Source organism: Eurosta solidaginis, chromosome 3 (assembly GCF_040869045.1).
Source record: "Eurosta solidaginis isolate ZX-2024a chromosome 3, ASM4086904v1, whole genome shotgun sequence".
Taxonomy (NCBI): Eukaryota; Metazoa; Arthropoda; class Insecta; order Diptera; family Tephritidae; genus Eurosta; species Eurosta solidaginis.
The window spans coordinates 275,658,956-275,731,044 of NC_090321.1; the positions used below are offsets into that span (position 1 = coordinate 275,658,956).

Here is a 72,089-nt window from a genome sequence, read left to right on the forward strand (position 1 = left end):
CCAGTCCCAGTCCCAGTCCCAGTCCCAGTCCCAGTCCCAGTCCCAGTCCCAGTCCCAGTCCCAGTCCCAGTCCGAGTCCCGGTCCCAGTCCCAGTCCCAACCCCAGTCCCAGTCCCAGTCCCAGTCCCAGTCCCAGTCCAGGCCCATTCCCAGTCCCAGTCCCAGTCGCAGTCCCTGTCCCAGTCTCAGTCCCATCCTAATACCCAGTTCCAGTCACAGTCTCATCCCCAGCTTCAGACCCAGTCCTTGTCCCTCCTGTCCGTGGCCCTGTCTCAGATCCAGTCCCAGCTTCAGACCCACTCCCATTCCCAGTCCCTGACCCAGTCTCAGATCCATACGTGCCTCCTGTAATTCCAGTTGCGATGTTATTTGCGACGACATTTCTGAAATGCGTGCCTCCTGCGTTTCCATTTTCGATGTTAGGCGAGTCTCCTGTGATTCTAGTTAAGATGCCATACTTTCTGTTATACGTGTTTCCTGGGTTTCCATTTTTTGTCGATATCTGTGATAAGAAAACCAATATCGCATTATTCTCGCGGCATGCGACTGGACTCGGACTTCCGTTCCAAGAGTATTTCACATTAAAAGCTATACTTCACAACCAAAGCGTGCTTATATCAAAACTGATTACTGATTCCTCAGCTTGCGCTGCTTTTATACTCTCAGTTTTCTCGTTCATCCATTTCTCCTGAGGACTAGTCATTTCGCGAAACTGTATTCCAGAACAATTGTATCCCTTGCTTGGTTATTACCTATATACATGTATATCTATTTGTCGTTTATGTTTCTCTTGTAGCCGTATGCGTGTGTATGGGTGAGTAACTACTTCTGCTGATGACTACATGCGTGTGCGTGAGTAATCTCTTCGTCGGCTTCTATATATGTGTGTAAATGATGATTAATGTGTTTATGTAGCTTGCATGTTTTTGTTGTTGTGTATTTATTTAATAACAGCTTAGTGATGTTAAAATTCGCCACAATATGTATATCTGGATGGAAATCATTTATCAGATAGTAATTTGCTGACATGTGTGGCAAATTACAGGGATGTTTACGTTTTCGAGTTTGTAAAACCAAGACACAATAGTTTCAAAGGTATGACCAGTAAGAATTCAAAAATTTGCTGTTTCAAATTTAGATAACAATTAAGTCTCTTTAAAAAATTTTATTAAAAAAAATCCCTGATACCAGAATACTGAAAGGGATACCGAAAATATCAGATTGCCCCTTACGGGGTTAAATACTTTAGTACTAATATATCACATACTTTTTGTATTGATATTATTTGATTACAGACGTTCAATGTTCAATTCATCATGCTAATTAATTGTTGTAACGGCGTCATAGACTTACAGTTGAACATCGTTTTGATCAATTAATTGAATTATCAATTTCACGAAATACATATGTATATGTACATATGTTTGTCCATACGCGTATAGAATCATATACCTATGTATATACATGCGCGGTTCCAGGGGGGCTGTATTTTGTATTGACTGTAATGAAATATATAATACTAATCTACAAAACGGCTTTTTAATAATTTTTAATTTTTCTTGCTTTTTTACGTTCTAGGGTGGGGGAAAATTTTTTTAAATATATATAGTGATAAAGTAGAAATAATAATTTAACGAGATTTACCTCCAAGGAGATTCGGCCCGAGCTTATTTATGTATAGGTATATATATTTTAGTGTCATACTTTTCAGTATTTTGTAAAAATTGTTATTGTTTGATGTCAGCTCCAAACGGAATCTACTAAGGTTGGCGCTTAACCGTCTAATGGGTTATAGCCGTCCAACAAGGCGCGCCAGTCGCTCCTTTGCTCCGCCAACCGGCGCCAATTGGTCACACCAAGGGAGTTTAAATCGTTTTCCACCTGGTCCTTCCAACGGAGTGAGGCCGCCCTCTACCTCTACTTTCTTGGCCGGAGCATCATCTTTCATTCACATAATATGGCCTAGCCAGCGCAGCCGCTGCGTTTTAATTCGCTAGACTATGTGGATATCTGCGCATAGCTCGCACAGCTCATCGTTTAATCTTCTTCGGTTTCGCGATCGCCAACGCGTAGGGGTCCATAAATTTTTCGAAGAACTTTTCTCTCCAACACTTCCAAAGCCGCTTCATCTGCTGTTGCCATGGCCCGTGCTTCTGTCCCATATAACAGGACGGGTACGATAAGTGACTTGTAGAGTATGATTTTCGTAGAGGTCCATAAATCTTTCGAAGAACTTTTCTCTCCAACACTCCCAAAGCCGCTTCATCTGCTGTTGTCATGGTCCATGCTTCTGTCCCATATAGCAGGACGGTTACGATAAGTGACTTGTAGAGTATGATTTTCGTTCGCCGAGAGAGGACTTTACTTTTCAATTGCCTACCTAGTCCAAAGTAGCATTTATTGGCAAGATTGATTCTTCGCTAGATTTCAGTGCTGATGTTGTTGCTAGTGTTGATGCTGGTTCCCAAATAAACGAAGTCTTTTACTATTTCGAAATTATGGCTGCCAACAGTAGCGTGCTTGCCAAGGCGCTTATGCGCTGACTCTTTGCTCGATGACAGCATGTACTTCGTTTTGTCCTCATTCACCATCAAACCCATCTTTACCGCTTCTTTTTCCAGTTTGGAGTAAGCAGAGCTATCAGCGCGGGTGTTTAGGTCGATGATATCAATGTCATCAGCAATATGCCAGTAATTGCACGCTTTTATAGAATATTGTTCCAGTGCGGTTAAGTTATGCAGCTGGTATAATTTTATACAGCATCAAATTAAAGAAATCGCACGATAGGGGGTCACCCTGTCTGAAACCTCGTTTAGTTTCGAACGGCTCGGAGAGGTCCTTCCCAATTATGACTTAGCTGATGGAGTTGCTCAACGTCATTTTGCACAGCCGTATAAGTTTTGCGGGGAAACTAAATTCAGAAATAGCGGCATATAGGCAGTTCCTTTTCCTGCTGTCGAAGGCGGCTTTGAAATCGACGAAGAGGTGATGTGTGTTGATTCTCTTTTCACGGGTTTTTTCCAAGATTTGGCGCATTGTGAAAATCTGGTCGATGGTAGACTAACCAGGTCTGAAGCCAAACTGATAAGGCCCAATCAGCAGGTTCACGGTGGGCTTCAATCTTTCGCACAATACACTTGAAAGGACCTTATATGCGATATTAAGAAGGCTGATTCCACCATAGTTGCTGCATTTTGCAGTATCCCCCTTCTTGTGGACTGGGCAAAGAACACTTAGATTCCAATCGTCGGATATGCACTCGTCCGCCCTTATTTTGCGAAGAAGCTGCTACATGCGCCTTACCAACTCCTCGCCGCCGTACTTGAATAGCTCCGCAAGGCAATCCATCAGCGCCCACGGCCTTGTTGTTTTTCAGTCTGGTTATTGCTATTCTAACTTCGTCATAATCGGGCGGGGGGGACATATATTCTCTCATCATCGATTGCGAGATCGGGTTCTGCATCTCTTCGTGGTGAATTGCTGCCTCAATTTAGGAGAGCAGAGAAGTATTCCCTCCATAATCTAAGCACTCTCTGGACATCAGCTACAAGGTCGCCGTTTTCATTCTTACAGGAGTTTACCCCGGTCTTAAAACCTTCCGTCTGTCGCCGTATTTTTTGGTAGAATTTTCGGCCGTTATTCCTGGTGGCTAGCAGCTCAAGCTCCTCGCACTCACGCCTTTCTGCTTCTGCTTTTTTCTTTCTGAAAAGGCGTCTCGCTTCCCTTTTAAACTCACGATAGCGTTCACACACTCCTCTTGTCGCGCTCGCTTTTAACTGTAGGCAGCGTCTTTTCTTTCGGTTGCAACGCGGAATTCTTCATCGTACCAGTTGTTTTTTCGTGGCCGCCGGTAACCAATTTTTTCCTCGGCGGCAGCACGAAGTTCTTTGGAGATATGCTCCCACTGCTCCTGTATTTCTTCAGGATGAGTTGTGCTCTCAGAGAGCAGGTGTGAGAGTCGAGTTGCGAAATCATTAGCAGTCTATTGTGATTGAAGCTTTTCGACGTCTAGCTTTCCTTGTGTTTTTTGTTCCTTGGTTTTAGCCGCGTTGAGGCGGGTGCATATTTTGGCTGCAACGAGATAATGGTCCGAGTCGATGTTAGGTCCTCGGATCGTGCGCACATCTAAAACACTGGAGGCATGCCGTCCGTCTATCACAACGTGAGCGATCTGATTGCGAGTATTTCGATCAGGAGACAGCCATGTAGCTTGATGTATCTTTTTATGCATGAACCTCGTGCTGGATATGACCAGGTTTCGAGCACCGGCAAAGTCAATCAGCCTCAGTCCGTTAGGAGAAGTTTCATTGTGTAGGCTGAATTTTCCGACTGTAGGGCCAAAAACACTTTATTTGCCCACCCTGGCGTTAAAGCCGCCAAGCACGACTTTTATATCATGACGGGGGCAGCGCTCGTATGTGCGTTCTAATTGCTCATAAAAAGTGTCTTTCACCTCATCGTCTTTCTCCTCTGTCGGCGCATTGGCGCAGATGAATGATATATTAAAAAATTTTGCTTTTATTCGGATACCGGCGAGACGCTCGTCCACAGGCGTGAAGGCCAGTACTTGGCGACAAAGTCTCTCTCCCACCACGAATCCGACGCCGAAACTGCGGTTATTCGTATGACCACTCCAATAGATGTCACAATTTTTGATCTTCTTTCTTCCTTGCTTCGTCCAACGCATTTCTTGGTTGGCGGTGATGTCAGATTTTGCTTTGACGAGGACATCAACCAGCCGGGCATCTGCACCAATCCCATTCAGGGAGCGGACGTTCCAGGTGCACGCCCTCAATTCATTGTCCTTCAAACGTTTGCCATGGTCGTCATCAATAGAGAGTGTATTTATCCAAGGCTTGTTGTTATATTTCATTGGAGTATGGTTTTACGTGGCGGGTCCCAAGCCCAGCGCACAACCCGCTCAGCGGGGGTGTAAATATTACATGCACGTTTATATAGCGAGCCGCTTGCTCCAAGACAGACGCCCGCTTGCAGCCGCACCTAGAGGTGTACAGACGCTGCCGATGAGATCTCCCACGGCTAGCCCTTAAACCGATTATGTCAGAGTGACCTAGCCAGGTTGTCGCCTTCTCACATTAGCTCACCGCTAAACGGATGTTTAGCGGCTACCCAGAGGATACTTGGCCGCAAGCGACCGGCAGTAGTGAGCTGCTTGAACTGCATGCAAAAGAATCGCTCTGGCCATTCCCAGGTGAACGGCGGTCAGAAGCTTTCCCCACATCCGTGGACTTCTACACACGTCTCCACCCTCCCCTTACCTTCTTTTAAAAGTGGGCGGTGGTGCCAACCCTATTGTCAAAATATTTACTAATTTTCTATTTTGCGTCCTAAGGTCAACGCACCTACCAAGTTTCATCGCTTTATCCGTCTTTGGTAATGAATTATCGCACTTTTTCGGTTTTTCGAAATTTCCGATATCGAAAAAGTGAGCGTGATTGTAGTCCGATTTCGTTCATTTTAAATAGCGATCTGAGATGAGCGCCCAGGAACCTACATACCAAATTTCATCAAGGTACCTCAAAATTTACTCAAGTTATCGTGTTTACAGACGGACGGACGGACGGACATGGCTAAATGAATTTCTTTTTTCACCCAGATCATTTTGATATATAGAAGTCTATATCTATCCTGATTAGTTTATGCCGTCACGGATTACCGTTATGGGAACAAAGTTAATATACTCTGTGAGCTCTGATCTGCTGAGTATAAAAATGTATATTTATCCTAGCATGGAGCTGTGCAAAAATAAAGTAACCAATATTTTGGAGACGAATCTATCTTTCTTAGTAGGTTAGTAAAGATCCAACTTCGAGTAGTGATCTCTGATATCACTCCTCATTGATGTTTTATAGCGAGGAGTAACGGTTTCGTGTCAAAATAAGCTATAACTGGGAATATTCCGTTTAAATAGCACAGATAGGGTGCCAAAGGGATTCAAGGATTTTTTTCTGGGTCAAGTAGTAAGAGACTATAAGCTCGTTGATTTCTATATGGTAATTGATTAGTCTTGAGTAATATTACGAGTCATTGTTGTACTAAACAATTCTTGTAAGGCGCATATTCCAATTCTCCTGCAAGTTTATTTTCTTTTAAAATTTATTCTTATAATAAAATTGGGGAGTGGTATAATCTTTTTCTTATAGAAGGGTCTCTTAGAGGCAGAAGAACTAGATTTGGTTACGTCTGGAGGAAATATTTATGTCCTCTTACAATAAAACTTGATAAGTGAAATATCATTGATACAAAACTATTTTTCGCTAATATATAGCTTATTACTCTAGTCTACGACCCTTTTAAAGAGCTTTTATATAAAAGGGGCGTGGTCTTTAACCAATCTCGTCCATTTTTACTAGAAATATTTCCTGCTATAAGGACAATATGTGTACTTAATCTCATTATGAACCGTTAATTGTTCTTCGCGCTACGGCTCCCGAAACATTGAAAACTGCTTGGTCATAAAAGAGTCGGTGACACGCCCGTTTTCACAAATTAGACTTTTTTCCTATATCTTGGTACAATTCCTATTGATATAAAGCTCTTGTTTGGAAAGATTATTTTATTCGTCCACGATACTTTTGAAAACCTTTATATAAAAGTGGGCGCGGTCCTTAACCGATTTCGTTAATTTTTCTTCGAACCATTCCTTATTATAAAGGCAAGCTCTCTGCTGAATTTTGTTATGATAGGTTTAACGGGTTTTGATTTATGATTAATAATATTTGAAAAATTGATTTTATGACAAGTAGGCGGTGCCACGCCTATTTTCAATTTTTTTTTTAAAGTTTTTCAAAGAGTGCCATCAAATTTCAACATTCTAGGTGCATTGTTTAGTAAATAATCAGATTTTTTGCGTTTTCCAAAATGCTATATGTATAAAAATGGGAATCCGATTTCGCTCATTTTAAAGCGATGTGAGATGAGTGTCACGGAACTCATATAAGATATCTCTATATTTCCTCAAGTTATCGTATGCATAGACAGACGGACGGATCTCGATTCTTTTATGCCGTTACGATCAAACGTTATGTTGCCAGAGTTAATATACTCTGTGTGCAAAGCACTCTGGGTATAAAAATATGTACGTTGCCACATTTTATGATGTCGCCCTATTCAAATACGGCATATTTTATTAAGGTCCTGGCAAAGTTACCATAGTCAAAACGGCTTGGCCATAACCAAGTTTTTACTAAACCACTGCACAAATAAGAAGGCACATAGTCAAAACACTTATAGGTTATGGATTGAACATATTGAACCAATTATTAGGCTTTGGTAATGGTTATAGCTAAAACGTTATGGTATGGCGCCATTGACCACACTGATTTCCACAAGGTTGGTCAGCTGTTTTATACGGATATGAATATGGCAAGTTTGCCAGGACGTTAAGCAGAAAATAAGTTAGTCGGTGACGACGCGTTAAAGGCGGTCAACTCTAGCCAAAAAATGTTTACAGTAGAACGAAGAAACTCAATTTCAAAATATATTGAAAATACCAAAATGCTCCAATATGGAAAACTTGAAAGTAACGGGGAAAAGTGTATTTTACGAACGGCTTAATGTATGAGCATTGTGCCTGTTTACATCTGTATTTGCCATTTTTTTATTTTGATCTTCCGTCTTGCGGTCTAATAATGAAATATTAGATGCGCGCTTGTGACCAATCAGTTAAATATTAACTTGTTTTTATACTCAGTTGAGCAGAGCTTTTTTAAAGTAAAAATTTAACAAAAAATTTAATATCTTTACAGTATATAAGTAAATTATGTCAACATTCAACTCCAGTAATGATATGGTGCAACAAAATACAAAAATAAAAGAAAATTTCAAAATGGGCGTCTAGGATACTTTTAATGCCATAAGTCGAACAAAAATTTACCAATCCTTTTGAAATTTGGTAGGGGCGTTTATTTTATGACGTTAACTGTTTTCTGTTTGGCGGCCACCGTGGTGTGATGGTAGCGTGCTCCGCCTATCACACCAGATGCCATGGGTTCAAACCCCGGGCAAAGCAACATCAAAAATTTTAGAAATAAGGTTTTTCAATTAGAAGAAAATTTTTCTAAGCGGAGTCGCTCCTCGGCAGTGTTTGGCAAGCGCTCCGGGTGTATTTCTGCCATGAAAAGCTCTCAGTGAAAACTCATCTGCCTAGCAGATGCCGTTCGGAGTCGGCATAAAATCATGTAGGTCCCGTCCGGCTAATTTGTAGGGAAAATCAAGAGGAGCAAGACGCAAATTGGAAGAGAAGCTTGGCCTTGGATCTCTTCGGAGGTTATCGCGCCTTACATTTGTTTTTTTTTTAACTGTTTTCTGTGAAAATGGGCGAAATCGGTTGATGCCACGCCCAGTTTTTATACACAGTCGTCCGTCTGTCCTTCCGCATGGCTGTTAACACGATAACTTGAGCAAAAATCGACATATCTTTACTGAACTTAGTTCACGTACTTATCTTGGTATAAAAAATGAACGAAATCCGACTATGACCACGCACACTTTTTCGATATCGAAAATTACGAAAAATGAAAAAAATTCCATAATTCTATAACAAATACGAAAAAAGGGATGAAACATGGTAAGGTAATTGGACTGGTTTATTGACGCGAAATATAACTTTAGAAAAAACTTTGTAAAATGGTTGTGACACATACCATATTAAGTAGAAGAAAATGAAAAAGTTCTGCAGGGCGAAATAAAAAACCCTTGAAATCTTGGCAGGTATTACATATATAAATAAATTAGCGGTATCCAACAGATGATGTTCTGGGTCACCCTGGCCCACATTTTGTTCGATATCTGGAAAACGCCTTCACATATACAACTACCACCACTCCCTTTTAAAACTCTCATTAATACCTTTAATTTGATACAAATATCGTAGAAACGCATTCTAGAGTCACCCCTGGTACACCTTTATGCCGATATCTCGAAAAGACGACCACCTACACAACAACCACCACTCCCTTTTAAAACTCTCATTAACACCTTTCATTTGATACCCATATCGTACAAACATATTCTAGAGTCACCCCTGGTCCACATTTATGCCGATATCTCGAAAAGGCGACCCCTATACAACAACCACCACTCCCTTTTAAAACCCTCATTAATACCTTTAATTTGATACCCATATCGTACAAACAAATTCTAGGGTCACCCCTGGTCCACCTTTATGGCGATATCTCGAAACGGCGTCCACCTATGGAACTAAGGATCACTCCCTTTTAAAATTTTCATTAACGCCTTTCTTTTGATACCCATATTGTGCAAACAAGTTCTAGGGACACCCCTGGTCCACCTTTATGGCGATATATCGAAACGGCGTCCACGTATGGAACTAAGGCTTACTCCCTTTTAAAATACTTATTAACATCTTTCATTTGATACCCATATCGTACAAACAATTTCTAGAGTCAACCCTGATTCACCTTTATGGCGATATCCCTAAATGGCGTCCAGCTATAGAACTATGGCCCACTCCCTCATAAAATACTCTTTAATGATTTTCATTTGATACACATGTCATACAAACACATTCCAGGGTTTCCCTCGGTTCATTTTCCTACATGGTTATTTTCCCTTATGTTGTCACCGTAGCTCTCAACTGAGTATGTAATGTTCGGTTACACCCGAACTTATCCGTCCTTACTTGTTACATATTTAGTTGTGCATATATACACGTGTTGATATACATATTTACGTATGTACATGTGTATACTCGGGAAAAAGTAATTGATACAATACCGCAACTGATAGCAACAATGAACATGCTTAATTTAAAATAAATGCATAATGAAATGTGTATAACATTTATACTCAGTTGTGCGTCGGTGTAGATTATATGGATGTACGAGGCGGAGGTTCGACCTGTGTTGATCTTTCAATCTTTATGCTTGGTTTTTCAGTGCGAGTTTAAACTCCAGTTAAAGTTGACTAGAGTTTAACCTTGACACTTTTTTCGATAAAACAAAATTTGCTGCTCATCTCCGCTTAAGCGGCCGAAGTGGCAGGGTCAAACTCTAGTCAACTTTAACTGGAGTTTAAACTCGCGCTCATAAAATACTCTCCGGAGGAAGAGTGCTTAAAGAAAAAAAAAATATATCCGTTTTCGATCGAATTATTTGGCTGATTGGAACGATATCGGTTGATAAGTGCTACAGGAGTGAGTAAGTGGGTGTTTCAATTTAAATGAAGACATTTCAACTCCAGTAGTAACGCAGTTTATTTTGGACCCTTTTTTGAAAATCAAATAACATAGTTACAGTTATGTATGTATCTGCAATAAAGCTTCCTAATACTTTCCATTTTTTGGCATATTTCGGCTAAGTCCGATCTTTTTGGCTTATGAAACTCACTATTTTTTAAAAATGGCATTTGACGTTACGGTAATTACTGAATTGAGCGGAAATTGCAACATTTGAATCGACGGAACTGATAAGCGGGCTCTTCAGAGTATCCCATCTGCTACAATTCTGGAGTATGAAATCAGACAGTTCACGTCAATGCAATGACGGACAATTAGAAAAATTATCATGATGATGAGTATCTAAGAGGCTTTTAATACGAAAACTCGGCATTTAAGATGTACAGCCATAAGTCCCGTAATTTATGAATCATCAGGAGGTACATAGCTGCCTTAGTCTCACTCTCATTACAACTATTTATCATATCTCAACGCTATCCTTTCTCTTCTTGTTATCCCCTTTTCTCATTTTTCCCATTACTTTTTCGTCTTCCTCCAACTTCATATTATTTTCAAGGAATCCAGAATGTAAGACGTCAGCGTAAGCGTAAGCGTTAGCATAATATTTGTTAGAGGTATGCTAAATGGGGGATACATGTAGGATGTACATTAGACTGGGTCGATTTATTAACCGATATCGCGCCATCGATTTTTCGATGGGATTTGTGCTCAGGAAAAAGAGTTCCACTACGCATAGCGAAAAAAATAATTTTCGAGCCTGCGAAAAAAAATGGCGAAAGGATAAATTTTTCGACCAAAACACTCCCCAAACCCAAAAAATATTTTTTTTTTCCAAAAAACTGTTGTAAAAACGTTGGTGATAACAGTTGTTTGAAAATAAAATATGGGGGTTTTGGATAGTGTTTTAGTCGAAAAATTTACCCTTTCGTCATTTTTTTCGCAGGCTCAAACATTTTTTTTATGGGTATTGAACTTTTTTTTTCCTGAGCCCAAATCCTATCGAAAACCCGATGGCGCGATATCGGTTAATAAATCGACCCAGTCTAATGTACATACAGGCGTAATATTTGCTGTATAGGTTTCTAAGCATATACACAAACATGAGCAAATGCACATTTGCAAATATAATAAAATAAAAATAACACAAAATTGAATTAAACTAAATTATAGGAATTGAAATGAAATAAAAAATGCATTAAATTAAATTAAATTAAGATAAATCAAATAAAACTAATTTAAATTTAATTATATCGGTTTTTAATCGACGAGTTATCCGTTTCTTATCGAAAGGATATCAATATATTTTCTGAAGGTTTTTAGTTTTAGCGATTTGTTATCGGCACGTTTTCAGATAGTTATCGATTATGTTATCAAAAATTTATCAATTTATACATTATTTGGTTAAATTTATATGAAATAATAATTGCAGAAAGAACGAAAGGAAAACGAAAATAATTCAAAAAAACTTCATTAAATAAAACAAGGTAAAAAAGTCAAAATAAAATTTAAAAAATTTAAATAGATTAAAATTACATTAAATTAAATAAAAGGAAATAAATGGAAATAAAAAAAAAATTATTTAACTAATTTGAATCAAATAAAGCTTAACTGAATTAAATCAAATTTAATTAAACGATAAATTAAATTAAATTGGACTAAATTAAATTAAGTTAAACTAAATAAAATTAAGCGTATGGATTTGTTATCGGAGGGTTGCCGATTTTTTATCGGCATGTTATCGTCACGCATCGATTTGCTATGAAATATAAACCTTCGAAACCTCAACATAAAATCAATGACACACATATATGTAGATTGTCCTTCGATAGCAAGCCATTAAGAAACCAATAAGAAGACATTGTAATAATAAAATGTCAATTTAAACAAAATTGCATAATAAATGGTTTTAAACTGCAAATGCAACCTTGTAAAGTGTATCTATTGAGTAGATTTAAACATCAGTTTTACGAAAAATCCCATATGTGAAAGTAACAAACTTCAAATAAAAATAAAATAAATCAATATTTTGTTAAAAATGGCAGCGAACAACGTAAATTGTGAGTAAATTTAAAATTTTAAAAGCCAACAGTGAATCCAAACTTGATTCTATGGCTTTAAATAACAACACACGTTTAGAATTTTCCATATTTTTAAAATTATAATTTTTTTTTGCACAAATAAATTTTAAATTCAAAATAACACCTGCTGTCAAGTTACTATTGTGTAAGCTAAATTGAGTTGTGTGAACACCACTCAATTTAAATCGAAATTGCCTCCATTTATTTTTCTGTTTGAAGATAGTACTTAACTATAATAATTAAAAAGACGATTAAATCAAAAACCATTTAATTTTTTTTTTAAAATTTTTTATTTTGAAAAGTTTTACATAAAAAATCGGTGTCTGTTGTAATTATTCTAAGGTGTTTAATGATCAACATTAATACATCGTCGACTATACGATAAAAGCTGCTGGAATGGAAGACATCTTCTGCACATGATGTTAACGAAAAGTGTAAGTTTAATGTCCAATTACTAAAAATACAAGTTATTAAAACCTACCCTGTGTCATTGGAGGTGGCGTACTGTCTACGTAGCAAACTAAAGGCCTTGAGAAAAATTACACCCTTGCCAAACACTACAGGGCGTCCTACCAAACAATACAGACTTTAGGGTACACTTTTTCTCAACATGTCACACACTACAAACTTTAAGATACACTTTTTCGCAATCTCCCCCACGTTATAAACTAAATGTTATGAGAACATGCTTGATAATCGGCATGGGGATAGGGCCATGAGAAAGTACTTGTCCATTTGGGTTTCTTGTCACTGTTAGAAGAAAGGGTACTTATTCCAGCCCACAAAACTTTACAGTAGAAAGAGAAAACTTAGTTGAACAAAAACGTCACTCAATATTCTGAATCTCAATGAAAATGTATAGAGCTAGCAGTGCTCAGAAGTCTTTTTGTAGCAAAATTGGAGCTAGCAACTTTTACCGCGTCTTCGACAATATCTATTCTGTGCGAGCAGCACAAGTGTGTATGAACTAGTATAAAACAATAGCACAAGAAACAAGAAAAAGTAATTGATAGCACACATAACGTGTTTATGTATTGAGCGAGGCTTGGCTGCTGAGCGTCAATCCAGAGACAAACTTAGCGGGCTCGTCTATGATGCCCAGCATTCAGTTAGCGTACAGGTCTTGTGCGGTTATGTTCTAGTAATTTAAACGGATTAAATCACGTATTAATATTTTATTGCAATTGAAAACATCCGCCAAGACAGTGTCTCAAATTTATTAAACTGGAAAAAATAATTAAAACCATAACTTGACAAGATGCCGAAAAATCGCCGTTTCGATAATGAAGGTATGACTTGAAAGGAAATGGAGCAATAATGTAAAGAAGATTAATGCAATACAAATCATTAACAAATAACTGCATAATAAGACGCATACCAATGTTTACTGCGAACTTTTGTCAACTTGTTCGGAATGCAGTTAATAGCTTCATTATAACTTGTGTGTAAGATATGATGGGTTGATAACGCCTAAAAATTTGTGCCTAAATCTGAAAATTTGTTTGTACGAAATATCCTCGGTAAGTGGATGACATACGCTTTAAATTTTTCTTGTGAAAGACCAACAAGTTTTTGTATTCACGGCGAAGACTAGGACAGCTCGTGATTCGCGTGGAAGACAAACACATTACGCTTCTCCGCAAGAGGACCTAGCACTTTCCGTTTATTTGGGTCAAAAACTAGGCGATTGGTGTTCCATACGAAAATTAAAAGTGTCAGTCTTCCACCGGGACCGAAGAAATACAACAGAAAAGATGTAATAGAAAAAATCGGATGTTATTTTACTGAACTTTCCGGACGAATAACATAGTGTTAGAACTATGTTTCAGTTTTGAATAATAGAAATCTAAACATGCATTTAAGAAACAAAATGTTGGCAGTCTACTGGTCTTAAACGACATGCTCCGTAGTAGAGCATTAGGCTCCCACGTACAGTCAGTGTCGAAAGAAAGTACACACACGTCTAATGTAACAATGGCCGTATTTTTTTTTTTCTTTTACCTGCATATACATCTGCGTTTGCAGACACGCACTTTATCAGTCATAGTGTAAAACGCATACCAAGTGGAGAATAGAACTAATTTTACGCGCAACAATTTCATGAGTGCAGATAAAGCTATGCGCTTGCAAGCCCATATAAAGTAGAGCTTACGATTTCTCGAACTTGTTCGAGAAGAGAATTCTCGCAAAATTCTCGAATTTCGAATTACTCGTATGGCTCGCGAGCTTCTCGATACTGAATTTAATAAATTTGGCTGTTGTATATAGAGCTTACGATTTCTTTTGGAGCACAAGCGACAATTTCCACAAAACCACAACTAAAAAACACCGAAATGTTTAGAATACTGCCAATGCAGCGACTGAATTGAAAGTCAAGAAGCTCGCGAGTATTACGAGTATTTCGAAGATCTCGAGAGAAGCCGTATTCTCGATGTCTCGTTAAAAAAATAAAATATTGTGAACAAAATTATATGTATAATAAATATGTTTTGAGTTAAATGTCATTTAAAAGCAATATAATCAAAAAAAATTTACAAGTAAAAAAAACCATACAGCAATTAAATTTGTCGAGAAGCTCGCGAGATTTACGAGTACTTCGAGACACGAGAATCTCGCGAGAATTCGAGTTCTCGATTTCTCGGGTCTCGAAAATCTCGCTTATGTTCGAGAAGAAATCGTAAGCTCTAACATAAAGTTTAAGTGCATATGTATTTCCTTATAAAAAGCAGAGCTTATATTAGCTTTTCCGGGTAACTCAATGCAACACTTTTAAATTTTTTGAAAATGATATGTAAATCTGTTCAATTTAACGGAAATACAAAAACAAAACTCTTACAGCAAAAAAGCTTAAGACGAAAAATCAGAAATACTTCTTATGTTAAGTGTCAAAAGAAAGTGTACAAATTGGGGTCCAGGCATGGTTAAAAGTTTGAGCCTAAATCTGAAACTTTTTGTACTACATATATGACTAAGGTTAATTTGGTTTCAAATATAGATTATTCCGGTCTTCCCGAAAATGACTGCATTGGTCTGCGTTTCAATTTGAAATTAGAGAAGTCTATATAAGACACTTTTCAAAAGGCAATGTTATATTTACAGTGAAACATGAAGCGGTTAGGTGATGGTTTCGGGGTGTTTAGGTCATGTTAGAAATGGAACTATTAGTAGTAAGATATCATCAAAGCCACTATTTTGGGGTAATGGCAGAAAATTGTACCGGAGGTGACAGCAATGCCCGTTAGTTCCGTGCCACGTCTGGAAATTGACAACCTGTTGTTATGTATATTTTCTTTTAACACCAAAAATGTATTTCCAATATTTCGTCCTTATTCTTTTGTGTTGTACGAGTTTTGTTTTTGCTTTTTTCATTAAATAAGACAGTATTACAAATCTTTGTTAAGGAAAAAAATTTTCCATTGTTTAACCCAGAAACCGGCATTAATATTGTTACTTTTCACGTGTGCACACTTTCTTTTGGCACTGACTGTTTATATAATAAAACTTATCATAACATAGCATGTGTACACGGCGGAACATACAATGGCGGGGACATACAATACAAACATGAGTAAAAACTCCATGTACCTACTTTATTTTTATAAATTGATGGGCTAATGTCAAAGTCGTACTGAGCCGGTAAGTTGAAGTGTCAAATCATATTTAAAAAAGTTCACATCAGCTGATTTGTGGCTGTTACCTTTTTCTGGTTCCGCAATGGCATATATTCTATGATTTATTGTATTTCTTAACAAATGAGATTCAAGAATTTCAGACAGAGGCTTGATGAAATAATGAATCAGGATTTCTACATTATACCAATTTCATTCAGAAACTTAATCGAATCACAATTTAGTTTAATAAAAATATTAAGTTTTCTTTCTCACACAGGGCCATTTGCTTCATTTAGTGAATATCTGTCAGCACCCCCACAAAAATATTAGCAGTCGTTTCATCCTTAACTATAAAGGCAATCAAAGCCAAATACATGAGCAACTACACATAGATGTTGCACCTAACCAAATATGTGCCTATTTTTGAAAAAACTATATTATCTTTTGCTTCAAATGCAGCGGAAATATTGAATATATATATTCATTCGGTACATTGACAATAAAATCGGATCCATCAAGCAAAAAGTCAAGATTTATGACTCCATTAGGCATTCAATAAAGCAATAATGAGATGATTAGGAGCTTGTATTTGGTATGGAAGATTGAGTTTAATAATTGGTGAGAGTTGTTATTCAGTTCAGTTTGAAATCTGATTCGAATAACATCAAAAAACGTAGTAAGTAGTTAAGTGAAAGGTTTTCAATGTAGTAGAAAAAAGTTAGCTTAAACGGATGAATGGTTTGAAATTTCGGGTTTGTTTTTTATCGTGAACTTTAGTTAACTTTAACTCGCACTGAAAAACCGGAGCTTAAAAACAAGAGTAACAAAATGTTAAACTGAATTCGAAAACATGGAAAGCCCAGTACATACATACATATTTCCATGCACAACAATTTATAGAAGTAATTGTCTGGTTGCGATATTCAAAAAAAAAATAAAATAAAAATAAATGTAAGGCGCGATAACCTCCGAAGAGATCTAAGGCCGACATTCTCTTCCAATTTTCGTCGTGCTCCTCTTGATTTTCCCAACAAATTGGCCGGACGGGACCTACATGTTTTATGCCGACTCCGAACGGCATCTGCAAGGCAGATGAGTTTTCACTGAGAGCTTTTCATGGCAGAAATACACCCGGAGCGCTTGCCAAACACAGGCGAGGGGCGACCCCGCTTAGAAAAATTTTCTTCTAATTTAAAAACCTTATTTTTAAAATGTTGATGTTGCTTTGCCCGGGGTGTGAACCCAGGTCATACGGTGCGGTAGGCGGAGCACGCTACCATCACACTACGGAGGCCGCCGTGGGGGGTTTAATAATGTCCACCTCTCAATGGTGATTGGGGCGTTGATGGGGCATGTATACGAATTCCAGGAGAAAATTTCGGGGATTGATGTTTGCCTTACCGGGAAGATATTGGTGCTATTCAGCGATTCACTTAGTGATAAGAAGTCAGTGTCGCCCTTAGTTAATGTTGTATCACAAAAGACCATATAAGTGTTCAAGTGAGCTACTTCCACTAGCCTATTTGTATTATAACAATTAGTAATGCAGTAAATTAAAAATGTTTTCGTAATATCGGCAGAACTGAACGAACAGTTTTTTTATGAGTGCCCAAACATAAACATACGCAGCTGACACAAATCAAAAAATCAGTTGATTCAAAACTTGACTACCTACTAACTTTGTTGCATGCAACTATCGCACTAAGCTGTAAATTTTCAGAAATTGCTCCGACTAATTTAAACAAATTTTTATGGTTGAGTGTGATTGTAGGTAGTGATTAAATTATTTTCTAATCAATCTGGGTTATGTGAAACTTTACTTGAAATAAATAATGTTAATAACAAATCATTTACATACTTGCATAAAAACTACCTCTGTATTTATGCCCCAAGCATTATGCTATCTGATATTGTCAGTAAACATTCAAATGTACATTTTAAGTACTACCTATGTACACGTAATAAGTTGCTATTTCACATGATAGTTTTCAATTAAGTTCTTGCCTCAGTTATTTTATTACTCTCCTGATGCAAACCAGTTTTAACTTAGAAGTAAAATAATGCTTTCTGATACGACGCTGTTAGTTGGAATACATGTGGGAATACCAGTGCATTGTGCAACAGCGCATAAGATTTTCACCGAAACTCCTTCGTTTTCATAACCGAAGAAATATTTTTTTCGATTAAACACAACAGGAATCAGATAACGTGTTCATTGAACTTAAACCCGGAGCATTTAGAGCGCTGAGGCATTTCAAAGTCCACTTGGTAATCTACAGATTTGTTTTGTTTGTTTGTTTGGACTACTGTACCCAATCAAGTAGCCAGTGAGGGTGCCATTTGGAAATTGTTTTTTTTTTTTTTGTGGGTTAATAAAAATGCATGAATACCCAGCTGTATCCTCAAAAAGGTTTTTAAGTTTATAAAAAAAAACAAATATGAAAATTCTTTAAAAGACCTTCTATTTACCATTGACATGATATAAATGGAGTATCCCACCCAGAATTTTTTTAAATTATTAATCATATTAGAGTCTTTTTCGAGTCTCCAGCATGATCAAAATAATCATATATGCGCTCATTTTCTGATCAGAAAAGACTCCCTCGTCGGGAGAAAATGGTACACTACGCGCGACTACACTTGGTGAGACTCTTTTAACCCATATTTCTAATCAGTATTTAGTCTTTTTCGAGTCATATTTACCATCATTTATGAGTCTTGTGTGAATAATTTTTAAGTGTGTTTTAAAGCTTTTGCGATCAAAAGAAGACTCGAAATCGACTCCCTCTTATGAGTGAAATATGATTTATTGAAAAAGCAACAACAAAATGTAAAGCAGACAAAAATTGTTTACTCAATCATATTTCGATCCCCATTGTGATCAATTTGTGATATTTTGTTGTTGCTTTTTCAATAAATCTTATTTCACTCATAAGAGGGAGTCGATTTCGAGTCTTCTTTTGATCGCAAAATTGATTAAACAGTTTTTAGTCGTCAAAAGGAGTCGAAAATGTCTCATTGTGGTGATTTATATTTTAATCAATTTTCCATATACTATGTGGGATATGGAAAGAGATTAAATTATAAACAGTTTGAAGATATGAACGGCTTATCCAATAAATGCAAAAACGCGTCGCTGACTAGGTCATGTTAGGCTAATTGTTAAATAAACTTCAGCTCACAATTACTTCTATAGACATTCGTATTTGGCAGCAGATAAAGATACCATTTCCACCCAATCATGGGAAACAGGTGAAAGAAGACTTAATTTGTTTAGTTGCTCCAATCGGATTAAGCTTCGACTAAGAACTAATGACTAAAACGTATTTTTCTACGAGGCACCCAACCCTCCTAGGCATTTAAGTGCCAATTAAAAATGAACGATAATGCTAGCAGATCCGGCAGCCGATATCCTAACTTTGGTCTATCTGCATGACTTTTAAAAAGTGTTTTAATCCTCCACCCTCTCCATTTCTATTCTCCTTTTATCTTCTCTTCCCGCCACCTTTCTTTCTACATGCGCATCCTTCTCCGTCTAATTCTCTGGGAGAGTAAGAAATCCCTAGTTTCCTCTCCTTCGTCTGTCTATCTCATTTCTAAGAATTTTGCTTGCCAAGTGACGTCATACAGTCTTAGCACCAACTTGATCGGCTTGATACCTCATTTTTTATCACACGCACTCCTTGATGCGCTGTAGTGGAAACTCCCATTCATTCTTGGCACAGCTCTAAATCATTGATGGGCGCGCAATTCTTATACCAAATAAGTAGCAACTGACAGAAATAACATAGTTTCTCAATCCACCATAACAATTACATATTGTGACGAATATTAGAAACACTAAGGCGTACTATCATCTCTAAGCCGATACTAAGCAGTCAGTTGTATCTACATAAACAAATCAATCATTATGCCTACACATATGTACATACAAGAAGTGGAGAGATATGCACAAACACACGCATATATCTAAGATACTCACAAAAGTATGCAATTATCGGTGGAAGTATCACTGACATATACACGCGCAAATGGCTATGCGAGAAGCTATAAACGTACATCTGTAGTTTATAGCTTGTGAGTTTATACCTGATAAACAAGTAGTAAATTCTTGAAGAGGAAACGCCTGGAAGTATGCGAACGACACAGCAGAGAATATAAAAGGAGCAAAAGCTGAGTAAACAGAGTCAGTTTGATTTAAGGACGCTATCAGTTGCGAAGTATAAATGTTATTGTGAAGTATTTCCAAAGTAGTCTAATAAAGACCATTTTGCACTACTGAATATTGGAGTTATTTATTCAACAAATTAGCGATACGAACGTTAATAGAAGGTGTAAAATAAGCGGAGATTCCATGAATTCGTTACAATATATTATAATACATAAAAAACATTGGTGCCCCAATGGCACCCTTTTAATGGTAAAAATGTCCGATATCTGTTCCGTATTACTCCCCTTTTTGAAACTCAACACGTAAAGACGATTTCTTGATTGCTGTTATGGTTTTATCAAGTGAAAGCATAAGTATACGTACGTTAGGGTGGGTAACTTTTTTCAAGTGTCTATACAATTCTATGAAACAAAGCTCTCTGGATCGTTGATCTTGATTTAATTTAGCATCTTCTCTATTTCAAACGAAGCTTGAGAGAACTATTGCAAGGTTTTTAAACTTTTTAGCTTGTTTATTAATACTCATACGATTTTGGGTTTCTAGATATCGATCAACATGAGGACTCCAATAGCAAAGCAGAACACAGTTCCAACGTTTTCTTGCAAAAGAGCAATCTTTTTTTGCTTTTTAATAAAGCTGGTTTTTTACATAATAACTCAGTGGTGGATCCACGGAGGGACTGGTGGAGAGTTTTCCTCAAAACCATCGAAGCTCTGAATCAATCAGTTCTACACTCAAATACATTTTTTATACTCAGCGTGTTTTGCACACAGAGTAAATTAACTTTGATTGGATAACGGTTGGTTGTACAGGTATAAAGGAATCGAGATAGATATAGACTTCCATATATCAAAATCATCAGTGTCGAAAAAAATTTTTATTGTGCCATGTCCGTCCATCCGTCCGTCTGTCCGTTAACATGATAACTTGATTAAATATTGAGATATCTTCACCAAATTTCGTACACGAGCTTATCTGGACCCATAATAGATTGGTATTAAAAATGAGCGAAATCGGATGATAACCACGCCCACTATTTATATATTGTAACGAATATATAGGGTATTTCTGCTTATTTGCAACCTGCTACTAACGTTCGTATCGCTAAATTATCGAATAAATAACTGCAATATTCAATAATGCAAAATTGTCTTTATTAGACTACTTTGAAAGTCCTTCACAATAACACTTATATTTCGCAACCAATAGCGTACTTAAATCAAACTGATTACTGATTACTCAGCTTTTGCTGCTTTTATACTCTCTGCCCAAATGTCTAGACGCTTTTTCTTCTAGAATCCTCTACCTGGTCACCAGCCATTTAGTTGCAACTAAATCGCCCAGCAGTTCCAGCGAGCAATACAAAGGGAAAAACACCATCCTTTGACGGTTCGGTTCCTTTCCAGGTCTTTAAGCTACATATTCTTAGGCGCCAAAACCCAAACTTTTCAGCATTCTGTACACTTGAACGAAGGGCACATGGTGACCAATTTATCCTTTAAAGCAAATTTAAAGTAAATTAGGCGTACTGGACTAAAAGCTAAGAAAAATTATCTTTGCGATTCCACCTTTCAGAAAATTACCATGGTTATGTTATGTTCAAATTTACACTGACTGGAAATTTTATTTAAAACCTTGATCACGATTTGTCACGTATCAACCTTGAAATGCTCCACTTCTCAAATCTCAAGCTTTGTTTGGAATCGCTCCATTTTAAACAGACCCACACTAACGTATTTTTATTTTATTTTTTTTTCATTTCTTTAATTCAAGTGACAAAGTAATGATACAGTTACATTTGGAGATATAAACAGCTTTTATAGTTTAAATTCTATTCATTGTTGCATCTTACGCAAAGGTGTCACACTGGCTATGTGTAAACAGCTGGTAGAGGCAATTGTATATATTTGTATAGTAAATTCATTTTACTGCTCTGCTACTGTGCTGATGTTTGATATATAGGTACGTTCTAGCAGTGTCTATAATATTCGCAAATATGATTTGTACGCTCATACTTTGTACATATTTAACATTCTAACTGTATGCCTAGTGTTAAGAATGACGTCACTCCTTATAAAGGCCAAGTTTATTATCCGGCTAACCGATCACATGAATAAATAATAGTCTGCTTGGATCTTCCACTATTTGATGAAAATTTGTGCTTCTTCTAAATTCAATAAAGTACTCCGTCTTTTTGAAACAACTTTACTAATAATTTTGAGGAATCATTAAAATATTTGTTAATACCTACCCCAGTTCGAAACTGTATTTGCACATAACTTTCTCTAACGATTATCTCACTGTTTTCGAAAGTCATTGAAATGGGCTTATCAGTGATTGAAACTGTTATATTAGGTTCAAACACACACCAAATTGGCAATTTATACTATTTGGGCAATTTATTACGCAATTTGTCATATAATAAATTGTAATAATAAATTGCCAATTTAAAAAAAATTGCGTAATAAATTGTTTCAAACTACAAATGCAACATTGTAAAGTGTGTTTATTGAGTATATTTAAACGTCTGCTACGCACGGCTGAACTATATGGTTGGCTCATCTCATCAGCTGATTTTATGTCTTTCATTTCACTAGAGTAGGGATTGTCAAAAGAAGATGGCAAACTCAAAATGAAACCAAAACATTGAACACATTTGCTTACAACACACAAAAATTTCAAAGTTTTATGTTTTCATTCCATTTCATTCGCCTAATACCAACATGCACTGTTTAAGCCGCCTCCAATAAGATCCAGACGGCGGCGAAATTCTTATGCGCAGCCGTGCGCGGCGAGTGGAAAGGCGCCAACACGCATTCACTACCATCGTCATCAACAATAATTGCAACGAGTTAGTCAAGCATCATCACTCGGCAACCGCGGACGCGCTCTTGTATCTATTTTATTTTTTCTATTCTTTAATAGTTAAAGTCAAAAGCTAAAGTTTTAAGCAAATTATCTTCTTTCCATATCGTGGACAATTTAAAAGATACTTTGTGAAGTTGAAGTTTTCAAACAGTTGAAGCCAGTTTTGCGAGTAGGACCGCACCACATAGCTCTAAGCGGGGTAAGCTTACAGTTTTTATGGGGGCAACTTTGCCTTTCGCAACCAAAAGAGAAGATTTTATTTGGTTGCCCACATGTGTGCGGATGTAAATCGCTGCGCAATATGCTTTTTCCGAGGCATCACAGAACCCGTGGATTTGGGTGTCTTGCCCTGGAACGACATTAACCCATCGAGGGATTTCGATGTGGCAAATATCTGGCAGATTTTCTGCGAAATGTTGCCATTTTGATAATGTCGCGGGTTTGGCGCTTTCATCCCAATCGCTTCCATCCAGCCAGATTTCTTGGAGAAGCATCTTGGCCTGGATCATAACTGGCGACAGCAATCCTGCCGGGTCAAAAAGTTTTGCAACAGAAGATAGAATTTGTCGCTTTGTGACCGCATTTTGGGTGTGTTCCGGCAGCATGGTGTATGAAAATTTATCCGTGAGCGCGTTCCATTGAATGCCAAGAGTTTTGATATTGGAAGTGCTCTCAAATTTTAAGAAGTTGGAGTCTAGAAGATCCTCCTTCGGAAACTGTTCTAATATGGCCGGGTGATTAGCCGTTAGTTTCTTTAGTATGAAACCAGCTGATTTTAGGGCCTTTATCACTTGAACGAGTGATTCAGTGGCGTTATCGATGGTATGACTTCCGGATAGGATGTCGTCGACATACGTTTGCGTCTTGAGAATTGTTGCAGCCAACGGGAATGTCGCTTTCGTGTCATCGGATAGTTGATGCAACGTACGAATAGCGAGATATGGTGCACAATTGTCGCCGAATGTAACCGTTTTTAGATTGAAATCGCTAACATTGGAGTTGGCCGATTTGCGAAATAGGATTCGCTGAAAATCTTTGTCGTCCTCGTGTATAAGGATCTGACGGTACATTTTTTCAATGTCTCCATTGAACACATACTTATGCATGCGCCACTGTAGAATTAGTAGCATGAGATCTGGTTGGAGAGTTGGACCAGTGTATAGCACGTCATTCAGGGATTTTCCTGACCCAGATTTTTTAGAGGCGATGAAAACCACACGAACTTTGGTGGTGACCTTATCTGGTTTGACTACCGCATGATGTGGCAAGTAAAATGAGAAGACCTTGCCATTCGAAGTTTTTTCGCATAGGTCGGTAGGTTCCATGTGATCAAGGTCGAGATATTCTTGCAACACATTGTTGTACATTGTACCTAACTCCCCCTTTTTCTGAAGCGATCGCTCCATGCTGAAAAACTGCTGCAGAGCAGCCGGGCGGGATTTGCCGAGGGAGAGTTTTTCAGGAAACTCTTCCTTGAATGGAAGTCGCACAATGTATCGACCGTTTGGTGCACGTGTCGTGGTTGTTGCCTATATCTGCTCACACGCTTGATCCTCGGGGGATACCTGTGGAGGTTGTGGAATTTCCTCCTCTTCCCAAAATTTCCTCAGTTGAGAACTGAGTGTCTCGTTTGACGCTTGGACTTGCGTCGAGAATGACACAACATTTTCAGTTATTGGACCACTGAGAATCCAACCAAAAATGGTTTGTTGCGCAAGTATGCTACCGCACACCTTTTATATACCTTCCAGCAGAATTTGTGGAAGTATGTCGCTGCCAATGACCATGTCAGTCTGACACGGTATGTGGCAACTGGGATCAGCGAGCTCAAGGAGTTTGAACTGATGCCAGATTTTGCGACTAATGGTGGATGTTGGCAGATTTTTTGTCAATTGCGGCAACACAATGGCATGAGCCTTTATCCTTTTCATGGCCTTGGATGCAACCAGTGTCAAAGGACAAAGCTTGGAGGACTTTTGCGCGACTTGTCCACCCATGCCAGAGATTTCGAACTTTGAATGTTCGAATGGAAGTTTCAACCGTTTTTGAACTTTCGAGGAAATGAAAGTTCTTTGCGAGCCCTGATCAATAAGGGCTCTCAGTTGAAATAATTCCCCTTCGTGTTCGACTGCGACCATAGCAGTAGGAAGGAGAATTTGGTTATCATTGGATGCATGCAATGATTGAACTGTTCGTTATAGCACGGCTGCCCATAAGAATTTCGCCGCCGTCTGGATCTTATTGGAGGCGGCTTAAAGACGCACATTTTGACAGTCTGAACAAAGGTATGTTCTTGCTGTAGAGATGAGCCAACCAGCTATCAAATTACTATTGTGTAAGCTAAATCGAGTTGTATGAACAGCACTCAATTCAAATCGAAATTTCCTCAATTTATTTTTCTGTTTGGACATAGTATTATATTACTCTGAAGTTTTATTTTCTATTGCTCCGACTCTGAACATGAACAGAGCAAAGAGCAGAGCCGTTGCATGAAAAAGTGATTGCATATCTTATGCTCTTCCACACGCTACGTCGTCCCACTTTCTATATACAACACCTTTTGCATACACATCTAATGTGATATAGCTTCCATATTAAAATTTTGGAGAAACTATCCTATCACAAAAATAAACCGATCTACGCCCACTTACTGTATGGAAACAAATCGCATAAGGGTTCGTATATATGTTTGTATGTGTAAGTACGGATAATTTTTTTAAGAACCGACTACTTTTTAGATTTGGGTACATTCAAAAGACCGGCTCTTCTTTCATAAATAATGATGCGTATCAAGTTTCATGGCTTTAGCTTTAAGCATACTCCTGATATAGCCACTAAAATTCCACTCAAAGCTTTTCTAAAAGGTTTGAGCTGCATTAGTAGGCGATATTAATGAGATAGTTTTTCTAAAATTTTAGCATTGTAGCTTCATAGTTTACTGAAATATCTATCAAAAAAACAGTTTTTCAATTTCTATAAAGAAATTGGGCGTGGTAATTTACCGATTTCGTGCCTTTTTGTGGATGGTGCTATTTTTAAGATGAAAGATGCATTCCAAATTTCATCACTATAGCCTTAACAATACTCGAGATATCGCTATTTTTTTTTTTTTTAATTTTTCGATAATTGAAGAATTTCTTTTATTTTTGGAATACAAGATAGAAAATTTCTTTTATAGAAAAAAAAAAAAAAAACAATAATTATCATAAATATTACTGTTCTGGCCTTGAGCTCGAATCGAAATTGTAAAACTCTAACTTCATGTTTTTATTTCGGTCATCGCCTAAGAGCTTAACTTCAAACATTTGCTGTACGCATTGCTGTACAAAGCCACACTTTCGCTTATGCATAGAAAAAATCAACACGCTCTCTAATCTCCGAGTTTTTTATTTATTTTGGGATCGGTTAAGATATGAGTTTTTCATGACTTCGTAATGGTTTCGAAAACATGGAATTTTGGACGAATTAGGGTATTGTTTTCTGGATCCTTGTGAAATCGTAGTGAAAGAGAGATGGAAACAGAGAGAAGAGAAAAGGGTGAAAAAGCGGAGAGGAAGAAAAAAGACGCAGAGAAAATAAGGGAGAGGGTGGATGCAAGAAAAGAAAAAGGATAAGGCGGATGAAGGAGATTGAAAAAGGAAAAAGAGCGAGGGGATGAAGAGATAAAAATGCCTTTGCAGTCATGGAAGTATACCAAAGTTAGGTCAGAAAAACGTCTGCCGGATCTGAAAGCAATATTAATATAATAAATTCGTGCGATAACCTTTCTTTAAAGTATTTTGATGATGCTTTTCCTTTGACTTCAACTCAGGACTTACGGTGTCGTAAGCGAGCACGCTACCTCCACACCACGGTGGTCGCCAGTATATTTAAATACTTCGGTATGTGAGTCCGGCCGCCGTTATGTGGTGGTAGCGTGCTTCGCCTATTACACCGAAGATCCCGCATTCACGTCCCAGACAAAGCAACATCAAAAATTTAGAAACAAATTTTTTCAATTAGAAAAAAGTTTTGCTAAGCGGGGTCACCCCTCGGTAACGATTTGGAAAACACTCTGAGTGTGAGTGTTTCTGTCATGAAAAGCTTCTCAGTGAGAACTCATCGGCCTCGCAGACGCCGTTCGGAGTCAACATAAAAGGGTCCCGTCCCGCCAATTTGAAGGAAAAATTAATAGCAGCACAATGCAAATTGGAAGGAAGCTTGGCCTCAAATCTCTTCGGAGGTTACCGCGCCTTACATGTTTGTTTTTTTTTTTTTTTGTATGTTGAGTGCGGTCGAATGCACTTACTTCATTTTTGTAGTGTATCGTTAATTTGTTCAAACCCAGTTTTAAAGCGCTCTTTGTGCAAGCCAATTACAGGGCGGTAGAAAATATTCCGAAAATCGACGTTAGTTACATGGCATTTTTTAATGGAAACACAAAAGTGCCAATTGTAGTAAATCTTAAAATAATTTGCCGGGAATTGTCACCCACGATGGTATCTGTGTACGATGTAATCGACAACGAACGGAACTTGGGCAAAGTCCTCGATTATGCACTCTTAATTACTTGTATTGGAGCAACAATTGTCGTAGCAAAGTCGAGTATTTTTTCGGCTTTAATCGTATTTAGACTTCCTTACCTACTTGTTTCATTTAATTGTTTTTGTTGTCGTTGGAAGATTTCCACAACCTCAGACAAGCATGTCTAATTTTATAAATAGCAAGATTGCCTTTAAGATTACTAATTGTAGAAATAATCTTATATGTACATATTTATATATACTTTAACAAAGATTATACATATATATAAAATATGAATACTTCAACTGTATACAATTATCGCTTAAGGGTAACGTCGATGACTTTCCAAAACATTTTATGGCGCCTTTAATATTGTTTCTTTGCAAAAATCATAACTTTTGAACCTGAACCTGAAAGCGCTAATGTTTAGGACATTCAATATTTGAAAACACAGGGTGCCACAGTAACATAGTACTTTTTAATAAGTTTTAAAAAGTAAAAAAAAAAATATAAAGCTGCAAAAAAAACATTTTTTAGTAAAAACTGAAGGAAGTAAATTAAATTGGGCCTATAAAGATGTATTTTGGCATAAGTCCGGATGAACCAATGATATTTATGTAGGCGCGTGGCGCTGCCCATTTTAATCTCAGTAGCTACGTTATCAACCTACGCCAAACTCGATAGACGCATCGCTTCTTTTAAATATAACACTCTTATAAAACTCAAATGTATATGTTTTAGAATGAATATATACATATGTATATAGGGCGGAACATTAGCAGGGTGTTTAAAAATTTATCGTAAAATTTAAATTTTTATCAACAATTCAAAAGTCAAATATTTAATTATTGAAAGTTGTTCAATAAAGTAGAGCTTACGATTTCTCGAACATGTTCGAGAAGAGATTTCTCGCGAGTCTCGCCTTCTCGCGAGAATCTCGAATAACTCGCAAGGCTCGCGAGATTCTCGAATTACTCGTAAGGCTACCGAGATTCTCAAATCTCGAATTACTCGTAAGGCGAGCTTCTTGACATTCAAGTTAATTGATTCGTTGGCTGTTTTATATAGAGCTTACGATTTCTTCTGGAGCACAAGCCAAAATGTCCGCAAACCACAAGTAAAAAACCCCGAAATGAATAGAATATTGCTAATGCAGCGACTGAATTGAATGTCGAGAAGATCGCGAGTATTACGAGTAATTCAAGATTCGAGAATCTCGCGAGCTTTACGAGTAATTAGAGATTCGAGAATCTCGCGAGCCTTACGAGTAATTCGAGATTCGATAATCTCGCGAGAAGCCGTGTTCTTGATGACTCGTTGAAAAATAAAATATTGCGAACAAAATATATGTATAATAAATATGTTTTGAGTCAAATGTCATTGAAGCAATATGATCAACAAAAAAGTCACTAGTAAAAAAACCAAGTGTATAAATACTGTGCATACAGCGATTAAGTAAGAATGTCGACAAGCTCGCGAGATTTACGAGAACTTCGAGACACGAGAATCTCGCGAGAAGGCGAGGTCTCTATTTCTCGGGTCTCGAAAATCTTGCTTGTGGTCGAGAAGAAATCGTAAGCTCTACAATAAAGTAGTAGAGCAAAAACGAAAACTATATTATTATATATTACGAAATTAAACTTGTATTTATTTTATTTTTCAATAAAACCATTTTGTGATAAAGAAATGCGTATAATTTATATGACATTGACATATTTATGACAAGATAGTGTTGCCAAACTAAAGAAAAGAAAGCAACAAATTATCTGGATTTATCTGGCTCAAATCGTTGTAGTTGCATTCTTTATCTGGCTCCGGATCAATAGGACGGCGTGATTGCTGTAGTCATCGTCACTGGAAAATATATCTAACATAGAAAGCCTTTCAGAGCTATTCGCAAATGACTGGATCAGAAGAGATGGCTAATTGAAGAAGTCTTTATGTTGTCTAATTAGTGATATTTTGCAAGTATTCATACTTCTATCCCCATATATGTATGTATATATTTCGGCATTTAGTGATGTGGGAATGCCGTTTTAGAACCCAATCATCCCCAGTGGACTTGGTAACGCAACTTCAAGTTTTCTACGTCTTTTTTAATTCAATAGCCAATTCTTCAGTAAGGTGAGCCTTGATGATAGTTCTTGTGGTATATTACAGCTTCCATTTTCTTTAGTAGGCCGAACATTCGCCAATAGCGTTTGTTGATCTCCCTTTAGTTCGATTGGTTCACGTTCAAGACATTTCTACGTCCAAAAAACTTATACCAGCTATCCATCTTTTATACTTACTTATAAACGTTGAAATACGATTGGCTGTTGCCATTTCCTTGTACTTATACCATAGTAAATTTTAATCTGGATTGGAAACGGCTAAGGTGTGTCTTTCCGGTTTCTTAGTTCAGATTACCTACGAAGATTTAAAATACATATGGATGCATTAAAATCAAAATTTTAAGCACGTGTGACACCCTTTAACGAATTCCAATCTAAGTCGAAATTTTTAGTTGATATCGTTCACTAGTGTATTATCCATTTTGTGTATTAAGTATGCTGACCTTAACAACTGCCGGTTGGTCATTTGGTGTCAAAGGAGTTTCCATTAACATAACTGAGACCATATTATGTTTGACTGAAAACCATTTTCACTCAAACGATAGCAATGCAACTGTCAAACAATTTCTTTAAATTATAATAAGTTACAGATATTACGGGTCCTATACATATATCACTAGTTCACATATTTCATTAATCATATCCACCATTTCAGAGCTATATTGATTTAGAAAATGAGTTGCGGCACGGATTGTAAAACGTAATACGTTCCGTATGTGCCACTCACATATCTATTATCGAATTTCTCATTTTCTCCATGCCAACTGAATAATATACTCTCAGTTGAGTGCTATTGATATCATCGGCCTAAACACCCGCGCTGTTAGTTCTGCTTACTCCAAGCTGGAAAAAGAAGCGGTAAAGATGGGTTTGATGGTGAATGAGGACAAAACGAAGTACCTGCTGTCATCGAGCAAAGAGTCAGCGCATATGCGCCTTGGCAACCACGCTACTGTTGGCAGCCATAATTTCGAAATAGTAAAAGACTTCGTTTATTTGGGAACCAGCATCAACATTAGCAACAACATCAGCACTGAAATCCAGCGAAGAATCAATCTTGCCAATAAATGCTACTTTGGACTAGGTAGGCAATTGAAAAGTAAAGTCCTCTCTCGGCGAACGAAAATCATACTCTACAAGTCACTTATCGTACCCGTCCTGCTATATGGGGCATAAGCATGGACCATGACAACAGCAGATGAAGCGGCTTTGGGAGTGTTCGAGAGAAAAGTTCTTCGAAAGATTTATGGACCTCTACGCGTTGGCGATGGCGAGTACCGAAGAAGATTTAATGATGAGCTGTACGAGCTATACGCAGACATCAACATAGTCCAGCGAATTAAAACGCAGCGGCTGCGCTGGCTAGGCCATGTTATGCGAATGAAAGATGATGCTCCGGCCAAGAAAGTGTTTCTATCGGAACCCGCCTATGGAAGCAGAGGTAGAGGGCGGCCCCCACTCCGTTGGAAGGAACAGGTGGAAAACGATTTAAACTCCCTTGGTGTGACCAATTGGCGTCGGTTGGCGGAGCGAAGGAGCGACTGGCACGCCTTGTTGGACGGCCATAACCGTTTAGACGGTTAAGCGCCAATTAAGTAAGTAAGTAAGGTGAGTGCTAGGAAGAAGTGTATCCATTATCCTACAGATAAACTCTTAATTGCCTAGAAATGGCGAAAACTACCCTCTGTCGTTTAGTTGTCACATTATAGTAAAAATGCGCAGCAAACGCAATTGACGTCCAATTACCATCCTCATTCTGTTTGGCGAACGAGACGATTAACGAACAATACCTGCGTTGTCGTCATCGCTAGCTAATGGTACTCCGAAGCTTTTCATTTAGGGCAAGAATTTTAGTTTAGATGGCGAAGGCTTATTTTTTTTAGCGATTTGGTTGATATTTTGGTACAAAGCTTAGGTTAATATTTGCAGAATTTTTTGCGGGAAGTGGACCCGGGCAGACCTATTCCAAAAAAAGATTTTATTGAGCGATTTGCTTGAATTTTGGTACATAAGTAGCTTATGGCTTGAGTTAATAATAATGAAACTTTTTTCCGGGAAGTAGACCAGGGACCGACGTATCCCAAAAAATGTTACTTTTTGAGCGATTTGCTTGATATTTGGTACATAAGTAGCTTATGGCTTGAATTAATAATAAGGAAACTTTTTTCCGGGAAGTAGACCATGGACCGACATATCCCAAAAAATGTTACTTTTTGGGCGATTTGCTTGATATTTGGTACATAAGTAGCTTATGGCTTGGGCTAATAATAAGGAAACATTTTTCCAAGAAGTGGACTAGGACCAACCTATCCCCAAAAAATTTATTATTGAGCGATTTCCTTAAAATTTGGTACATAAGTAGCTTATGGCTTGGGATAATAAAAGGGGAAATTCTTTTCCGAGAAGTGGCCAGGTATCGACCTTTCCCAAAGAAATTTATTAATTAAGCGGTTTGCTTAAAATTTGATACATAGGTAGCTTTTCGCCTATTTTGATATTTTTATACTCGGGCGGTTAACATGATAACTTGAGCAAATATTGAGATATCTTAACCACTTCGGTATACGGGCTAATCTGCACCCAGAATAGATTGGTATTGAAAATAAGTAAAATCGGCTGATATCCTCGCCCACGTTTTATATACATACATACATATATAGCATTTTGGAAAACACAAAAACCTGATATTTAGTACATAATACATATTTTTGCAAAAAAAGAACTTTATATCTATTATAATTCTTTTCCCAAGTGAAATTATAAGAGAAAACTGGAAAAATTCAAATTTTTGAAAATGGTCGTAGCAACGCCCCATTTATGACTAAGCACTTTTCTATGTTTCGGGAGCTATTACTCGATGAAAAATAACCGGATAGTGATAAAATTAGGTACACATATTTTCCTTACAGCAGAAAGTTTTTCTAGTAAAAATGGATGGGATCGGTTGAAGACCACGTCCAATTTTATATAAAAGTTGTTTAAAATTTTCGTGAACTAGAATAATAACCTATAGCCAGAGCTGGGTAAATTCAATTCCATTACATTACCCATTACATTACTCAGTAATTGGAAAAAGTAATCAGTTCCTTTCCTCCACAGCAAAGGAATTGATTACATTTCAATTCCTCAAAAAAAAATACCAAAAGTAATTTCGTTTTTTTGAGGCTCGAGTACAAACAATTTTTTGTTTGTAATTGAAAAACACAAAATACTTTGCGCAATTATAATTTCTTTCCCAGTACTTTCGAAAGGAATTGCAAATGTAATTTAAAATTTTCCAATTACATTACAAGGAATGGAAAAGTTACTTTCGAATTTCCCATTTCATTCCTCAAAGGAATGGCGAAAGTAATTGAAAAACTACAAGTTAGTTTGTCTATAGGAAGTTACTCCGGTTGATTATGGGTGACTTTTCTGGTCACACTTTTCATTATTTCATCACATTTCTCTTGTGAGTGGTAACTGAAAGCATTTGGAAATACCAGTGAATATAAAATCATTATCCTTTTAAAGTTCCCAGCTAAGTAAGGGCATCTCCTTTCCTTCCTCCGCTATCAAAGGGTGGTGGCTATAGGAAAGCAGCATACTTTTTAATTTTCTTTGATACATTCAGCTGGCATAACGTAAACACCATCCTTGTTCCGGAAAACTTTTTTCTCGTATTCTTGATCTTTTGATCCCTCTATAGTTGCCTGCTCTGAACCATATTGCAATAAATAATATTAGAGCAGACAATGACAAGTCGTCCGTATAAAACCTCAGAAGCTCATTCAGCTGGCATAACGTAAACATCATCAATGTTCCGAAAAACTTTTCTCGTATTCTTGATCTTTTGATCCATCCATAGTTGCCTGCTCTGAACCATATTGTAATAAATAATATTAGAGCAGACAATGACAAGTCGTCCGTATAAAACCTCAGAAGCGTTTGAAGTGAAGTGTAACTAAGGTATAGCGGCACCAGGTGCTACTACATTTGTCAATGCCAAATACTTTTTTATATTTAAAAGTTTGCGTAAAAAATATGCATCGTTTCGCTTCCTTGTTTAAAAAATTTAGTGGTCGGATGTACTTCTGTGCCTCATTGATTTTAAGTCGAGATATTTGCATTTCCACCTCCTCACAGTACGATGTTTGTCCTTGTACCAGGTCCAAGTACTATTTTATACAGTTTATCATCGCTCTCGCTTTAGCAATGAGGCGTTACGCAAAATCTGTGAGTTTTTAGGTAATGGTTGGTTGGTTGGGTAATGGTATCCCCATTATTCCTATCATACCTACGTTAAAATATATATGTACATCTAATGCACGTGCGTTTATGATTAAACTCCTCCTAAAAAACTGGACCCATTTTAATGAATATTTTTTTATATGTTCAAGGAGAATTGCGGATGCTTTAGATTCGCAGCTTGGTCCGTTTTCTTTCTTTTTTTCCGGGGAAATTAGCCAGGGGCCGACATATTTTAAACAAAATTAATTTATGGAGAGATTTCCTTGTAATTTCTTTCCGGCGTTTTTGACGATTTTTCCAGACAACAATGCTTGCCACATTTTTTAAACAAGTAACAATTGGCGAAAATCCTTTTTATGAAAAATCGGTTGTATGGGGAACCAAAATATCTCTCTCTTAATTTCAAGATATCTCAAAAATTGAGGCACTAGTTTGCGTTCAAATACACAGACGGATAGCAACAGTTCCTTGTTCTGATCATTTCGGCATGCTTATTTGTTTGTTTTTCTCTTCTCCTTTAAGGACTTACAATTTCCGAGAACCAGATCGAAATTAATATACCATTTAATTTTCATGAAAGGTACAAAAAGCAAAACCAAATATTTTGATAGATTTTGCACTATTTCAAAAGGTTTGCTGATAGAAACTCTCGGCACTGCAACCGGTACGAGCAGGAAGAAGCGTCGAATGGCAGAATGAAGAGGCAGCATTCGGCGGAAGGCGAAAACTCAGGGCAGCCGCACAGACAAGATAAGTAGGCCTTAATCTGTAGGACACGTGGCCTCAATAGCGAGAGAGCAACTACCTCGAAAGCTGAAAGTCAGAGGAAGGACATCAAAAGTGGCGAAGTGCCAACTAAGGAAGTAGGAGTTAAGCCAAAGGGAGATAAAGCTAAAACTTCGGCTTTTCCCGAGAAGATGAATGATGTGGCAAGGTAGTCACTGACTTTGGCGCTGGTTGATCGTGGGAATTCTTCCGGACAGATATTCATCTGAAAGGTGGATATCTGTAGAAAGGGACCTTATTAACTTAATGCTTAAGATGATACGGGAACAACCACGTAAGGCCCTGGTGTGAAGATGATAGCGTTCCCGAGCTTGCTGCGGCTGGAGGAAGTGGTTCCAAACCTCCAAAGCGCAAATCCACATGGTACCGAAAGTTAAAGTATGAATACCATGCGTGATGAAGTCGAAGGATACACTACGACTTCTGCAGAATCAGAATCCGAATATACCGACACAGGATTGGCCGATCTATACATTGAGTTCCATTGTGCTGCAATATCACCAGGCTCAGCGCTATGATTCTAGCTCACCTGATATATGTTTAAAAATTAATTAAAAGATTCTGTAAAGTCTTTATCTAACCTGAAAAACACAATAATAATTTATCTATCGCCTTTGGTCTTACAACATTGGACTAACACAGTTGCTTCTATCATTAAAAAGAGAGGACTGTAGACTCATGACGGGTATTCTGACTGGACACTGCCTTCTGGCGTGACATGCCTTTAAATTAGGCTTGGTCAGTGATAGCAGATGTAGGAAGTGCAGGTTGGAGGAGGAAACGATCGAGCACGTTCTGTACTAGTGCCCTGCACTTGCCAGGCTAGACTCCAGCTATTAGGAGTGATACAGCTGTCATATCTAGAAGCAGCAAGTGGCTTAAGTCCTAGGAAGCTTCTAGTATTTGCCAAGAGGACGGAGTTATTTTATAACATAGGTCCTGGTTTTTGATAAGGTTTTTCAGTTTGGTCGTTAAAACAAACTTCTGGTAACACTACGGACTCAATCAATCTATGTGAAGTCGTCATGGACCGGCCAGTTCAACCTACCTACCTACCTTGGCGATACAACTCTGGTGACTCGAAGATATGCGTGAGAGGTTTTTGCCGACAATTTTGAATGCCCGGAATTTTTAATTCCCCAGAAGAGGGGAACATAGATACGAACACGATGTGTGACCTGTTACCATCACCGCACAGAGTTTGAAGAAGCCATGAAAACGCCAAACCTTCTAGATCAATAGGTATAAACGGAGTAGTCATGCTAATGCTAAAACATCTTGGCGCTGAGGGAGAAAGCTACCTGACGCGCGTTTTCAAGCCAGGGAGACCGGCTAACGAAGGTGAGTTATAACGACCGGTATCACTCCGTTCGCCAGTAGCGTACACATTGGAAACCTTCCTGCTCCGTCAGTTTAGTGCGAACCTTCGCCTAGCCACTCATCAGCATGGCTTCCGCAAAATACATAGCACTACCAGCACTGTCCAAAGCTTTTGACACAACCACGGTACTATACTCCAAGATATAGAAGATTTACCCTTTCCCCTTTGTATATAAAGATAAACTGCAAATTATCTGAACCTAGCCGACTAAATCCATGGTCACTGTTTTGCGACGTGGAATATTAGATGTTCACGGCGATGGTGTTGCGCTACCGATTGTCAGCCGTTAAAATATCTTAGGAGTAACATTCGGTCACACTCTCACCTTCAAGACGTATGCCATCGAAGTTTTATCTAAAGTGCAAAGCCGCAACAAAATCCTCAAGTCGCTCGCCAGTAGCACTTGGGGAAAAGATGAAGAAACGTTGCTAGCCACGTACAAAGCAATTTTCCGGCCACTCAACAGCAAATCTAAACTACGATGATACAATCTTACCATAACTTTCCTCAAATATGGCAAGAAGAAATGAATTGCAAGTCATTGAAGGCTGTGCTTGTGTTTTAAAAACATTATGGTTCAAAAAGTTACTATGGCCTCATAAAATCACCGCTTGAATCGCAAAAATATTTTTTACACTAAGAATTTTTCAATTACTTTTGCAATTATTTTGAGGAATGGGAAATTATCAATTGCTTTTGGCATTCCTTGTAATGTAATTGGAAAATTTTCAATTACATTTGCAATTCCTTACGAAAGTACTGGGGTAGAAATTAAATTTGAGCAAAATATACTTGTTTTTTCAATTACAAGGAAACAATTTTTTGTAGGTACTTGAGCCTCAAAAAAACGAAATTACGTATGTTTGTTTAATGGTGTGTTCAGTTTATACTTATATTTAAGAATTCATGAGCTTAACACCGGCTTATAATAATTGAAATTCAATTACTTTTGGTATTTTTGTTTTGATGAATTGAAATTTAATCAATTCCTTTGCTGTGGAGGAAAGTATTTTTATGTCATTTCTACCCGACTGGATGTAATATTTGTTCATGAGCCAAAACTTTATCGATCCTTGCACCACCTGGCAGTGATTTTTTTTCATAGTTCGCTTTCTATTCATGTACGTAATATGTATTCTAAATATGATCCAAATCGGACCACAAATACGACTTTTTTGTATATCTTGGTCCTTGCTGCACCTGCTGGCGATTTTTTTCATAGGTTGATTTCTATTCATGTACTTAATATGTGTTGTAAATATGAGCCAAATTGGGCAACAAATACGATTTTTTTGAATATTTCGATCCTTACGCCACCTGCCGGTGTCTTTTTTTCATCGGTCGCTTTATAATCACATATATCTAATATGTGCTCCAAATATAAGCCAAATCGGCCTAAAATACGATTTTTTTGAATATCTCGATCCTTGCGAAGTTTTTTTTATATACTATATTCCAGTTTCAAGCTTGTAGCTTATCGGGAAGTTACTTACATTTCAATTACAAAATTCGCAAACAACGCTCACAGAGTCAAGCTAAATAAAACCGTTTAAAAACAATTCAAGCTTCGCCAGGTACTTTATTACTTTGTGTTTGGCAGCGTGCATCGTAAAGTCGAATACTGTACAATTAATTTGTGCTGATATATGTGCATATCTGTGGCAATTCGACAAAACTACCTATCTATAGTTAAAATAACCTATCTATAGCTAAAAATCTATCAGCATTTTATCATTGTGACTTCCTATATATTTTAGCAGCCATTTAGCGATAGGGCTATGAATAAATAATATTGGGGGACCTGTCACGGATTGCTGTTAAGAATCCAAAGTATCTCATTTATTTAGCTCGAAATATACTTATATTTCATTGAACAATATTTTTTATAAACTATTTTAAAAATATTATTCTGTCATATACTACATACATACGTATCTCTCTAATTTCAGGTTTCCTGGGTTTAGGTGTTCGACATTTTCAAGCTTTCTTAATATTCTTTGGTATCTCTGCTGCCTATGCCCTGCGAGCTAATTTATCTGTAGCACTTGTCGCAATGACCGACAATGCAGCAAATGCAGATTTCGAGGTAGGAACACAAACCTTTCGCTGTAAGTCCTTTATTAAATTTAATTTCTCACCTAAATTTTCAGCAATACGATTGGCATGAAAAGGCTAAATCTGTCATACTTAGCAGTTTTTTCTGGGGTTACATTTTGACGCAAGTGCCAGGCGGGGCATTAGCAAAAAAATATGGTGGTAAAATGGTGTTATTCTATGGTATCTCAATATGTTCCGTATTAACCATACTGACGCCTATTTGTGCGAAAATTGGAGGCTGGCAATTAGTTTGTGCTCTACGTGTAATCCAGGGGCTTAGTCAGGGTTTGATTTTTCCCTCAACCCATACGTTACTTTCAAAATGGGCGCCTGTTGAGGATCGTGGAAATTTCACTACATACTGTTATTCAGGAATGCAGTTTGGCACCATGGTTATGATGGCTACAAGTGGCGTGATTGCCTCATCAGCAATGGGATGGCCTGGTATATTCTATTTATCTGGCGGTCTTGGCGTTATATGGTCAATTATGTGGTTTATATGGGGGGCTAGTACGCCAGCAGTTTCGAATTTGATTTCATTAGAGGAAAAGAAATTTATCGAACAATCAGTTGGTCTCACCTCAGCCGATACACACAGCACAGCACAGTTGCGAACACCATGGTCTAAATTTTTAACATCCGTGCCATTCTTCGCTTTGCTCCTAACTCACAGCGCTAACAGTTGGGGCTTTTGGACACTACTCACAGAGATCCCTTCGTATATGAAAAATGTATACGGCGTGAATATAAAGAGTAGCGCATTGGTTTCAGCACTACCGTATCTTGTAAATTTCTTGCTATGTTTTGTATTTTCGGGCATATCATCGGTACTTGATCGGAATAAGTGTATGTCATTGAACGTGAGTCGTAAAGTTTTCAATTCAATCGGTTTTTGGATACCAATGGTGTCACTCATTGTATTGGGTTATGTCGGTGCAAATGAAACTTCTTTGGCTATTGCACTGATTACAGTTACTATTGGTATAAATGCTTCAACATATCTGGGCTTCCATGGCAATCACATTGATTTATCTCCCAATTTTGCTGGAATTCTGATGGGAATTACGAATTGCGCGGCGAACATTATGAGTATCTTAGCACCGCTGGTGGTCGGAGTTATTGTCAGCGATGAGGTAAGTAAAGAAATTAAATTCTTTGCTAATACTTTTATTTATTCACTCGGGCGCTTTCTTGATCAGATTAAAATAAGATATAATGTTTGTTCGCAACCAACTGAAGTCTCTTCTACTTGGATTACATTTATATTGTTTTTTTGTTTGTCTGCTTACAGAAAAATCCAGACCAATGGCATATAGTCTTCTTCATTGCAAGTGGCTTTTACTTTGTTGGTAATTTGGTATTTATAATATTTGGCAGCACCGAAGTACAATCCTGGAATAATCCTCATCCATTGCCCTCACTTGAAATCCGCAACACAGCTCACTTGGAGTTACAGCATTAGTCAGGAAATTTGATATTTTATGGGATACTGATCTTCGTTTCTACTTTTTTTGTTCGTGCCATCTTAAATCATTGTAGTTACGTCTATTCATTTACCTGTATACTATATAATATAAGTTGTTAAAATATTTGTTTAATATCAGATATATATGTAGTTAGGATATGTAGATATATTTTTATAGTAAAGATATTAGCTATCAGAATTATGTATCATAATTAAAGTGAGAGAGTTTAACCAAATTATCATAAAATGTAAAATTAGTCCTAAAATAATCAAGAAACAAAAGTGAGTAAAACTAAAATACAAAATTCTCATTCTAAATTTGGAACCATACAGTATGCTTATAACCTAAGTATATTAACAGGAGTACTAAAACAATAATATTTTGTATTTTTCAACTCGAAAGACTTGTAAAGCAAATAATTGAAATATATTTAAGTAAAAGTTTCCAATTAAACCCTTGTTTAAAAAAATGTTTGACTGCTTGTTATCAGGTCCAGCTAGGAAAATGTTTATAAAGGGAATCAACATTAAATTGAAAATAGGAAAGTTAACTGCAAACAAGTTAGGACGGGACTGTCTTCCGCTGTGCATAATACTTTATACATTTATTAAAGGGAGCTGAGCAATAACCTTATCCCATTCATAATACCCGAACAACACTGTGTGACACCACAAAATTCCTGGGAAGTCATATTATTTTTCAAGTAGATCTCAAAGATCTAAGAATGACTGCATTTTTAGAATTTCTTCAGACACCCCCAAAATCGTGAGTTACGGGCGAACACCGGGCTTTCGTTCCTCTGGAGCGAGCTATAAATTTGTTGGCAGGTACCCAACTTCCAGTTTCTCTCCGGACAAAATAAGAAGAGATTAAGATCTTTCCAAGGCTATATTATATACCAATACATAAGACACATCATGGAAAAATATATCACAGCGTTGAAATTTTCCCAATAAAGAAATATTTGTTCACTTTTTTTCGGGTTTAGTCAAATTTGTTGCTATTTGTGTGCACTAACTTGTGAAAAGGCTATACCAACCCTGCATTGCATCAAAACTGAAAATTAATTTTAAGTTTAATGCGTATTCATTTTCTCATACTAGATAAAAATTTGAATGACAACAAAATTAACAAAAAAAATAAAATTGTCTCAAAACGATTAAGAACTAGTTTACATATAACGAGAATATCTTCATTTTCTTACCTAACTAGTAATCGCTAATTATATAACTAGATTTCCCATATACATTTTTCTCCGCGATAATCGGTAATTATCATCAAATTTTAGACATGCTGAGTTTTTTATAGAAAAAGTTCTACCTCTCTAATTGGAAGCACAAGCAAAAAGGGAAACGAAATAATCTAGTTCCCAGGGAAAGATTATATGTAAACGCGTAGATTATCTATCGACTGTTTATTGTGGATTAAGGCATGTCTAAACGTGGTCTAAGAAATGTTTATTTTGCCCATTGTTGTCTAAATTCAGAATCACCCCTTGCAGACGAATATGACTGTACTTATGTAGTTCTCAGAGTTACGAAACCCTGATTATTTGCCCGTACCTCCCGTTTTTGGACGCAGTCATTTATAGATCTTTGTGGTCTACTTGAAAAATGGTATGATCTCCCAGGTACTTTCACTTTTGTATTTGTGTAACACTGTATCATTGTGAATTCATACAAGTGGCGAATGTTTGATAAAAACATTCACAATAGTAAACAGCATCGATCACCTGTTCAATCGCTGTTCGATTACTTAAATCATTCGCTCAATAGTGTTTATCAACCATTTTTGTAGACGACTGGTATATTACCTTATTTGCATATTTCAAAATGTTTTCATAGCTGGCTGCTCAAATTAAATACATTAACTTTATTTTACAAATGAATATTAACATATAGTCTGATTTTCTGTATACACATTTAAAATAAAAGCTGATTTGAAACACAAATGTGCAATTCATGGCACTTCAATTTAATAACCGCGACCAAAAACCAAACCTTTCTTCCATTCTCTGGCCATTCGAGACAGACGTTCTCCCTGTCAGCTATAATTTGACAGGTAGGTATGGCAATGTAAGAATAGAATGATTTTTCACTTGTATGTATTCACAATGCACTGTATAATCGGCTGAGTAAGACCACGTTCAAACATGCACGAATCCCCAGGAACTAGATTATTAGCTGCCAAATGTTTGCGTTTCTCTTTTATTTTGTGCTTCCAATTTGAGAAGACATCCTAGAGCAAAAAAAGTCTGCATCTCAAAAATTTGTTCATAATAACCGATTATCGCAGAGAAGAATGTATGCGAGAATTTTAGTTATTAAATTAACGATTAGGAGTTAATGTAAATAAAAATAGTCTCGTTATGTGTAAACTAGCTTTAAGATATGTAATATATAGAGAACAGATGTACATAATTGATATTTGTCAAATAAATAGTAAGTAGATCGGTAATCCTCACACAAAATTTCACGTCTCTTGTGGTCGGCATGAGATATCTATGACCATGAATCTCTTATCTCAATAATAGATTGTATGGGATACGTACTACAGTAGTTCCCGGATATAGGCACCGTAGAAAATGCACGAAAATCCGTGCTTATAAGCGGATATTGCTTATATAGAAAGTCCGTTTATAAGCACTACATGTGCTTATGTATATTGAAATCTCCAATTACTAGTGCCTTTAACACAAACAATTTAAAAAGGAACAACTGAGAATTAATTTATTTAAAACAAATAATTTCAAGTGTACACCGATCAATGCATTAACAATTACATTAAATTTTGTATGTATGTATCATTCATTGGGTTCTATATATGTAACTACTTACATATAAGTATAGCATATGATGCATGTACAAATTCGCTAATTATTTAAAAAAGTCGACTGAATGTTGAAATAAGCGAGTTCGAAATAGTATTGCTCAATTTTATCGATATCGAACATAAATTTATTTGAAGACATAAGTCCCCTACGGATAGCATCACTAGAATCAATGACTTCCTTATGGCTTGGAATACTATCTGCAACACTATTAGGAGGTTCATCACCGGCCGATTCGTCTATTATTGAATTTTCTCCTGGGAAGGCTTCGGCGATTATATATTCGTCAGCAGACTCTCCATAGTAGGCAAGAATGCATAAAATCGATAAATGAATAGTAATATGGTTAATACAGTAAATTTAGTTAGAAGCAAAAAAAAAAAAATCGTGTATGAGAAAATTTTAAATTGAATTTTTTTATTCAGTGTTTATAAGCGGGAAAATTACAAAACATTAGAAAAAATCGGTTCTTTTAGGCCGGAAATGCTTATAAGCTGGTTGCTTATATCGTGATTTTTTGTATACATTGAAATAGGGGAACTTTTTTTATAATTTTTGTAGTGCTTATAACCGGCAAATGCTTATAACCGGGGTGCATATAAGCGGAAAATACTGTATATATACTACACTGGGTCAATTTATTAACCGATATCGCGCCATCGATTTTTCGATAGGATTTGGGCTCAGGAAAAAAAGTTCCACTGCGCATACCCAAAAAAATAATTTCGAGCCTGCGAAATTTCATTTTTTTTTACTTTTTTTCGACTTTGATTTTTAAGGTTTTTTTCATGACCTACTAAAAAAATTTTCATTTGATCGTAAAATTTTCATGTATACCCTGTCCGACCCATAAATGTCCGTTAAAAAAGTTGTCGATAATGGATTTTCGAAAAAATATTTTTTTAGGGTTTTTTTTATGACCTACTAAAAAAAATTTCATATGGATACGCTGTCCGACCCAAAAATGCCCGCTAAAAACGTTGTCGATAATAGTTTTCTAAAAAAACCCATAAAAATCAAAGTCGAAAAAAAGTTAAAAAAACGAAATTTCGCAGGCTCGAAAATTATTTTTTTGGAACTTTTTTTCCTGAGCCCAAACCTATCGAAAAATCGATGGCGCGATATCGGATAACTTTCATCCATACAAGAATGAGACAGCGATAGTCAATTACAAATCAAGTGATCCAATCACTTTGGAATTTTGACGTCTATGCAGAACATATCACACTTTGTTATAATTCACAATGATCCGAATCACCCATTGCTGATAGATGTATATATGTAAGTGTGTTTGACGCAACATATTATGGTAACCATGGTATAAAAAAAAAGGTAGTTCAACTTACACATTTTTGTCATATTTGGGGATTTTTGAAGTTTCATAATGTTTGTTGCTTTGCTAGAAGCGTTGTCTTCCCGTTTAATGCGAAATTGTGGTTTTTCGGAATGGGAATTTCTTTCAGGACGAAAACGCATTCGGTCAAAAGAACTCTTTTAACTAGTGGCTAACCTGCAGAACTACAGAGCAATGTTCTCCCTAAAAAATGGTTTAACAATTCGTTTCTCCAGCGCTACGTCACTTGTAGCCAATTTATCACCATTCAATTTCATAAAAATTACATTTAAGTGTCCTAAACTCTTAAAAAAAATTGCGGTGTCGGTTGATAAACACTTCCTTTGGCCAAGTAATTGGCAAACGTGTATGTTTTCTCAAAAAATATTCTGAGCAAACGTACGGACACTTGCTTTGCATACTTCGATCCATGTTTCCTCCACAAAAGCTATTTTAGGGAGCTCGAAAGATTTATTAAAAACCTTTTTAGGCTGATATTTCGTATTAAAATATTTCCAACGCATTTTTTCTTTTTTATTTAAAATAACTATGAAAGTAATTGAGTCGTATCGACTCGTATCCGTTAATATGAAATCCATCAGAATTAGAAAAATTCGTAATATTTTTCAATTTGTTTTTGTTGAAATTGTCATTGTACCCGCAAAATTCAAGTTGGTAACGTTACATTAAATGGAACTACCTCCATTTTTTGTGTCATGGTGGTAGCAGCCATGACAAAAACACTTGCGAGGTTAAAAGTTCTCTCTTCTGGACGGCCATGATTATATTTTTGAAGTTTTTGCGCAATATAAAGTTTAACAAGTAAGGAAGGCTAAGTTCGGGTGTAACCGAACATTACATACTCAGTTGAGAGCTATGGAGACAAAATAAGGAAAATCACCATGTAGGAAAATGAACCTAGGGTAACCCTGGAATGTGGTTGTATGACATGTGTATCAAATGGAAGGTATTAAAGAGTATTTTAAGAGAGAGTAGGCCATAGTTCTATGGATGGACGCCATTTAGGGATATCGCCATAAAGGTGGACCAGGGCTGACTCTAGAATGTGTTTGTACGATATGGGTATCAAATGAAAGGTGATAATGAGTATTTTAAAAGGGAATGGGCTTTAGTTCTATAGGTGAACGCCTTTTCGAGAAATCCCCATAAAGGTGGACCAGGGGTGACTCTAGAATATGTTTGTACGATATGGGTATCAAATGAAAGCTGTTAATGAGTATTTTGAAAAGGAGTGATCCTTAGTTCCCTAGGTGGACGCCGTTTCGAGATATCACCATAAAGGTGGACCAGGGCTGTCTCTAGTTGTACGATATGGGAATCAAATGAAAGGTGTTACTGAGCGTTTTAAGAGGGAGTGGGCATTAGGTCTATAGGTGGACGCCTTTTCGAAATGTCGCCATTAGGGTGGGCCAGGGGTGACTCTAGAATGTGTTTGTACGATATGGGTATCAAACGAAAGGTGTTACTGAGCATTTTAAGAGGGAGTGGGCATTAGGTCCATAGGTGGACGCCTTTTCGAGATATCGCCATTAGGGTGGGCCAGGGGTGACTCTGGAATGTGTTTGTACGATATGGGTATCAAATGAAAGGTGGTAATGAGTATTTTAAAAGGGAGCAATCCTTAGTTCTATAGGTGGACGCCTTTTCGAGATATCGCCATAAAGGTGGACCAAGGGTGACACTAGAATGTTTTTACGATATGGGTATCAAACGAAAGGTGTTGCTGAGCATTTTAAGAGGGAGTGGGCACTAGGTCTATAGGTGGACGCCTTTTCGAGATATCGCCATTAGGGTGGGCCAGGGGTGACTCTAGAATGTTTGTACGATATGGGTATCAAACGAAAGGTGTTACTGAGCATTTTAAGAGAAAGTGGACATTAGGTCTATAGGTGGGCGCCTTTTCGAGATATCGCCATTAGGGTGGGCCAGGGTGACTCTAGAATGTGTTTGTACGATATGGGTACCAAATGAAAGGTGGTAATGAGTATTTTAAAAGGGAGTAATCCTCAGTTCTATAGGTGGACGCCTTTTCGAGATATCGCCATAAAGGTTGACCAAGGGTGACTCCAGAATGTTTGTACGATATGGGTTCAAACGAAAGGTGTTACTGAGCATTTTAAGAGGGAGTGGGCATTAGGTCTATAGGTGGACGCCTTTTCGAGATATCGCCATTAGGGTGGGCCAGGGGTGAATCCAGAATGTTTGTACGATATGGGTATCAAACGAAAGGTGTTACTGAGCATTTTAAGAGGGAGTGGGCATTAGGTCTATAGGTGGGCGCCTTTTCGAGATATCGCCATTAGGGTGGGCCAGGGGTGACTCTAGAATGTTTGTACGATATGGGTATCAAAGGAAAGGTGTTACTGAGCATTTTAAGAGGGAGTGGACATTAGGTCTATAGGTGGACGCCTTTTCGAGATATCGCCATTAGGGTGGGCCAGGGGTGAGTCTAGAATGTTTTTACGATATGGGTATCAAACGAAAGGTGTTACTGAGCATTTTAAGAGGGAGTGGGCATTAGGTCTATAGGTGCACGCCTTTTCGAGATATCGCCATTAGGGTGGACCAGGGTGGACCAGGGTTGACTCTAGAATGTGTTTGTACGATATGGATATCAAATTAAAGGTATTGATGAGGGTTTTAAAAGCGAGTGGCCCTTAGATGTATATGTGAAGGCGTTCTAGCGATATCGACCAAATGTGGATCAGGTGATCCAGAAAATCATCTGTCGGGTACTGCTAATTTATTTATATATTCAATAACACTAACAGTATTCCTGCCAAGATTCCAAGGGCTGTTGATTTCGCCTTGTAGAACTTTTTCATTTTCTTCTACTTAATATGGTAGGTGTCACACCCATTTTACAAAGTTTTTTCCAAAGTTATATTTTGCGTCAATAAACCAATCCAGTTACCATGTTTCATCCCTTTTTTCGTATTTGGTATAGAATTATGGCATTTTTTTAATTTTTCGTAATTTTCGATATCGATAAAATGGGCGTGGTTATGGTCGGATTTCGGCCATTTTTTATACCAAGATAAAGTGAGTTCAGATAAGTACGTGGGCTAAGTTTAGTAAAGATATATCGGTTTTTGCTCAAGTTGTTGTGTTAACGGCCGAGCGGAAGGACAGACGGTGGACTGTGTATAAAAACTGGGCGTGGCTTCCACCGATTTCGCCCATTTTCACAGAGAACAGTTAACGTCATAGAATCTATGCTGCTACCAAATTTTAAAAGGATTGGTAAATTTTTGTTCGACTTATGGCATTAAAAGTATTCTAGACACACTAAATGAAAATGGGCGCAGCCACGCCCATTTTGAAATTTTCTTTTATTTTTGTATTTGGTTGCATCATATCATTACTGGAGTTGAATTTTGACTTAATTTACTTATATACAGTAAAGATATTAAATTTTTTGTTAAAATTTGAATTTAAAAAAAATTTTTTTTAAAAAGTGGGCGTGTTCTTAATCCAATTTTGCTAATTTTTATTTAGCACATATATAGTAATAGTAGTAACGTTCCTGCCAAATTTCATCATGATATATTCAACGACTGCCAAATTACAGCTTGCAAAACTTTTAAATTACCTTCTTGTAAAAGTGGGCGGTGCCACGCCCATTGTCCAAAATCTTACTAATTTTCTATTCTGCGTCATAACGTCAACCCATCTACCAAGTTTCATCGCTTTAACCGCCTTTGGCAATGAATTATCGCATTTTTTTGGTTTTTCGAAATTTTCGATATCGAAAAAGTGGGCGTGGTTATAGTCCGATATCGTTCATTTTAAATAGCGATCTGAGATGAGTGCTCAGGAACCTACATACCAAATTTCATCAAGATACCTCAAAATTTACTCAAGTTATCGTGTTAACGGACGGACGGACGGACATGGCTCAATCAAATTTTTTCTGGATCCTGATTATTTTGATATATGGAAGTCTATATCTATCTCGATTCCTTTATATATGTACAACCAACCGTTATCCAATCAAACTTAATATACTCTGTGAGCTCTGCTCAACTGAGTATAAAAATCAATCTCAAAACAAAAAAAATCAACAAATAAACAAAGTAAAATGTTAAAAATTGTTTTTAAAAAAAAAAAAAAAATATATATATATATATGTGTGTATTTGAGAAAATTGCATGGTTCAACTATATGGTTGGCTCATCTCTACAGCACCAACATACCTTTGTTCAGGTTGTCAAAATCTGCGTGTTGGCGTTAAGCGAATGCAATGTAGAGAAAACCTAAAACTTGGCGACTATTGTGTGTTGTGGGAAATTAGATCCATTTACTGAAATTTTTTGCATAAAATGTACCACCACGGCAGTAAATTATGGCCAATGTGTTCGTTATATTTTATGTTTGCCATCTCCTTTTGACAATCCCTACACCAGTGAAATGAAAAAAATAAAATCAGCTGATTAGATGAGCCAACCATATAATTAAGCCATGGAAATTATAAATTTTTTATTGCGGAAAAACGTCTACAATGTCAGAAACGGTTATACCTTGTAGGCATTGTGAAAATCTTCTAATAGTTGGTAGGGAGGTAGGGAGAACGGCTGTTGCGAATAGTCAGAGAATGGAAAAAAGGTTTGTTTTTTGCTCGCGGTTAATAAATTGCCTACGTATTCATATTCGTTTTTAAAATATAGTTAATAGAGATGGTATGAGCAGCCAGTTAAGCAAACATTTTAAAATATGTAAAAATTGCAATTACCAGCCGTCTACAAAAATGATTGAAAAACACTATTTAGCAAATGATTAAACTAATCGAACTGCAATTTAACAGGTGATCCAAGCTGACTGCTATTGTGAACGTTTTTCAAACATGCGCCACTTGTGTGAGTTCACAATGCTTGTAGGTGTTTTTATCATGGTGACAGAGCAATTGATAGCAAACAAATACTTTTTCTAATGAAATATGTATGTTAATCGTAAAGAAAAAAATAAGACCGCACAGATCACATGCAAGGGAACTTTTTTTCACTCAAGCTTCTCAGTTTTCAAAAAAAAAAATCCAATTTCACAAAGTCTTCTTACCAAAAATTGGAAAAGGCACAAATATTGAAGCAGAATTTGTAGCGGCTTCCCAGAAAAAAATATGAAAAGAACTGAGTAGCTGTATAGTTTTTTATGATAATTTAATACACTCAAAATGCACAACTTATTTACATGTCACTTTTACCAAATATTTTCAAAGCAATCGCTCTATCTGCCACAATAACAATACGGTGGCTTTGTGAAATGTTTTATTTCAAAATTTCTCTTCAAGCACAATCAACGACTTGAGCGCATTTGATGATAAGTGCGTTATTTTCGATTATAGTTTATTTTAGTGACGACAGCTTGTAAATACTGAGGGGTTAAGAAAACATAAGCGCCCTTTCGTCAAGTAGCAACAAATATGGACGAATTACAACTGTCGTGTCTCAATGTAAGATAATTAAAGCTGGAGTCATTGGCGCCGTATGTCGTATCGCTGTATCCGTATCCCTAACGTAATCAACTGTTTATCGTTACGACGGTAAACCAAAACCCAATTGGTTGGCTACGATACGGTTACGAGCTTAGCGGCACCAATAATCGATTGCATTGATTCTCATAAGGTTGGTCGAATCAGCTGTTATAAGGTTACCGATACGGTTATCGATAAAGCACCAATGTCTCCAGCTTTACACTTCATACGATAAATTCTATAAATTAAAATGCTGTGTAAATCTTAGCAACATGGTAAATCAACACCAGAGCTGTAAAAGTGTGCAATCATTTGAAATTTTAAATCATTGATTTAAGAATGCTGTTTCTTCATTCTTTCATTCCTTGTTAAGAAATGTGGCCTAAAAATCAACCCATTCTTCATTCAGTAGTGGGAAAAAAAGAATGCACTCATGAACTCTTCGAAGAAAGAATGAAGTAACTGAATGAAACACAAACACTTTTATTAAAATTGTTCTAAAAAATTAATAATAAAAAAAGCAAATGACAAACATTTCAACATCCCTGTTCCGAAAATTGTCATCGTTCTAAATAAGTGTTGCCAATGTGGCATATAAAAGGCTTGCAGGAAAAAGTACTAATCTACATTTGAACGCCCTCTATTGTTGATTAAACCAAATATTATCGAAAATAAAGATGTTGCAGGCGCAAACTTCGGTGGAAAGCAGCGGAGCGTAACAAAATTCTAGTAGGTCACTTTCACCACACCAAAAATTTTAACACAATTTTAAACATAATTTAAGCACAGAAATACACTGATTGGAGTTTTAGAGAGTAAAAGTTCAAATTCTGAACACATTAGCTGAATAAAAAGTGTACAAATAATTGTTAAATAACAAATACATACAGTGGTATTTTAACAAATTCTGCTGTGGTAAGTGGTGAATGTGACCTACTAGAATTTTGTGAATCTTGCTTCACACGATTTTTCGTCCTTGCAACATCTTTATTTTCAATAATATTTGATTAAACAATTGATGAAAGATATATATTATAAAAGCTCTTAAGTTCCTTCATATATTCTTCCTAGCGGTTCTGTGATCAAATACTGTATAGATAATGGTTTGTGAGTTTCCAAATTGCAACAGCAATAAACTATTTTTCTCTATTTTCTAAGAAAGATATTCTTCTAAACACAATAGTTATAGGTAGTTGTAGTTTTGTTGATAGCAAAGAAAATTAACTTTGAATACAAATCTGCTCAAGTAAGATAGAATTCAACCTACAAATGTCATCCAAATAGGCAGAGAGACTAATGGTCCTTCTCAATCACTTGGATCCTATATTTATATTCCGTCAAACACTGTCAAAACATCAGCTGTAAAAAACTGTAATCCTCTTTGTGGGGAGGGAAATTAATAACCTTTGAAGAGTTTTTCCCAATGAAACATCTTTCTTTCGTGGCACATATGAAGGAAAACTGGGAAGGTGACTCAGGTGAATAGAAAAAGCCTGAATCCCTGTAGGACGATGCCATGGAATTAGATATATATTTATCGAAATTCTCGGAATTAGGAAGCTCCAACGAAATCGCTGATAGACCTATGTACTTTGATGTATTTTAATTTAAACGACTTAAACTCAAGTATCTGTGTTTGTTATATCATCAGCAAAAAATATCCACAATTTACTCTATTTGGTCAATGCTAATGTGTTCATTTACAATATCCATTTTACTACAACAGCAAAATAAGTAGGACATATAGAACCATTTTGACATATAGCAAGATTGTCTTTGCGAAGCTTAAAGAGAAACTGAAAAGAAAGAAAAATTTATTTACTGGCATTTCGATGATTTAAGGCAACTGCAGTTTCACCGTGTGATTCGCGGTTCGAATATCAGTGAAGCATTTGATAATATTCGAAATTGACTGATGATGATTATGTGGCGGTTTTCGAAATGTTAAAATCGCAGTATGCCAGTAAATTTTTCTTTCTTTTCAAAAATAATGATTGAATATTCAATTATTATAAGCCGGTGTTAAGCTCATGAATTCTTAAATATTAAACTACTTGAATAATTAGAAGGGGCTATTATTTCTATTGATAAATTTTACGCCTTTTTTTGCACCCATCTCCTAAATTGATTTAACATATCTGATGGCAATGAAAGTATACAAACAAAAAACCCTAGGAAAAAAGTATTTAGTACGGAATGGAAAAAAGTGTGCATTCATTTCAAGTTTACATTCATTAAAGATTGGGAATGGTTCCTACATTCCCACTCTATATTGAATTATATTTTACCATTCAATAACACACACACTTTAGATTTGAGTTAAGGTATTTTGAGCCATTCAGGAATGGAGATTTATAATATGCAACCAAAAAATCACAATTTTTTAAAAGAATGCTGGGAGAATGCACACTCAATTGATTCAGCTCTGATCAACACTAAGCAACTACCTGGTGGCTTCGGAAAAAGTTTTTGAAGGAGAAATTATGAAGTATCCAAGTGTAAGTAAAAATTGTTAGTTATTTTATGAGAACCAATATCCCTTAGGAACCAAAGCTGAAACACTTCAGTGTTATGCACAAATGGCCGAAGGACACCTTGTTCAACCTATGAAACAAAATAAAAAGTAGCTACGTGACAGTATCTAATTTGTGTTCATAAAAATGTATACATGTATGTAAATGTAAATGTAACCTCAGAGTGTTATCTTTTGTCAACTCGAACCTTTAGTAACGGCTATGGTAGACTCAGATATCTCAAGCTGTCTACCCTAAAACGTTCTCATAGGGAAAGCGATCACTCACTGAATTTGTGTTTTTTTTTTTCTTTAACTCACTCATTCTTTTATCTTTTTCTACTCAAAAGTCAATTAAACAAAATATTTGGGCTTCATGTTCGAAAACGTATTGGTAAAAAAAATTTAAATTCAATTGCGCTTCCATAGGCTCATCCAAAATTACGACAGAGTCTGCACATTGGACACTGGGAACAAATGTGTTTGTATTACTCATATTTTTACATAGCTATATATATAAATTAAAAATTTACTTATTTGAAGTGAAAACTTTCGGTATACGGCATTTCCAAACCCTCTTGCTTTTCGGCACAATGTCCGTTTTTTATGCATTGCGAGTAAATTTATCGGTGGCGATTGTTGTGATGATAGACAATAAGGCGAATACACATTTTGAAGTATTATACTATTTTTTTCTTCAACATGTTTAATTGTTAAAAATCAGCAGTTTTTCCCTTTCTACTTTTCAGGAATATGCCTGGAATGAACATGTCAAAGGTCTTCTTCTGGGTTCATTTTTTATTGGGTATGTTACTTCACAAGTGCCGTCCGGTTATTTATCGCGTCGATGCGGTGGCAAATTACTTTTGCTCATCTCCCTTATCAGCTGTTCACTGTTGGCCATACTAACACCGTTATGCGCCACTATTGGTAACTGGCAATTGGTGTTAGTGTCTCGCATAATACAGGGTGTATTTCAGGGTAGCATTTTCCCTGCAACACATACAATACTTTCACAGTGGTCTCCGGTAAATGAACGCGGTTTAATGAGTTCGTGTACCTATTCGGGCTGCCAGTTTGGCACATTCATTATGCTAGCAAGTAGTGGCGTACTAGCAGCATCGCGCTTAGGTTGGCCGGGAATTTTTTATATATCCGGTAGCGTTGGCCTTTTCTGGGCAGCTATTTATAATTTCTTTGGTTGCAGTTCACCGAAGGAATGTCGTCGACTTTCACAACGTGAACATGAACTTATCACCTCGCATTGGGGTGATTCGGAATTGCAAGTGCGTCGGAACTCAATGCATCCACCATGGTCGGCTTTTTTAAAATCGTGTCCTTTCTGGGCGCTTGTTACTGTACACTGTACCAATAATTGGGGTCTATGGACATTGCTAACATATATGCCGGTTTATATCAAAAACATTCTGCATATGGATATTAAAAAGAATGCCCTCTCCTCAGCGCTACCTTATTTTGCCATGTGGATACTAAGTTTTGTATTTACTGCTCTGTCGTTGTGGTTTAGAAAACGTGAATGGATATCTTTGAAAACCAATCGCAAACTATTCAATACAATTGGTCATGGTACTCCGGCTTTAACGCTTGTTGCACTCGGTTACGTGAATTCTGATCATGTAATAGGTGCTGTCGCATTATTAACCATAACGGTTGGTGTAAGTTCGGCATCATATCTCGGCTACCAGATCAATCATATCGACCTATCACCAAATTTCGCAGGGATTTTAATGGGGATCTCGAACTGTCTGGCTAATATAACGGGCATTGTGGCACCGTTGACGGTAGCCCTCATTGTGACTAATGAGGTAAGTATGAAATAGAAATCATACATAAGCGTGCTCCCTATACTCAAATAAACGATTTTCTCCGGTCTTATCCCCTCCATTCGGATGTATCCAATCGAAACCAAATTTTTTATGTGATATTTCTGAGTTTGGTATTACACTTTGGAGGGGTAGGGCTGGAATACATCTTTTATTTTATTTATAAGAACCACCCTAACCATACATAGACGTGATTAACTATAAGTATATAATACTTCATACCTGCTAGCTTTCGTACTCGAAAACCTTTCAAAGTTACCGTGCGTATCGAGTATGCTTGAAATTTTCTATTAATAAAGTTCATCGGGAGGGGACTTCACTTGCCTACTCAGTCCAAGGTGATAGCTGTTGGCAGGCATGATTTTCCGTGGGGTTTCCGGGCTGAAATCTTCTTTTCTTCACAAATGCTTCTTTGCAGATATATTACTACTGCATAATGCCTTCGTTCACTACAAAACCCAACTTTTGCGGATATTTATCCAGGGCCCGTATTGCGTTATACGATAAGTGATCGAATTAAATTTTTTGAATCGCAATAGCACTGAAATGGTGATTAGGATTGCGGTATTACGTGAAATATAGGCTGCAGCCTTACTTATAAGTACTTATAAGATTAATAATGTATAATCATTTTTATGAAAAGCTTTACAGATTCATATATATCATTTGGGTGAAAATGGTTTTTCAACCCTGTTCGTATAACACGATACGGGCAAGCCAGGATACCATAGAAATAACTTTGTCCGAAGTCTCGTTTGGCTCGAAATGGTTCGGAGTGGTCCTTCTTTAACTTTGCGAAGCTGATGGTATCGCCAAGGTAATTTTTAAACGCCTTGTAGTAGATATTTGCAGAGGAATCAAATTCAGACATAGCATAGGTAACTACTTTTCGCGGGATTTTTAATATAGTGAAAATATGGACGGTCGAAGATTTACATCAATGAGGTCGAATAATACTCATTATCCGGTACTACGCGCAATTTCAATCTGCAGGCATTTGGTCGTCGATTTTCATAGTAATTTTTTCATTGTGTTTTCGTGTGCTACCTTAGCTTTTATAATTTCTACTTAGTTTGCTAAATTCATTCGCCTTTTTAAAGAAAAAAGTGGATAACTGCTTTAAATGCAATAATCAATATTTACCGAATGACTCTATAATATGTGGCATTTGTTCTAACAAAGTTCATGTGAATTGCTCTAATATTAGAGTTAATGCAATTAATTTGTTCAAAAACAACGAAAATGTTGTGTATAAATGTAACAAGTGTGTTGCTTTATTTCGGCGCGCCAAAATATACAAGCTCTCCAAAGTGTTGATATACTACAAGATTTCTTTAAAGTTCTCACAGCAAGTGAGAGGCAATCTGAGCTTACGGTACGGTCGATTCCAACAATGCAATCCGTACGCGCTCACAAACTATAGTTGACAAAAAGCTTTCTTTCGTATATATATTATGACAATTACTGTTAGTTGATTTCATCAAGTCTTAAGTTTTTATTAAATTCGAAACTTTGTTTATTTGAAGTCTATTTCTACACTTAGTTTTAATTAAATTTTGTATAGAAATTATCCTTTCTTCGTTTGTGGATGAATGTGGAATCGACAATATGCCTTGAACTATTCTATAAATATTGGAAAACATTTGCGCAATTAATTTATTTTTAACTGATCTTAATTCTTCCCAAAAGCTCATCTATTGAAATTCTTGAATTTTTTAAGGCCCTTATGCTCTGCTAAAGCTCTAAATTCAGAACTAATTTTCTCTATTCTATCAAATACAGATTTCGGAAACAAGTCCATAACTAAAGCTACAATAATATTTGTTTCATCGCTTAAAATACTTTCTGGTAAAAGCTTCGCAGCCCACAACAAAGCTTTATCATTTCAATTTATTTTCTTTAATAAAGTACTACAAAATTGTATTTAAAATTGTTTAGCACAGCTCTTAAATATGTGTACGTCATCCTTTTCGAAAAGGTTGTTTGATAGAATAATATCCACATTAACACCGCAGTAAACTTCAGTGATTTTATTGATATTTAACGGTATGGCAACGCTTCTGGCAAAACAACAAACATTATGAAACTTCAAATGTCCTCAAATACGTCAAAAAATTTTGAGTGGAACTACATTCTTTTTTGTATCATGTTATAAAATAATATTAAAATTTTAGGCTTACTGTAGGCAGTAGTAAAACTGAGAGGTTTCCAATTTAGTTTGAAAAAGTATCAAAAATTCCTTAAACCCATAAATGGTTCAAAAATTCTAACCTTGTATGGCTTATTCTTATGTAAAACAACGACGAGTCATTTCATATTTTACCGCACTTTAACGGATATGTTTATAAGTTTCGCTTTTACTCACTCTTAAAATAAATACATTTTTTATCACCAGCCTTTCCTATATTTTTTTAAGGGATTTATGTATACACAAACTTTAGGGTAAAAAGTTAGTGAGGGAGATAAGAAATGTACAAATTAGCTCGAAATTAGGACCGCCCAACTAAATGATATATGTAGGTATTGTCCAGTTTTACCCGTTATCGCCCGTATAAATAAACGCCCCTTTAAATACTTTTACTAATTTCTAGTTTTTTATTCTTTATAAATTTTTCAGAAATCTGTAGAACAATGGCGAATAGTATTCTTTCTTGCATCATTCTTATATTTGTTGGGAAACACAGTATTTCTGGTATTTGCCGATTTTGATTTACAACCATGGAATGATCCAAAAGAGTAGTTCACATTCTCTTAAATCGCTTACACACATGTGAACTTATCTTCATCACACTTTGCGTTATATTTAAGTATTTAAATTGTGTGAAAATTATTGTAATCGTGTAAATTAACGTTTTGGTTTTTTTCTGAAGTGGTAATAAATCTTACTAAATAATTTACTGTAATTTACTTGCACAAAACTAAAAATTTACTTAGCAAGTTGCAAACAATAATATATTGTTCAGACGGCCGTATGCTAAGGAAATTGTTGAATAGAAGAAAATATGTATTTGGCAATATCTGTGGAGATAATGACGTATGTAACTCTAAAAGCATTTGTTTCAGCGCACTTCAATTCAGTGACATCATTCAGTCCCTGTAAAAGCCCGAATAGTGAAAAATAGTATTTATTCGACAAGCACTATCTAATTACCAAATATTTTCAGTGTATATATCTGTTGGCAAGGGGGAACTTCCTGGATAATTCGTATTTTTATTATAACTGATTTCTGGAAAAAACTTTCTATACTAAAAAATGCATGCATATATCCGGAACACTTGCAACGTTACGATTGGAATTATTAAGAAATGCTTTAACAAAAACTGTCAAACGTGAATCTGAAACACGATGGAGCGCCAGAATACAAGCAGTTAGCGTTATCGTCGATGAGCTAGAGAATGTAGTAGAACACTTAGAACAATTAGCAGAGGACAGAAGCGAAGCTACAGTTCTGTTGCAAAATATACTAAATTTTAGTTTCATAACATTAGTTCATTTCTGGTATGATATCTTAAGTAGGATTGATCGTGTGCATCTCGGACTCCAAGATCCGGGGATAAGTTGTGGAGAAGCGTATCATGATCTTAAATCATTAGCGACTGAACTATACGAAATTCGAGACACTCTGTGAAGAAGCAATAGAAAAATCGAAGTCTCTTTGTGAAAAATGGAAATTGATATAGTAAAACATATAAGAAGGCGCCGCAAAATGCCTGTAGAATCGGCTACATATTTGTCTTTCCGCTGAATGTGAAATTTATCGCGTTATGAAAAGTGTTCTCGATCTCCAGCAAGAAATACGTACAAGATTTACACGACTAAATTACCTTAATTTTATATTTCGATTTCTCTTAGACGATGGAAATTTGTTAAACAGGGATAATAACCACTTAGAAAGAAATTGTAAGAACTTGGGTGAATTTTATAATACTGATTTCGATGGAACAGAACTTTTTATCGAAATATGTGACTGCAAAATATTACTTCGTAGAAAATAAATTGAACCTAAAACTCTGTTAGAATTACTTACTTTTATAATCCCGTATGGAGAAGATGTTTTTCCAAACTTGCGGGTAGGACTTCAAATACTCTTGACTATCTCAGTATCAATTGCTAGCTGCGAATGTTCATTCAGCAAATTAAAACTGATTTTGGCATATTTACCATCATCGATGAGGCAAGGACGCCTAAGTGACCTAACATTATTAAGTGCGGAAAAAGAAAAATTTGAAATGATAAATTTTGATGATATCATTGATATATTTCGACTGGTTACTAACTCAACCACGTAATATCGAAAACTTAAGTTTACAGGAGAACCAACAAACTGATTTTTATTAGAGATATCAGTTTTTTCGAAATTCTAAGGATAACCAAATTTTAAATAGAGGACGTTCTGTTACATAAGAAAAAATATACACAAATATTTTGCTGATTTAGTATTGTAGTATGTAGTAGTATGTTCTTACGAAAAGAAAATATATTGTTACGAATATTAGCAACCCTAAGGGGTACTGCCATCTCTAGGCCGATGCTAAGCAGTGACGTGAATTCACATCAATAATTATTATGTATCTACATAAATGAATCAATAATTGCGTCGAAACATATGTACGTATACGAGCAGCGGAGAAGCAATGCACAAACACATGCATTTGTCTGAGATACTACTGAAAGTATGCAATGAGAGAAGCTATAAAATCGTGGAATTGTAGTTGCAGCTGAGAAATTTGAGAGCTGATGGCAACTAGTAGATTCTGGAAATGGAAGCGCCTAGAAGATGCGCACGTTGAAATCGGAGAGTTAAAAGGCAGCAAATGTAGAGGCGCTGGAATTCAGTTTGATTTGAGCTATCAAGCAGTTATTGATTAAGCACGCAATCTGTCGGGCAATAGTAGAGTTTCATTTGAGCTATCAATCAGTTTGGTTGTTAAGCAAGTTGCAAAGTATAAGTGTTATTGTGAAGTACTTTTTTCCATTATTCAATATTGGAGTTATTTATTCAACAGTTTAGTGATTCGAACTTAGCAGAAGGGCAAATAAGAGGATTTGCAAGTAAATTCTTTACAATTGGTGTCAGAAGAGGAATTGTTGAACAAGTTCCAGAGGACAACAAGGACATGGCAAAGTTCAGTGAATTGAAGATCTAGCAACTGAAGAAGGAGTTGGAGAGCATTAAACTCGAACTTCAGGCACGACAACGAGAGGCAATGGAAGCAGAAGGAATTGGTGTGGACGAGTATGTCTTTTATCCTGATGGGGACGAGACAACAACAAGAATTGAAGAGAAAAACGAAACATCGCAAACAGTTACGAGCACAGACCTGAACATGATTTTGGCTGCAATATCTGCTCAAACATCGACAATGTCATCACAGATGGAATCCCAAGAGACACGAATAACATCGAAGATTGAAGCACAAGAAACGCGTATGTCATAAATGTCGACACAGATAACATCAAAGATGGAAACACAGCTCGAAGAACAGATGAGATATATGGCATCCCAACTGGAAGAGCAGAAGACATATATGGCATCCCAACTGGAATCACAGGAGGCACGTATTTCAGAAATGACGTCGCAAGTGTCATCTCAACTGGAAGACCAAAGGACATATATGGCATCTCAATTGGAAGCGCAAGAGGCACGTATATCTGAAATATCGGCAGAAATTTTGGAACAGGTATCATCAAAACTGGAAGCACAGGATGCAAAAATGGCTCAATTTCAGGCAAGAGTAGATGATTTAAAAGGTCGTATGGAGCAGTTACAACTAAATCGCCCAGTTGTTTGAGCAAGCAATCCAAAGGTAAAAACACCTTCCTTTGACGGTTCTGTTCCTTCACAGGTGTTTGAGAAGACCGCTGCAGCGAACAACTGGAATGCGGAAAATGAAGTTGCTGCACTGTTCGTGGCATTGAAAGGGCCTGCAGCGGAAATCTTAAAGACGATTTCAGAGTACGAACGGAACAGTTATGAAGCATTGATGGCTGCTGTAGAACGACGTTATGGAAGCGAGCATAGAAAACAGATATACCATATGGAGTTACTGGATGTTGAAAGGCTGGCACATTTAGCGAATGCGAACGCACCCGTGGTATACACTGAAAGGGTAAAGATTCAGAGTTTTATAAATGGTATACGGGACGTCGAAACAAAGCGAGCTACATACGCAAACCCAACGCCAACATTCGCAGAAACGGTATCACATGCTCTGATTCAGGAAATAGCGTCGCTTCTGTGTAAGCCAGTTTTCAAAGCACGCCGTGTGGAAGTAGAAAGGCCAGAGTGGGTAGACGCAATATTGAAGGCGCTGACAGGATCGCAAAAGCGGAGTGAAAAATTTATCAAATGATTTAATTGCGGGAAGCCCGGTCACATTGCACGTCATTGCGATCTTGATCCTAGTGGTTTTAACATCATGGGTGGCCGTAAACGCAAAGCTGGAGGAGATGAGCAAGAGCGTGACAGTTGTAAAGAACGAAAACTTGCCCCAGCTATTGAATGTCCTGTGATATCTGGGTTGCAAATTGGTAGAAAATCGAGCAGTCTTACCGTCAGAGGGAATGTGGATGGCAAAGAACGTGTACTGGGCGCATCTCATTCCTTGATCCGATCTGACTTGGTCAACAGGAGAGTTAAACCGTTACCTGGAGCAAGGTAGCGTACGGTCACTGGCGAGTATAACCAAGTTCAGGGAGAAGTGATATGTGAAGTCTTGATTGGAAAGGTCACGATTCTACACAAATTCGTTGTGGCGAAGGTCGTTGAAGAAGTCATATTGGGAGTGGACTTCTTGGTTGACCATGACATCAAGATCGATATGCAGAGAAGGGTGATGCGTTATGAGAACCAGGATATACCACTTGACTTCAAGTTGGAGAAAGGATTCAGTAGTAATCGATTAGTGGTGGAGAAGACTCGACAAAGGCCACGAAAGTCAAAAGAAAAGGTTGATGGATCGAATGGGCCAAATAAAGCGAAATTAAAAGTACCTGCGAGAAAAAGACCGGCATCGACAAACCCTAATGGACGCACTAAAACGACTGAAAGAATTTTTCAGAAAGAATGCAAGGGTGGTTTCAAGCCAGCGCGCACTACTCTTGTGAAACGGCCAGACGATAATGATGATGCAAAGTCAATCCGTCACGTGCAAGCTCTGCGAAGAAGTTCATTGGCCAAACAACAGAGTGCGAGGGAACGATCAAGAATAATGAGTAGTAAGATGAAACGCAGGCACAATGAGAACAAAAATTCGGAAGGTTTCTTGGAGGGAGATTTGGTACTGTTAAACAACCCTCACCGGCGGAAAAGTGTTCCAACCAAATTTCGGTGCAGTTGGGAAGGCCCGTACAAGGTTGTGAAGAAGATCAGTGATACCATCTATAGCATACAAAGCATTGGGAAACCACAGAGTAGAAGAGTGGTACATTTGGAGATACTAGCGGCGTTTAGATCGGGGGATTTGTCTGATCGGGACGATCAGACTTAGGTGGAGGGCAGTGTTACGAATATTAGCAACACTAAGGGGTACTTCCATCTCTAGGTCGATGCTAAGCAGTGACGTGAATTCACATCAATAGTTCAATCATAATTTATCTACATAAACGAATCAATAATTGCGTCTACACATATGTACGTATACGAGCAGCGGAGAAGCAATGCACAAACACATGCATTTATCTGAGATACGCCTGAAAGTATGCAATGAGAGAAGCTATAAAATCGTGCAGTTGTAGTTACAGCTGAGAAATTTGAGAGTTGATGGCTACTAGTAGATTCTGGAAATGGAAGCGCCTAGAAGATGCGAACGTTCAACTCAGAGAGTATAAAAGGCAGCAAATGTAGAAGCGCTGGAATTCAGTTTGATTTGAGCAGTTATTGATTAAGCACGCAATCTGTCGGTTTCATTTGAGCTATAAAACAGTTTGGTTGTTAAACAAGTTGCAAAGTATAAGTGTTATTGTGAAGTACTTTAATAAAGCTAATTTTTCCATTATTCAATATTGGAGTTATTTATTCAACAGTTTAGTGATTCGAACTTAGCAGGGCAAATAAGAGGATTTGCAAGTAAATTCGTTACAATATGTTGTATATGCGTGGTTGTTGTTTTTTTTATTTTATGTATGTAATGTACCTAGTTTGTTTCTCAAATTGGTTTAGTCTTAAAGCGAAAATAAGATTTTTTCATGTGAAATGACAATTTAAAGTAAACAAGCAATATTCGTTACTGAAAAATACATAGTACATTAATACATGCTAAGTTTTTTATGGAATTTAATTTTATATATCTTCGAGACTCAAATTATCATAAAAAGCATGATAGTCAGTGGGAATGAACGCTTTAAAACTCTGCAAATCTCGGAATTTTCTTAAAGGTAATTTAAAGGCTGTATATAAAGGCCTTTGACTTCGGGTAATGCCTTTTCAGTTTTTAATCGGTGTGGTAATTGTACCCATTCATCGTCGTAATCAAGTTTGTAAAAAATTCCAACTGAGGTATGCTTTAGACATTTTACATCAGTGACACAAGCGTGGCCTGATTTTGTTCCGGGTCTTATGGATTTGTAAAAATTTAATTCGGAATATTTTTAAAAAAATGTGTGCCCAACATAATGCACTTTATATGGTCCATTGGTTGTTCTTGCCTCCCGTATGAGCTTTACAAAATCAACAGGAACAAACAGTTCTTTATTATTTTTTCCTTTCTCAATATTCGCATGGACGGAATCGCATTCCATTTGGGTATGACCAACGGACAAATACTTTTGGTAAACTGTAGTATTATACTTTTTGGAAAAATACGTCAACGCATTTGAAAAAGTCACATTTCCATTTTGTGAACTACATCCATCACTGAACAAACATATAGGAATATCCTTTGCAGTTACTGCAGTTTCTAAAAAATGTAGTAAATATGAGGTAAAAATATTAGCGTCGATTCCACCTTCACCTTCATGCCATATATAACAAACTACCTCCGAGTTTTTCAAATTAAAAATTGTGAATTGATGACATGATAACTTTTGTTTGAAGTAATGGGCCCCAGCAGCAATAAATGGAACCATTTGAACAGCTTGAACATCCAGTGTGAAGCAATTAATCTCTCCATTCCTTGCTCTCTCTTTATCTTGCTCCTTCTCTTTTCGAGCACGATCTTTAAGTCTTATGTGCGTATTGAAAGTGTTCGTATCAACATTCTTATTTTTATAAGCGTAACAAATATTGCACTGATCTTTTTTTGGTTTGTATAATCCGATGTTCAGCTCATGCGTTACGTTTAAAAAAGTTTTATAGCCATCCCTTTCAGATTCGGAAATATTATTCATACTTAAAAAATTTGTAAACCTGTTTAATGGATGTGTAAGTCAATTCCATATATATTTTTTGCGAATTTTGTCGGCAATAGTGAAATGGCATTTTTGGAATATTGTCCAAAAAGGATTTAATGTGTTCTATTTTTTCTGAGTTCAACAGATTTGTCTTTCTAGAATTACTTGTTTTTGTTTAATATACCATGGTCATTGGCATTTTTCAGTGTATTTCGAACAAACCATTCCCCAATATTAAGTGTACCTAAAAATATATTTTTGCAGACTTGAATTGATTCACCTTCAACTTTTAGATGATAACGTAGAGTACACGATCTTTTTATGGTTTAGCTTCTTCTACGCCCAACTGGAACAACATGAACTAGTGGACTTATCCACGACTTTCTTTGATCCCATGACATTTCCCTCCAAAAGGACTTAAAGAGCTCAGCTATTTGACAATCAGATATGCTTACACACTTATTGTCGCCCCTATCGGTTTTACATCGGCATCTCTGCTTTAATTTTCTTTCACTTCTCTTTTTCAAACCCACCATTTCTCCACTGATTATTTCCAAACTATAGTAGCATTCTCCCTGTTGCAGCGCTTTTTTAACCTTTTCTCTTTTCCACTGTTGTCGCTTGCTGTGCCCTTTCTTTGCTCTCGTGTGTGAATATCAAGCCTGATGTTTTATCCAATTTATGCTTCGTTGGAGTACTTGATGTATTAATTGAGCTTTCAATAGAATTTACTTCAAAGCAACTAGACGAATCAATGAAGAATGTGTCCTCTGAACTACTTTCGACGTTCGAATTGGCATCTATAAAACGTTCGGTTCTTTCGTCAAATTTCTTGGGAGCAAAGCTGTTATTAGTTTCGAAACTTTCAGCGAAAATGAAATTGCCCGTTTTTTCATCAAGAACTCTGTGAAGTTCAACATTTGCTTTCTAAAATACAATATGAGTTTGAATAACTTCTATGTTGATTATATGAAAGCACATGTTGATAAATTTATAACTTACCTTAGGGTATTCCTTTATATTAGTCGACTTTTTCCAAATTATTTTCTTCGGATTCATTTTTTAACACTTTTTATTAAAACGAAAAGAAGAATAATATGAAATAGAAATAACGGAACTTTAAGGAGTGCATTAAAACTAAGTATTTTACGGGGTTGCTCTATTCATGAAATTTCATGTTTAAAATAAGTAAAAATTATTATTTTTCAAGGTTTACCCATTTGTAATACATGTTAATGCTTCTTTTGATACCAAAAACCAAAATTTTAGGAAATGGGAGTTAAGTGGTTGAGTCAGAAACCAGTCGATTTGCTTCCTCAAAGTCAAGCAAAATTTCCACATAGATATTAGTTATACTAATGTATTTTTATTTTTATTTTTATTTAAAGTCAACAACAGACACAACGCGGTCGACTACTAAAAATAATATAACTCAATAACAAACCATTTTTAAATTTAACAAAACATTTGTAAATTTCAAAGCTAACGTTAGGATTAAATATTACAAGGCATCTGTCAAGGCGTAATATATCGTTCAACGCATACGTTACGGGCTAAATGGGCGCCACCTGCAGAGCGAGGATACTGGCCACACTCTGCTTCTGCGGTGCACAATTCGTTACAATTACCAGGCTGCCATGAGTGGAACATTAGCGGCGTCTTCTCATGGATGGCCCAGTATATTTTTTACGTCCGGTTGTTGTGGCTTATATGAGGCGCTGATTGGCCATATCAATGTAAATTTATTAGCGCATTTGATCAAAATTTCATTAGCAAGCGTTTCTAGGCGTAAACGTGATAGATCAGCAAAAAATAAGCAACGCCTTGTCTGAGGATTTTTACATCATTGACGTTATGTTGTTGTTGTTGTTGTAGCAGAGCTTCGTTCCATCAAATAGGTGCGACCGATCACAAACTGTCATCAATATCCTCTAACGGGAGTTCACGGAAACTTGCTGTTCCAACAGGGGTGGACCATTATGTGAGCGGTGTTAGAGGCGTTGGTTCCACATTAAAATTAAAGAGATGGTTGGTGTTATGTGGGGACACATTGCAAGCAGGTAATACATTTTGTATGTCGGGGTTGATTCCGGGATAGGTAAGAGTTTAACCTGTTACAGTATCCAGATCGAAGTTGGGCTAGAGTTACTCGCGTTTCCCTGGGGAGTGTGCGTTCCTCTTCCGCAAGTTTTGGGTACTGTTCTTTGAGTACTGGATTCACCGGGCAATTCCTGGCATAAAGGTCCGACGCCTGTTTGTGGAGTTCACTGAGGACCTGCTTATGTTTTTTTACTTCATACGGCTTAGTTCTCAGGTGCAGTATTTCCTCATAATGCTTGTGGTGATAACTCCTTAAGCCCCTGGGCGGTGTTGGCTCATCAATCAGATGTCTGTTGGGATGCCCAGGTTTCTGGGCAGACAAAGAGCACACAGATATGTCTGCGGTCTTACTACCGATTGCAGTTGGTGCCAATTCTGCGACATTCTTGGGTGCTTTTGTGAATCATATTGACTTATCGCCGAATTTTGCTGGCACTTTGGTGGCATAACGAAATGCGCTGCTAATGTTATAAGCGTAATTGCGACGCTAGTTGTTGGTATCGTTGTGACGTATTCGGTAAGTGAGATAATAAATTAGCTAAGTAAATTTATGATAACGGTAATTTATTGTTTATTTATTATAATGATTAATTTGTATCTCTTGACGAAATTGAAGTCAGTGGCGCATAGCTTCCATACCTTTCATGAAAATGGTATATTAACTTTGCCACGAATTTCAAAATTGTAAGTCCTTAAAGGAAAATAGATAGACCCACCAATAAATATACCGAAATGATCAGGATGAAGAGCTGAGTTGATTTAGCCATGCCCGTCTGTCTGTTTGTATGCAAACTACACCATCTCCTGTTGTAAATGAGAAAGCGTTATTTGGAAATGAGAATAGTTACTTTAAAATGAGAAATCGTAGTGTGCAAATGGGAATAGTTACTTGAAAATGAGAAAGCGTAATTTGAAAATAAGATCCGTAAATTGTAAATGATTAGTCAGTTGTAAATTAGAAAGCGTCAAATGCTAATGCGAAAGCGTTATATGGAATTAAGAATAGTCAATTCTAAATGCGAAAGCATCACTTCGATATGAGAATAGTCTCTTGTAAATGAAATTTCGAAAGCGTCAATTGTAATTAAGAATAGTCAGCTGTAAATGAAAATAGTGAATAGTAAATGCGAAGGCGTCATAAGTAAATGGGAATAGTCAATTGTAAATGCGAAAGCGATGTTTTGTATTGATAATAGTGAGTTGTAAATGAGAATAGAGAATTGTAGATGCGAAAGCGTCATATCTAAATGAGAATAGTCACTTGTAAATAAGAAAGCGTCATGTGGAAATTCGAAGGCGTTAATTTTACTTGAGAATAGTCACTTGTAAATGAGCATCAAACAAAAAAGCGAAAGCGTCATTTGTAATTGAGAATACGTAAAAAAAACAATAAATGTAAGGCGCGATAACCTCCGAAGAGATCTAAGGCCCAGCTTATCTTCCAATTTGCGTCGTGCTCCTCTTGATTTTCCCTAAAAATTGGCCGGACGAGACCTACATGTTTTATGCCGACTCCGAACTCATGAGAGCTTTTCATGGCAGAAATACACCCGGAGCGCTTGCCAAACACTGCCGAGGGGCGACCCCGCTTAGACAAATTTTCTTCTAATTGAAAAACATTATTTCTAAAATTTTGATGTTACTTTTCCCGAGGTGCGAACCCAGGCCATACGGTGTTGTAGGCGGAGCACGCTACCATCACACCACGGTGGCCGCCGTAAATAAGAAGGTATCACTTAAAAATGGGAAAGCGTCATATGGAAATGTGAATAGTCAATTGTAAATGCGAAATCTTTATATAAAAATGAGAAAAGTAAGTAAGTTTTGAATGAGAAAGCATTGGATGAAAATGTGAAAGAGTTATTTGTTATTAAAAATAAAAATTATCAATTGTAAATGCGAAATTCGTTTTATTCAGTAATTGTTTTAACAGTGAATTTAAATAAACGTGTAATAAATAGTATATCGAGTTATGACAATAACTATGAACATATTGGTATGACATTAGGTATGAAATATTAATTGGGAGTAATTATTTCTACAGCACATTTTTATAAACATAACATTAAAACGTTGTAGGTTGTAGAGCTACATAAGTACTGTATATGCTAATGGACATACCCCGTAACAACAATAACAATTGATGACAAAGTGAAAAATAGTACAAAATATATAAATATAAATTAACTACGTTCCGACGGGCTTACCTTGGAGCGAGAGAGTATTTCCATGGAATGATGCTGCATGCTGGACCGCCCTAGCACAGTCTCCACCAGTTACGGTTAGCTTCGCTTCATCCACCAGTTGCTCCAATTAATGCAGCCGTTGCTCCACAACATTCCGCCCATTTTGCGTATGTTTTTATTTTTCCCCAAATAGTCTCGAAGGTGTTGAGCATAGGAGAGTAGGGAGCTAAAGGCAGAACTTCCACCTGACCGTTTGAAGCAGAAGCTGCCGCTGCCTCGATTCTGGAGTGGCATGGAGCGTTGTCGCACACTAAAACTAAATAATTTAGGTGGCTTCCCTGCTCTTCCCAACGTTGAAAAATTGTCCTGACCAATGCAGCACATGTGTCCATCCTGAATGAGCCCCTCTATCGGTCGATCGACACCACTCCAGATGCAATGGGCGTGACACCGCCCACTTTTAAAAGAAAGTAATTTAAAAGTTTTGCAAGCTGTAATTTGGAAGTCGTTGAAGATATCATGATGAAATTTGGCAGGAACGTTACTCCTATCACTATATGTATGCTTAATAAAAATTAACAAAATCGTAGAACGACCACGCCCACTTTTGAAAAAAAAATTTTTTTTAAGTCAAATTTTAACAAAAATTTAATATCTTTACAGTATATAAGTAAATTATGTCAACATTCAACTCCAGTAATGATATGGTACAACAAAATACAAAAACAAAAGAAAATTTCAAAATGGGCGTGGCTCCGCCTTTTTCATTTAATTTGTCTAGGATACTTTTAATGCCATAAGTCGAACAAAAATTTACCAATCCATGTGAAATTTGGTAGGGGCTTAGATTCTAGGACGATAACTGTTTTCTGCGAAAAAGGGTGAAATCGGTTGAGCCACGCCCAGTTTTTATACACAGTCGACCGTCTGTCCTTCCGCTCGGCCGTTAACACGATTGCTTGAGCAAAAATCGATATACATATCTATACTTAGCTCAGTTCACGCACTTTCCTGAACTCACTTTGTATTGGTATAAAAAATGGCCGAAATCGGACTATGACCACGCCCACTTTTTCGATATCGAAAATTACCAAAAATTAAAAAAATGCCATAATTCTATACCAAATACGAAAAAATGGATGAAACATGGTAATTGGATTGGTTAATTGACGCAAAATATAACTTTAGAAAAAAACCTTGTAAAATGGGTGTGACACCTACCATATTAAGTACAAGAAAATGAAAAAGTTCTGCAGGGCGAAATAAAAACCCTTGAAATCTTGGCAGGAATACTGTTCGTGGTGTTACATATATAAATAAATTAGTGGTATCCAACAGATGATGTTCTGGATCACCCTGGTCCACATTTTGGTCGATATTTGGAAAACGCCTTCACATATACAACTACCACCACTCCCTTTTAAAACCCACATTAATACCTTTAGTTTGATACCCATATCGTACAAACAAAGTCTAGAGTCACCCCAGGTCCACCTTTATGACGATATCTCGAAAAGGCTACCACCTATAGAACTAAGGCCCACTCCCTTTTAAAATACTCATTAACACCTTTCGTTTGATACCCATATTGTACAAACGCATTCTAGAGTCACCCCTGATCTACCTTTATGGTGATATCTCGAAAAGGCGTCCACCTATAGAACTAAGGCCCACCCCCTTTTAAAATACTCATTAACCCCTTTCATTTGACACCCATATCGTACAAACAAATTCTAGGGTCACACCTGGTTCACCTTAATGGCGATATCTCGAAATGGCGTCCACCTATGGAACTAAGGATCAATCCCTTTTAAAATACTCATTAACCCCTTTCATTTGACACCCATATCGTACAAACAAATTCTAGAGTCCACATTTATGGCGATATCCCTAAATGGCGTCCATCTATAGAACTATGGCCCACTCCTCTTAAAATACTCTTTAATACCTTCCATTTGATACACATGTCATACAAACACATTACAGGGTTACCCTAGGTTCATTTTCCTACATGTTTATTTTCCCTTTTGTTGTCACCATAGCTTTCAACTGAGTATGTAATGTTCGGTTACACCCGAAATTAACTTTCCTTACTTGTTTTATTTTATATTTATTTTAAAATCGCTTAGGTATGTACATATCTGTTAACTGTATATTTCATATCTTATACAGCCTTAGATCTACTACCTTTTTGAGCGCAGGGATTATAAATGACTGCTTCCAAATTAATTGCAATGACCCAGATTCCATGGTTTCAAATCCAAAAGAGGCTGAAAAGCAGTATTGCTATCAATAACTGGATCTAGAATGCAATTAAAACATGTAGTCTGCCCCTGAAGAAGCTAAGGAGATTAGCGAAACGTAGGGTTTGAATAGTGAAGTCCTTTGACTTGCACGAAAGCAAAATTTTGGTAATTTTCAGCCTATTTCTATAAAACATTCTAATTTATACGCATATAGACCTACTGATCGCAATCGATCAAAGGTCGCTCCAAGCCATAAAGAGGCTTATTGGGGTGGTTAGGTTTGGGCTGGACTCCCTTAAGGTTTTTGAGCCTGTTGACAGGCCAGATGCCGCAAATGAAGAAGCTCGCGGTGGTATAGATTAATTTGCACCACATAGCTGCCGCCTCGCTAGACCTAACGAAATTCAATGCAGAAAACGGGGTGGTCAGAGCTCTAATCCATGAACCCTGGCTGGCTACCGTCTACATGCACCACAAGAGAGTAAAATTAGAGCATGCGTTGCAGCTAAAAAAATATTTATGTGTTTATCTCTACACAGCACGGCAACAGAGAGCTCATCATTGTAGTGTACGAAGAAAAGCAGTGGCGCAAGCTGCTGCTATCGGCCGCATACTTCCCGTACGAGGGGGACACGCCACCACCGACACCTGCCCGAAATAATTTGGAGTTCGCGGAAACCCATGGAATTGGCCTTGTTATCGGCTGTGATGCCAACAGACATCACGAGCTATGGGGGGGGGGGGGGGGGGGGGAGTCCATTTTTGACTACTTACTTACTACTAACCTAATTGTCTGCAACAAAGGCAACCAGCCAACGTTTAGGAATATAATTAGAGACTAAGTCATAGATATTATCATAGCCAAAGACTCTCCCACTATAAGAATCGGTGAGTGGATAGTGTCAGGCACATGCTCCTTCTCGGACCACAGTAGGATATTCTTCACCATCGATATTGAAGTCGAAGTGCCTCGGCTATATAGAAATTCAAGAAAAACAGACTGCAATAAATATTCTAAGGTATAATCTCACAAACTGGCATCCACGGAAGTGGAAGTCAGACGGGGAACTAATAATATACACAGAGCGGTACGCCGACTGACAAAGATATTGACAAACACTTTTGAACTACGTTGTTCCTTACTAGACCACGGACAAAACCTAGGACTATATGGTGGAAACACAAAGCTAAGCCACCTCAGGTCAACAACAAGAAAACTATTCAACAAAGCCAAACAAGATATCATGGGACCAATACTGTGAGCACCTGGCGATAACAAATGAGGCATCAAGACTTCGCAAAATACTATCAGGATCTTGTATAGCCCCAAGTAGCATAAGGAAGTCTATCATGGGCTATAAAATCATTCGAACCCTACAAAGCGGCGGGACCGGATGGCGTGATACCGGCTATGTTACAAGCCGCTTGTGATGAATTGATATCACATTTACACGGCATCTTTTCAAAATGCCTACAAGATGGTTATGTACCCGAAGCCTGGGGAAATGTATGGGTGGTTTTCATTCCCAAAGCAGGAAAGCTTAACCACTTGGAAACCAAAGACTATAGACCAATAAGCCTCTACTCCTTTATCCTTAAGACTCTGGAGAGACTTCTCGATATATCGATATATTAGAAGCAATGCCAATCTCTGCAGGATGGACGCAGTTCAGCACGCATACCGAAAAGGCAAATCAGTTGAAAGTGCACTTCATGGGGCAGTCAGTGCCATCGAGAACTCACTGAACTGCAAAGAATACACGTTAGCAGCATTCCTCAAAATTGAGGGCGCTTTCAAAAGTAAATAACAGAAGGCGAAATAACAACGTAGTTGCACACAACTATGTTTACGGCATGCAAATGCATCACAGTGATGCCTTGGTTTTAAAATAGGGTTGTAAAAACGCTAATTTCTAATAATTTTTTTTTAATTTCTTTTCTATTACTAAGTTAAATTCATTTTTTCATTTACATATGTTCTGACTAATAAATTTCTAAAGAGAAAAATAAACTACAAAAAGAAAAAACATAGGCATTTCAAAGTGGGATTTTTCAAAATTTGCCCCTACGACCCAAAGGGGGGGACATCAGAATTTATTTTAGAGGTATGGTTCCTTCGCAAAGTTTCTTATTTTGATCCCTAGAATATGATTTTCACAGAGCAATGGGCGATTTTTTTGCCTCCCCACAAATCGACCCGGCCTAACATATGACTTTAAGGTATATTTGCAGAATGTCTCTGGCATTCGAACTAAAGGGGAGGCAGTACGGCTCTTTAGTTCTCGTTTGGATTTTGATGTCTTTGTGTTTGTTGAAACCTGGATTACTTCTAATTTCTTTGATAGTGAGTATTTTGACTCCAATTTGTATAACGTTTACCGCAAAGATAGAGACTCCCTAAACACCGGCTGTGATAGAGGTGGGGGCGTTCTCATTGCTGTTCAAAGAAAATTTCAATCTCACTTGGTTGCGCTTGATAATTGTGATTCGCTTATGGACCACCTATGTGTGAGCATTAAGGGAGCTTCTTCGCCAAGCTCGCTGTTTGTTATTGCTTCATACATTCCACCTAATAGCGCGGATTACATTTATAGTGCACATACTGATAATGTGACCTCTTTAATTCTAAGTAAGGTAGCTGATAATCATGTTTGTGTATTAGGTGACTTTAACTTATGTAATGTAGGCTGGT

General features: G+C 37.0%; 2 protein-coding genes across 2 annotated transcripts; both read left to right on the forward strand.

Annotated features, from left to right (window-relative positions):
- The first annotated feature begins 13,392 nt into the window (after positions 1–13,392).
- On the forward strand, positions 13,393–39,977 carry LOC137245622 (putative inorganic phosphate cotransporter). Its single transcript, XM_067776582.1, has 4 exons — positions 13,393–13,586; positions 37,911–38,047; positions 38,112–39,191; positions 39,350–39,977. The coding sequence occupies exons 1-4, from the start codon at positions 13,556–13,558 to the stop codon at positions 39,518–39,520; spliced, it is 1,419 nt and encodes a 472-aa protein (XP_067632683.1). The 5' UTR covers positions 13,393–13,555; the 3' UTR covers positions 39,521–39,977.
- Positions 39,978–51,737: 11,760 nt separating this feature from the next.
- On the forward strand, positions 51,738–56,427 carry LOC137247181 (putative inorganic phosphate cotransporter). Its single transcript, XM_067778281.1, has 4 exons — positions 51,738–52,171; positions 52,234–52,367; positions 52,440–53,516; positions 56,152–56,427. Exons 1-4 carry the CDS (start codon positions 52,168–52,170, stop codon positions 56,272–56,274), a joined length of 1,338 nt encoding a protein of 445 aa, XP_067634382.1. The 5' UTR covers positions 51,738–52,167; the 3' UTR covers positions 56,275–56,427.
- Positions 56,428–72,089: the final 15,662 nt, after the last annotated feature.

Bases quoted from the DNA above. Each gene is read 5' to 3' on its own strand.
- LOC137245622 (XM_067776582.1), top strand. From the start codon at position 13,556: ATGCCGAAAAATCGCCGTTTCGATAATGAAG. The intron at 38,048-38,111 runs GTAGGAACACAA...CTAAATTTTCAG, and splicing joins CAGCAAATGCAGATTTCGAG to CAATACGATTGGCATGAAAA. The intron at 39,192-39,349 runs GTAAGTAAAGAA...GTCTGCTTACAG, and splicing joins GAGTTATTGTCAGCGATGAG to AAAAATCCAGACCAATGGCA.
- LOC137247181 (XM_067778281.1), top strand. The intron at 52,368-52,439 runs GTATTATACTAT...TCTACTTTTCAG, and splicing joins AGGCGAATACACATTTTGAA to GAATATGCCTGGAATGAACA. The intron at 53,517-56,151 runs GTAAGTATGAAA...TAAATTTTTCAG, and splicing joins CCCTCATTGTGACTAATGAG to AAATCTGTAGAACAATGGCG.